The sequence below is a fragment of the Hetaerina americana genome, unplaced genomic scaffold, assembly GCF_022747635.1.
Source record: "Hetaerina americana unplaced genomic scaffold, ioHetAmer1.1.p SCAF_16, whole genome shotgun sequence".
NCBI lineage: Eukaryota > Metazoa > Arthropoda > Insecta > Odonata > Calopterygidae > Hetaerina > Hetaerina americana.
The window spans coordinates 116913-189001 of NW_027286719.1; the positions used below are offsets into that span (position 1 = coordinate 116913).

General features: G+C 38.8%; 1 protein-coding gene across 2 annotated transcripts; it reads left to right on the forward strand.

Moving 5' to 3' along the window:
* Window positions 1-14394: 14394 nt before the first annotated feature.
* Alas (5-aminolevulinate synthase) lies at window positions 14395-47434 on the forward strand. 2 transcript variants are annotated; one of them, XM_071583998.1, is made up of 11 exons: window positions 14395-14544; window positions 18169-18220; window positions 19887-20057; window positions 23929-24042; window positions 24178-24282; window positions 35343-35553; window positions 35648-35832; window positions 35920-36264; window positions 38050-38318; window positions 43294-43518; window positions 47228-47434. In XM_071583998.1, the coding sequence occupies exons 3-11, from the start codon at window positions 19916-19918 to the stop codon at window positions 47351-47353; spliced, it is 1722 nt and encodes a 573-aa protein (XP_071440099.1). In that variant the 5' UTR covers window positions 14395-14544; window positions 18169-18220; window positions 19887-19915; the 3' UTR covers window positions 47354-47434. The 2 variants fall into 2 exon arrangements, with proteins under 2 accessions (XP_071440099.1, XP_071440100.1); XM_071583999.1 differs by lacking the exon at window positions 24178-24282.
* The last annotated feature ends 24655 nt before the right edge of the window (window positions 47435-72089 follow it).

The following is a 72089-nucleotide window of genomic DNA, read 5'->3' on the forward strand; positions in this document are numbered from 1 at the left end:
GGCCTCGCGTGCCTCTTGCCGACACAGTGCTTCTCGCCACGCGAGTGTGCTAGGTTTAGGGGTGACAGGCATCGCCCTTTCATTGGTGAATATCGGCATTCAGCACAGTTTTAATTTGGGGGTGTTCGAACAGCCCTGGATTTGATGTTACCTTCTATAATGCGTTCGCGAATTGTGAGAGGGGACATTGCATATCGCTTTTCTCGCCCCGTCTCCCCCACAAATCATCGTGGTGAACTTGCCTAGTAATTGAATGGAACTGTTTGCGTTCAAGTCGAATGATTTGTATTTATCGAACTGTTTTAAGTCGTGTCTCTCTCTCCTTGTCCTCGGGGGCTGCCGACACAAGCTCTCCAACCATAATGTGACAAAGTATTTTTTTGTTCAGGCAGAGGACGTATTATACTTCAGAATTAGGTTTAAACAGCACTCTGATGCCCATGATTTTTTAATCTGAATATTGCGAAATTGGTGGAGTCTATGATATTTCATTCTCATGCGATATCGTAGTGTGTGCACATGGCAGTGGATGTGTGCCGATGTGGCTCTCGCGTGCCGCAAGGGGGCCTTGTCTGCTGGTATATCTCGGCCTACCACGTGCCGCGGTGGCCGGTCGCGGTTGCAATATTCACGATGGCTTCCACACTCGGATCACGAGATGTATTGGGAAGGAGATATGCGCTTCTGTTCTAAGAAGGAAATTGTAATTTTGAAATTGCCAGGCAGTAGGCCAGCAGCTTGGAACATTCTTTTTTATAAATCTACACTCATTCCCTCCACTTAAGAGCTGTCTCTGCAGGAGTCAATGTTGCATAGGTTTTCACTAAAAAACTTTGAATAAAGGACGAGGTATTCCGAACAAGTTGCGTTCAGTGTAACCGAATAACGATGAAAATATATTGAAGCCTGAGGAAAAAATACAGGGTATTCCAAAAGTAATGCAATTATGTTTTAAAGTAATTTATTGAACAAATTTCCTCAAACACTCAAAATTCTTCAAAATACTGTCCTTGGCCTCTACACATTTTTTCCAGCGACTCTGTCATGACCCTGGAAGGCGTCTTTGGGGACCTCTCGCAAGGTCTTCGTCACGGCTGATTGGATCTCTTCTATGGACGAAAAACGGGTTCCTTTCAGGGCTGCCTTAGTCCGAGTAAACAAAAAGAAGCCAGCTGGGGGACGTCAGGGCTATAGGGGGGTGGGGCAGCGTCGGCACCTGGTGTTTGGCCAGGGACTCGCGGACTCGTAGCTCGTTGTGACATGGCGCGTTGTCGTCATGGAGTTGCCAGGTAGCGGATGTGCCTTTTCTCGTCCTGATGATCCTTTATCGGAGTCTTTTCAGCACATCCACGCAGTTGACAGCGAGCGTTAACTGTCTGTCCTTGAGGAACATACTCCTTATGGACCATTCCTTTATTGTCGAAAAAGACAATGAGCATTGTTTTCAATTTTGATTTGCTAATTCTTGCCTTCATGTGCTTGGGGGACTGGCCGGTGTGCCACTCAGAGCTTTGGCGCTTTGTTTCTGAGCCGTATTAAAAAACCCCGGTTTCATCACCAGCGATGACGTTGTCCAAATAATCAGGTTCATTTTCAATACGTAGGAAAAGTTCACTTGAAATTTCCGCTCGGTTGGTCTTTCGTGACACGGTCGGCGCGCACAGTTTTACAATAACTGACCTCCTGCCGCTTCCACGGCTTGGACAGAACTAGGACCGTTCTCACGGCAAAGCTTTAGGGTCCCCCTCATCTACTCCTTAGTTGCTCGATTCCACCCAGACCAATAGAAGTGGCCCGGGAAATTCGATTGCATTACTTTTGGAACGCACCCTGTATTTTATATGCACCCCCCCGCGCTGTTAGACGGTCAGATTAAACGAATTTCCATTTATTTGCATAACAAACGACTGTTTCATTCGCTAATCGACGGCAAGTTAAAGGATGGCGGTGGAGGAGATGTGTGTGTCGTGGTGGCCCTCGAGGATATGACTTTTTCCCTTGCCCGAAAATGGTGGCGACGTGGCGGAGAGGGAAGAACGAGGGAAATGCGTTTGCCAATCCGCTCGCCGGGATTTACCGGGCACAACCATAAGTAATAATAATAATGCATATATTTGTCTGGAGATTTGTTGCATATTCATAGTTAAACAAATATAGGACACGGATAAAGCTGTTCAACCTGTTGAAAAATAATATGTTCTATTCTGTAAATGAATCTGGAATTGTCGCAAAGCATCAATTTCGGCTTAACCAATTAATATGTTAATATACTAGTGTATTGGGAATTGATGCGTTGCGACAATTCCAGATTCATTTACAAAATAGAACATATTATTTTTCAATAGGTTGAACAGCTTTATCTTGAAAATAAGTACTTTTGTTCCATATTTGATTTCATGGTGAAGTTTATTGAATAACCTTAAGCCGATTGCTTTGGGTTCATATGTGGGAGCGAAGGTCTTTTCACCCCGACGCAATCATCCGTCGACCAGTACCCTTATGATCCAGACTCTTGTGGACCTCAGTACACAAATTCCGGGTCGAGGCGCACTACCCAGTCCTGTTTTAAGTGTGGCCCGCGTATTAAATATAGACTTGACCTTTGTGAGCACCGCGCGAATTCCTCGACGTTGTAGATACTTATCACTTTAACCAGCTCTCGCTCAGCGCAGAATCACAGGATACCAGGATTAAAGCTCTCTGAACGCCAAAAGCTTCAGGCTCAGGGTCAGATACGTATGCTTTCACATCCATCAATCCATTGTGAATACACAAATATGTTACTGAAGCAAATGAACGGCGTATGATTATGCACACCAAGGTAGGAAATTCCAAACCTGGCTGAACTGCGAAGATTCAGCTCAACCGTGCAATTCTATTAATATATTACATATCATTTGCTCAAATTTTGCTGTTTCCTTGTAACTGGCGTTGCTTCTAAGGACGTAATTGGATCTACGAGTCACGCCACGTCAAAAAAATGTTCCTTCATGATGGAAGAAAAACCGACAAAGTAACTGGCATTTCAATGCAACAATTTCAGAGTGTAAAAATCATTCGCCTTGACTGGGACTCGAACCCAGATCCCTCAATATCCGGTCGAGTGCTTTAGCCACTTAAGCTACCAAGGCGTCCTCAGAGTTTAAGAGGACGCCTCGGTAGCTTAAGTGGCTAAAGCACTCGACCGGATATTGAGGGATCTGGGTTCGAGTCCCAGTCAAGGCGAATGATTTTTACACTCTGAAATTGTTGCATTGAAATGCACATTAGCGGATGACTCCGTTAAAAGTTACTGTTGCGGCATCTCCCGCAGTTTCTTTGGAATTTAACTGGCATTTATTTAAACAAGTGTGAATAATATGATACTTAAAAATATTTATGGCGTATAAATTTGGAGGATTGAAACAAAAATCTGAGAGAGACATCTTCGGCTGCTGATTTTTCATATGTCGCCGCAATCATTGCATAAAAAAATGTGTGGGGTGAGGCAGGTGTCCTTAGGTGTGGGGCGAGGCAGGCATATGTGAGGACGACATAGTAATTAAAATGATTTCCCAGGCAGCTAAAACATCTTAGTACTTAGTTAGTACTTGGTATTTAGGATCATAAATAAAAAGATAAAGAGGATAAATAATTATTACTTGGGGGAGGATCGGTTTGGACTTAGAAAGAGGAGAGAAACGGGAGGTACAAAATCTGTAATGAGATGAGTAATAGAAATAAAAATAGTGCACAATCAGGATGTACTTGTTTTTATCATAGTTTTTAGAAGTTTTTCGATGGATTAATTTGGTAGGATTAATGAATTTTATTATAGAATATACGAGTTGATTGGATGTGACTAATCATCAACTGTCTTAGACTGCTCAAGTGCTCAAACCTATCTATAGAGGAAATGGTAAAAGAGACATGGGAAAAACTGGAGCTAGGAATTAAATCCGGCGCGGAATTCATAAAATGAATAAGATTTCGTATGATAAAGCCAGTAAACCAGTCAGCCAAGGGTTTGCTAGAATGGCTGATCGCATCACTTAGTTGGTGTGTTAGGTAAAGGATGAGAATCAACAAACCAAACAAAGGCTTTGCGGTTCTCGAGAAATATGAAATGTAAGTTAAACATCAAAACAGTATTTCATAAATTAGAGCAAGTTGAGTAGTTTACCCACCTTGGAAATGTTTTGAAGCAAAATTGTGAAAGTAGATGAATTGTGTTGGGTAAAGTACGAGGGTAGGCTGGAATGTTCTGCACATAAGCTTGTAGAGCGCGAACAAAAAGTAATAGCAAGGTCGGGCAAAAAGTACGTTAAAGTACAACTCTTAACTTTGAAAATCATTTATTATTTTTCAACATAGAAACCTTTTTTTCCAAAAAACACACATTTTTCCAAATGTGTAACAAGTTTTTTCATTCAGGCACTGAAAACCTCTTCCAACTTTTCTCGAATCCAAGACAGCTGCCTTCACCTCATCGTCCGAAGTGTAATGATTGCCTTTGAGGTGTCTCTTGAGTTGAGAAAAAATTAAAAATCGCAGGGCGCAAGATCGGGGGGAATAAGGAGGGTGTGGAATCGGATCGAATTACAAGTTTCGCAGAACCTCTCCAGTTGCGCGTGAGGCGGGTGGGCGAGCGTTGTCATGTTGCAGGAATGTTGGCGGCAGGCTGCCTTTAACACGGCTAACTCGACGTCGGAAGGTGTTTTAGATTCTGTATATTCTGAGAAGAATTTACCGTTGACCCTCGTTCCAGAAAATCGCTCACATAAACTCAGTGAGCATCTCAAAACACAGTCAAAAGAATTTTTTTTGCAGACGCTTGTCCTTTGAACTTTTTCTCGCTCGCAGCCACGATTTTTTACTATCCATCGATTTACAGTAAACTGATCAACAGCATTTTCACCAAAAACAGTCTTTAAACGACGATTAATCTCAGTAGGAGTCGCTTTTTCTGCAGTTAAAAATTCGACAGCAGCACGCTGCTTAACTTGCGTGGATATAGCACTAGAACACGTCTCCGTAGGTACTTCCGCTTCTCAAAATACACTGGGTGAATGAAACGACCTCAAACCTGCGCATGCGTGTTGAGGGGGAATGTTACTTCCACATGCTTCCAGGAGTGCTACTGAATGTCATTTTGTTTGTGCTCTACAAGTATGTGAGCATTAGTTTTCAGCCTACCCTCGTAGTTTACACAAAGAGGAGGGAATTGATGACAGGGGCGTTGAGTTACAATCTTAAGAAATAATTTTTGACAAATTTTATGTAGAGCGTAGTTTCGTACGGTGCGGAAACATGATCGTTGAAACGAGACGACGGGAGTAGAAAGGAGGCTTTTGAAATGTGTGTGGGTAATGATGGAAAAGGTATAATAGAAAGGGAAACAAACGAGGAAGCAATAGGTATGATGAGAGAGAAGACAGGGTTTATGGGATACTTTCAAAAGAAGCAATAAATGTGGATTGATAGCATTTATGTTTGGCGAGTAAATGTTGTAGGCTGATAGAGGGGAGAATTGTGCTATCAATCCAAGGCAAATGAGGAAGGACGAGGAAATGGATAAGCATTTTGGACGAAATGAAGGGAAGTAGAAAGTTTTCAGAGTTGAGAAATGGTTTATTTGATAAATAGTAACGGAATTGTCGGATCTCAGATTTTGTTTAATTAGGAGGGGTAAATAACTTTCTTTTTATCATGTGCCCATTCAAAACCTCTCTTAACCCTCTAAGCGGGCGGGCCGATATTTGGGCTCGAACCTAAGCTATTGTTTAAATCGCTATCATTTATTGAATTTTTATCGCATCTTTTGTATTTTTCCTTTGTCATAATTATTACGTCTCTGATTTATGTATTATGTTTTTTTTACTTTAATTTTCTATGTTAAATAGTTTGGATAGCCATAGATGTTTGATGAGCGATCCGACAACAACTATGTCAACGGACTTTTCAACGAAATGTGATTTTTCAGAGGCACACAGAAAGTAATGCCAATCAAAAGTTGTTCCTTTTTTTTATAATTTTTTCACGTGTATCTTTGGTTGATTTTGCTTCGTAAAAATAGTGTTTTCATATAAAAGTTTGACGAAAAATGCATTACTGTTGTTTCTTAAAACCAATTTTTATCGCAGAAAAAAAATTTCATGTTTATTAGGCTGAAACGATTACAATTATTTTAAGAGACTGTGTCAAATTCATTTCCAAATGTTATTTAATTCAGGTGCTGAATATTTAAAAAAAGATTGCGGATGGATTTCTTTAAAAATGACCTCAAAAGTATATTTTTCCCTCAGATGACATATTTGTTTTAATTACCATCCGCACTTTTCGCATGTACCGCTGGCAGGAGTGTTTATAAGAGGTTTAAACGCTAGACTGCCGAGTAATTCTGACAAACCTCTCCCTTAGAATGCTCTTTGATAGAACCCGCACTCTTTTGGAATCGTATCCCCAAGACTTTTATGGCTCAGGATTTTCTGAGGTAACGAAACAGTATCGGGCTTTGAAGTAAAATAAATAATAATGTAGATATTGAATAAAAGAGCTTTGTAGTCAAAAGTAATTATCATTAATTAGTTGAAAAGCAATGCCGAAGTCAGCGGGAAATGTGATGTGAACAAGAAAAAACATTAAACAGACGTGCTGCTGTCTATTTTTCCAGTTGGTGTGTGAAAAGCAATATTCATCACCTGGTAATAGTCAAAACAATTAAATTTAATGGTTATTTCAGATATTTTCTCGTGTTCGTCCGGGAAAGGTGCTGTGTCATGGTGCGGTGCATGTGGAATGGTAAAATAAAACTTCGTAAAATCCGCGGTGCTGCGGTGCATTATCATCAAGCATCATGCCTGATGATGATGCACCGCAGTGAAATCTGGTTCGCATTAAAGTTTACTTTTAGAGTGGATTTTTAAAAGATTTATCTTGAGATTATTCATCGTGGAACAATTTCACAAGTTTATATCTGAAACGATAATTTATATTTGGTGCATGTAACCCATGTAAATGTGAAGGAATACGCCGTCGGGCTTAGTATCATGTGAGCTCTGCCGTCACCTCTCGAACCGACCTTCGGATTGACTACTGTGTTTATGGTTATTATTTAACAATAACCATAGGCGGATTACATTAAAAGTTGAATGGTAAAATAGTAACTTATCTTTATCGTGTTTATATTTCTGTTTCTTCGAATTATTTAAATTTACACATGAGTAATATGTTTTATGTTAATATAATGAGAGTTATTGAATGTAAAAAAAATTGCAAAAATTTTATTTAAATTATTTATATAATAAAAATAATTATGTCGTTTGTGCAAGTTCTTACCTTTAAATATAGGTATGTTTTTAATGTGCTGTTGCTAACGCTGCGCGCAGCTATTTCCGTTACGACTGCCCAAGGATTAAAATCCTCTGCCCAAGAATTACGTACTTCCCCTAGAATTATCTTCCCAAATATTCCCTCCCCCATACCTCACACCCCTAAAATCCTCGCACATAGGATTCGCTCCTCCCTCTTCGAGTGTTATTCCCAGGGTTGGCCTTCACTTGAACCCCCTCCACTGGGATCCTCTTCGCAAGATGCGATACCCTGGTATCCTCTTCCCCTACTGCCCCATCCACTTGAATCCACAATCCACTTTATGCTATACCTAGGGAACCACTCCCCTAGAGCACATTCATAGAATCTACCCCCATTCAATCCATTTCCCAAAATATATTCACAAAGAATCTTCTCCCATTCATTATTTCCCTACTATTCACTCCCCTAGAATCCTCTCCATCACTATCATCTCCCTTAGGACCCTCTATTCTATATTACTACGTCCTACAATCCCCTCACCTATAAAATTCCCTTATAACCCTTCGAGAATCTTCCCGCGAGAATACACGTCCCAAGAACAAACTCTTCCTGAAACCCCTTCCCCTAGAATTTCATCTCCTAATGCCCCCTAGAACCACTTAGCTACAGTCACAAGAATATTCTCGTCTGGAAACATCTCCTCTCGCATCCTCTCCCCAATAAACCCTTCCTCTAGGGCGCTCTACCCTATATTCCCCACCACTAGTATTCTCTCTGGTCGTATCCCCTCCCTTCAGTTTTTTCTATCCTATTGCCTGAATCCCATTCCCTAGAATTGTCTCCTGCGAAATCATCTCCCCAAGAGTCTTCCGCAAAATCTTGGATTCCTATGATAAAAATTCTATCCAATCAAGTCGCCTTCTGGCAACAATCTCTTTGAATTGCAACCCCCGAGAATCCTTGCTGATGGTAAACTTCCCCATGGCTTCCCACCCCTTTGATAACTCAACCTTGCAAATCTGCTCTAATGGAACCATTCACCTGAATCATGTCCCTAGAATCTCTCGTACTGGAATGGACATCCCTAAAATTCTAGAGATGAATCTCCACCAAATAGAAACCTCCCTCTGGCAATCTATCACCTTGGATCCACGTGTATACAATTCTCTCCGCTGAATTCACATCTTCTGTTGTCTTTTAATCGTGAACCTTCGTTCATATAATCATAACCCCTTGAATCCATGCCCAGGAATCCTCACTCCTTGAATCCATGCTCCTGTAAATCCATCCAAACTATCTACATGATTATACCTCGCCGCTGAAACTTATCCATTATATCAACGTCCCCAGAATTCTCTCCACTGCAATCCTCTTCCTGACATAGAATCCTCCTTTTTTCACTCCTTCCCCGCATTCTTATCCCTTTAAATCCTCACCTGAATGATCCTCACTGAAATATTCCTCGACAGTACAATCTTCCGCACAGGAATACCTTTCTCTATAAAGCTATCCGCTTGAATGCTAGCACCTAGAATCCTCTCCTTTGGTATCCTCTCCAATTGATTCTTGCAACAGGAGCCCCCTTCCGTCCAATCCTCTCCCCTTGAATCCCGGCGACTGTAATCCTCTCCTCTGCCTTCAAATCTCTTTTAATCCTCACCCCTTGAATCCTCTCTTAGAATTCTTTATTCATGCAAGGCTTTACCATTTCTTCCAAGATGATCTATCTTATTCACTTGAATCTGCTCCACTGCCGTCGTCTACCCTTGGCTCTCCGCGCCCCTGTGGTCATCCTCTCTCTCTCTCCCCTAATGCCCTTTGCATTTGAATCGCTGCCATCATAATGCTCTCTACCTGTGTAATATCAAATCTCCCCTACATTTATATTCCCGTGGATGATAGCTCATAGAGTCAACTGGCAAGGATCCTCTTCTCCGGAGACCACCCTTGACTCACCCCGCGTGTTACCCTCGTCCCACTAGAATCCACTCCAACATATTCTTCACGCAAATTCTAGAACCATCTCCCCAAAATCGCCTCTCATACTAGTTCTAGTGCCTACTAATCCCTTCCGAGAAATTGTTCACCCTGCATTAATCACACTTGGCGCCTTTGCCCCCAAAAAACCCACAAGTCGAAAACCTCTCCTTTCTAATGCTCTCCTCAATGATCGTCAACACCACAAATCTCTTCCATTTAGCCACTTCCTTCAACCCTGCAATACTCACCTCTATGATACTCCTGTTTTATAGCCCACTCCCCTGACACCTTCGACTTTGCAGTTCTCTTCCCTGGGATCATAGTCCCTGGGAAACTCCCTCATCTCTAATGTTCGCCGATGGATTTCTCACACCCGTACCACACCCGCCTCCCCTGGAAATTTAAAATATTGAATAGTGAAATGTTCCCCTTCGTATTCTAACCGAGATTGCCGATCCTGGAGTATTCCTCTCCCCTTAAGACTTCCCATTCGAATCTTCGGCACTAGCATACACGCGCTTCACTTTATCTACTGCAAACGTATTCCACTCGAGTCTTCAACCCCACATTTCACGTCAATTACCTCCTGCCCTAGAATTTTTTTCCCTAGATTCCTTGCCTATACTCATGCCTGTAATTTCCTCTTCTACTAAATCATCACCCGCTCCATCTACCGGTATTTCTCCTCGAATCCTTTGAATCCACACTCCTAGATTTCTCACCCCTAGAAGATTTCACGCCCGTCGAATATTTCCTCCCCAAAATCCACACCACTACAACCCCCTTTACATTTTGATGATCGCGTTCACCAAATGGTGAACGCGGTTTTGGTGAATGGCGTTCACCAAATGAGCCGAGACCAAAAAAAACCACGTCGTTTTCAGTCAAAAAAGAAGGTAATGCTGACGGTTTTCATGGATTACAACGGTGTAGTGCATCATGAATTTTTGCCAGAAGGCCAGACAGTAAACAAAGAGTATTATTTGGGCGTTATGAGACGTTTGCGTGAAGCAATTCGCCGAAAGAGACCAGAAATGTGGGCAGAAAACTCGTGGATTTTGCACCATGATAACGCACCGTCGCACAGTGCTATCATTATTCGTAATTTTTTGACGAAAAATGCAACAAATACCATCCAACAGCCACCGAATTCACCTGATTTGGCTCCCTGTGACTTCTTTCTGTTCAATCGAGTTAAAAAACCATTACGGGGAACGCGTTTTAGCAGCCGAGAGGAAGTAATGGAAAAATCGCAGGAAGCACTGATGGACATACCGAAAACCGACCGTAACTTTTGCAAATGTCAAGTTATGACACTAAGATTTAAAGGGAATATCAACAACAGATGTACCAATTTAACAAAAAAAACAGAACTCAAATCGGAACGATGGGAGCGCCACACGGTGGTTATTCCGGGAACTTTTTGATCAAGGTAGTATTACTAGATTCGTTTGAAGAACATCTTTTCAATACCGCCAGTAAACACGCGGGAAACGCGGTGAATCGGTTCCGCTACGTCGATGACATTCTCTGCGGTGGACAGGTCCAAACTGCCACTTAGACTCCTTCCGCAATCACCTCAACACGATCCATGCTAATATTTCCTTTTCCTAAGTCTGTGGAAAATCACAAACTCATTTAATATGTACAATTTAATTGAAGGCCGAAAAGGACGACGCCATGAGCTAATGAATTACATTTTACCCTGAATTCGATGGTTTGAATCTATACTTTATGAAAATTAATCATCACTGAACAAATACACTTTGTATTTGCTCACACAAAAAAATATTAAAATACTGCCGGTTTGGCGCATCATCAGGTGTGGGCAATCAATAAATAAATTTGGTATTTTTTTACACAAAAAGACTTAATTATAATATAACCGGTTTCGACGCATAGGCGACATCATCTGGTAGATATGCGTCGAATCCGGTAGTGCTACTATTAAGTTTTTTTGGTGTGAAAAAATACGAAGTGTATTTATTCAGTGAATATTTTTAACCTGGTAATACAGCGATTTGAGGGTCATTTGATAAATTTTTGGCTTTTATACTGTGCCACATGCATGAAGTCCAGCGGAACTTTTTTATCATTTAATGATGTGTACATTTAAACAAGTGGAGGATAGATAAACTCTTGGAGGTGTTTACGATTGGTAGTGATAATACCCGTTATGGCGATGCTTAAACGCGTCATCTGCTTAAGAGGAACGCAGTCAGTCCTCTTGGCAAACGAATTTATTTAGCCAATTCTAGCACCTTTGGAGATAATTATTTAGAGATAAATGTAGTTTTCAGATAAATTTTTTAATGAAACGCGCTTGCAGGCGGTTTTTACATCTTGGAACGTGATTGCTACAGTTGTCACCAACTTGATTCATCCCGTGTCCATGAGCGTGACCGGGGGAAGTGTGTGAGCATGGGGTTTACATTAATTCGTCTTTTAATTAATATGATATTTCATGAATCGGTATTTTTCGTCGTTAAAAATTTGATTTTATTTCAATTATTAATCACACTATTGTTTTCTAATTTCATGATTACAGCAAGACCAGACATATAAATGCAAGCTAAATCATGACAAGATAGTAAAATCGTAATTAACAAGCTTTCCGAGCACCAAGCAAGCAAATCTTATTCTAGCATGTAACCATTTTTTAAAATTTAAACTCTTGATAGTGTAAAAAATGAAAACAAATGCATAAATGGTTTTAAAAATTCTTCTTTTCTCTGAATTTCTCTTTTCTTGCATCTGAAAGTGTATGGGGAACATTATCAGTATAAACCAAATTAATATTTTTGCTCCGTTTTGGCGTGATTGCCTTTCATCAGACTTTGTGAAACTTCGGTTTTTCATCATTACAAAATATGATAAATACCTGCTCTTTTTGTATAATTTTGATGATTATTTAAAAATACTTTAAGCATTCTTCCTCTACCCCATCCCAAGATGCAGTACGGATTATTGATAACACTTTCAGCACACATCCAAATATTAACTCTTGGTATGAAGGAGATGGAGGAAGAAAATGTAAATATTTTAGGGCAGTCTTAGCTGAGATAGAAAATAACAGGGAGTGATAATTATAGAGTAATAAACAGTTGAAGAGGAGAGAGCCTATGAGGGATTGCAGTAGTATTGAATGGAAAGGTAAGGAGACACATAGAAAAAATGGAGCATAGGAGTGATAGAATATCATTCGTAGAAATGAAAGTTGAATCGATAAACTTGATCAATATTCAGGTCTGCATGCCAGCAAGTAACTATGCCGAGGAAGTAATATGGTATATGATATTTTAGAGAAAATAATTGAGGGTGTCCCTAGAAGGATACATTTCACATTTATGGGGAATTGGAATGTAATAGTTAGCGAAAGGAGATATGTGAGTAAGACACTGTGGTTTAGGAAAAAGGAATGACTTAGGAGGGAAAATAATAAAAGCAAAAGACAGGGATAAATAATAATTACACCAGGTTTATAGACCACACCTGATGTAGATCTAAGTGGGAAATACCCAAGCATTACAAGAAATATTAGTTAAGACTATATTATAGTTGGGAACATATTTAGGAACAGCGTGAATAAAACTTCATTTGAGCTGTAAATAAGTTTTTCCTCTTTCTTTGGTGTTACTTTCTTGGCGTTACGGTTCTTACAATGAGTTTCAACCTATCCATTAAATGCAGTCATTTTTCAGTTTCATCAGGTTTTCATTTTTCAGTTTCTCTGGTCGTAAGCTGCATTTCAGTGGAAAGCTGTGCAGACGTCAAGAATGTAAACATAGAGCATTAGCAAATGAAGAAGGTGGTAGAATATTATTCATTCAATATTATTGATAGGTACAAGTATCTAGAAAGCAGAATCAATGGTGATTGAAGAAATATGGTACTAACCTACAACTGAGCTACTTAACCAGTAAAACTCAAGAAACTTCTTTACAAATAGATGTGCAATATGCTAGCTCAAGGTAGCCATGCATGCACAATGAGGATGTCAAAAAAGAAAGATTGAAATTGATGGAAAATTCCAGTTCCAAACAAATGATGAAGTTTAATTGGACAGAGAGAATGCTCAATGATAAGTCATTAAAAGGTTTCAGCGAGCAGTTAGCCTGTTGGCAATGAAATGATAAGCCACAATCTATTTGGACATTATCATAACATGGTCATTTTTTTAAATCAATAATAGTATGTGGTGGTGGAAGAGTGGAATACATCAAGCAGATGGGCTGTAAATGTAGACTTTTTATAAGTATGGGGGGCTGCAGAGGAGAGAATGGAGTCAAAGATAGCAGAAATATCAGACAAATTAATATCTAATGAAAGTTCTCGAAAACTTTGCGTGAAAGGCCAGTCTCTGTAACTTTCTTCTTTTTTGCTGAGGTCTACCTTACAACACATAGCAAAATACTATGTTTTAAACAATGAGACATATACATAGCCTTATCCCAGTTCCTACAACAATGCACCAAGTCCTTAAAGCTACAAGTGGGTAAGTGCAATTATATAGGTAGTATGCATGCATTAGATTATCTAAAAGATTCAACTCTAGGGTTTGCCCTGGACTTGGGTTGCCAGAATAATTTCGATGATTACATTACATTTATCCTGTCTTAAAAAATATAATTTCCCTGTTGTATGACTATGGCTTCTCCCGCGGAAGCGGTCGTCAATCTCTCAAGTTTTGGATAGCATTTAACCAATCCGGATTATTCCCATTTAGGGGGAGTAAAGGCCGGGATCATAGTCCACGATAAAGAGGTCTCATTAGAGTCGCTGGAGACGAAAATTGGAAACAGAACCAAATTTTCCCAAAGCTCATGTTTTAAAGGCATTGGACCGGGTTCGTGTCTTGAATCTTTTAAATTAAAAATGGAAGGATACAAATTATTTCCACTATAATTATTACCTGCGCTCGTTCTTTTCCGGTCACTGAAGGCATCAATCTTGCATTGGACAGGTCTTTGAATTCTCCGGGCTTCGCGACCAATGGCCACGAGAGAAATTTCGAAAGCCGGACAACGGAAGGAGGAGTGGAGAGAGAGAGAGGGGAGGAAGTGGTAGGGAGTGTCGTCACAGGCTTAATTGTTTTTCTAACCAATGAAAATCCTCCTGGCAGCAAAATTACCGTAGCCGAATTTCGTAATCCCCTTAGCATTATTCGTGGCAATTATACGCAAACTTACGTCTTTACATCGATTGTTAAGACAGCTGCCACATCATCTCCGTCTTGTCTTCTCAGAAAATTGCCGTACTCAGTTGGAAACCGTAAGTAAATGGGTCCGTCTCTTTCACATCCAAACCTTACAAATACTGTTCCCAATTGTTTACGATTTTAGCGACGTATTAAAATTGTTCGCGTACGTGTTAAATATTCGCACTCTCATAAGCGTCCGTGCATATACGGAGAAATAACTGCTAATTGTATCCGTTAATGTAACCTTATTTCCATTGAAAGGAGGTCACAGGGTGATACACTGAAAAAAGTGAAATTTTATCTTCGTGCCTGTAAGACTTACTGTAAAAAACGTTTTCTTTTAATTCAGAGTTATGTAATGCAGTTTTCGAAGACATTAATGTGATAATCACAGTTCCTCCTGAGCGAGCATATGTTACATAATATGTGGGGATTTGGTTATACCCAATCTATTTTTATGGACGAATATAATAATTCTTCCACGAAAAATATAATTAGCATCTAGCATTAATAATATATTTTCGATTAAATTGTAAATTCGGAAAAAAATGTGGAAGAGAACGCGTGAAATTTAACATGTATATACACTATTCCTCTTACCTTTGAGTCTAGGATAATGTCAGCTCTCTACTCGCTTAAGTTATTCGGTCATCATCATCAATCAATAGTTTTAATCCTTTTCTTATTTTCGTTTTGCAAATAATAGGACGTTTCAAGCGCCTCTATTTTTCTTCTATTGTACTTCGATGAGAAAGATGAGCATCATTCCTTGTGGGTCACGATATTTAAAAGTATTAATTCATGTTGAAAGAAATATTATAAAACTATAAAAATGCCGTTTGGAATAGTGGTCAATGGAGCATACATTCTTATAATGTGAATTGAGTTAAAAGTGCAGAAATAAACGCGGCCTAACCGAATCTCCCTTTTGTAAGATTATGGATAATAACGGAGGCTATGTACCCCGACAGATAAACAAGTGGAATTCTCGTTTGTTAACCGATTATGATCAATTGGGTACAGGAAGTACTAGGCTGTTGGGCATTGCTGTAGCATGTTTTCTGCATATTTTCGTCGATTATGATGCAAATTAGGGCAGTAGCTATGACTAGGTTTATTTTTGTCATTTAAACCTGTTTTTTCCTGCTAATCGATGCTTTCGTTCGGGGTAGTGGCTTAGACGATTTGTATTGTTGTAGATTTTATCAATTCATTTACGAGAATTCCCTTTTCTTTTGATCATAAAGTCGTTGGAAATAGTCATATTTGAGAAAAGTCAGGCTGCGTTCAGAAGAAATGAAACGATTATGATATTTGATTTAAAGATGGGTGCATATAGCTTTCATATTTCTTACATGATTATTAAGAGCGGTACTCGTTCTTTGAATTTCCTCTTATGAACAGCGCTGGCTGATGGCAACGCTAGTGGGTTGATGGAGGCTGCATTTAGTACAGTTCTTTACCTTTTAAAATTTAATGTCATCATGAATCACTTCCACTTCATGCTTCGTTGCAGTGATACTGGATATGGACGTTTCTTTCAATTAATGATCGTGATGGGGTCTCGGCCAACCCTGTAACATGTATCGAACCTTAAGTTCGCATTAGATGACAGTCCCTGCCTTTTCCAGGTGTGCTATTTTCTCCTGTTGCAATTACTGTATCAATGATTCGTGTGAAACATAAAGAAAGCTATCTAGATAGTATGCACCTTGGATGTTCAGGCCATCCAATCATGCTACTTTCAGTTGCCCATTCCAAATTGTTTATCTCTTAATGCATATAAATTGGTTTAAAATACGCTTAACAAATATAAATAATGGATGGAAACGAACTGCAATATATCTAAGGCTCGCTACCTGCTGCGGTGGGTATTACATCAAGGAGAAAAAAACAAAACTGTAATAAGAGAAGAGTGAATGAGAGACATTTAAAAATATTTTAATAAATTTTTATTCGTAAATTATCTTTTAAAGTTAAATGAAAATTATCTTTATTATTAAAGCATTTTGACGATCTTTTTGAAATTTGACAAGGAAATGAAAAAATCATCACTCAAAAACTGTGTTGCTCACATGTATGTCTTATACATGGGTGAAAAAGATAATTTCATTTCTATAAACATGTGGAACCTTGAAAATTTAAGTTTCTGGTGATGTTTGAGAGTACCCTCAAGGTTTAGAAGGAAAGCAATCCTTAACACGTTACGGTTTTTTTAAGGGTATTAATTAATGTATTCCCTGCTCTTTTCCTTCTTGATGACAGAAGCTATAAATAAGTTATTATCATCAATTCCGTATAGTCTCCTTTTTCTATTGCAATATTTGCTTTGTGTATAACCTTTCTTGAGGATTAGTGTTAGACTTATTCTAAAGCTAATGTTTTGGTTACTCTTAGAAGGCATTCAAACAATGGAAGTCCTTCAGAGTGGCAGAGCTGTGTGAGGCGGTGAATATTATTGAAGATATATGCAATGGATAAATCCAAGAATTTGATACCTTCTTATTCCTGTGTTAATGTGGGTGTTCAAATTAAATTTTAAGTCCAAGAGAACACCTAGATGAGCGGTTAGATTAACTTTGATGAGAAAGATCACCCCGATACTTCTATTCAAGATCATTAAATTAATTTTGCACCATTTTATCAGTCTGAGGGAGCTCTTCTCAACCGCAATCATGCCTTTTATAGAACATATTACCAGAAAAATCTTAAGCAATATCCATTTTAGGTGTTTACTGTGATAAAGGTAACTCAAAATAATATTAATAAAAAGAAGAAACATCAATGATCCCAAGTGGGAGCCTCGAAGGAATTCAAGGGTCATGAGAAAGGCGTCTTGAATTTTTTTCATTTTCTTTTAAAATCAAGTTTCTTGGTAACCTTTGGACTATCTAATGTGACACAATGAAAGCCATATGCATTTAAATGTACATATGAGAATTGCATGGGGAAAACTTAGAGACAAACCTAGGTGACACGAGCCCCAGCATTGATGGGGCTCAAGATGGTTTGGTGGGTAATGTCCCACCTAGAGGGCCCAGGTTCAAATCCTGGAGATGGCATATCTATGCCAGTGGTATCTCAATCTCTACTTGTTTTTTGTGGAGAGCACTTTGAGAACACAATCTGTTGGACGGGATGTTAAGCTGTGGACCCTTGGCACCCTTCGTTGAGAGTAGACGAATGCGGGTGCCGGGTTTCCATCCATCGTTTCTCCTTTCCCATCCATTCCTAATGCCACAAATGACATCAGCTGCGGGTTGCCTCCCCTAAATTTTCTACTGCCAATACTCCTTCTGCATTGGCTGAGATGTAAGTTGGGGTATTATTTGACTCCATGTATCTCTGGCATGGCTGTTTCCATTGGCATGTATTTAGTTACACTCCTAAGCCAATGAATTACATTTTTTTAATGCTTGTGTATAAAGCTTTTATGTTTCAGTGATTGTAATAAATATTCATGCTTCATATTAAACGATTTTGAAATTTTTCACAGACTTAAGTGAAGCCTGAAAGTGTAAAGTATATTCAGGTTCAGGTCAAATAATGGGGTATCTTTAAAATTTTTCTCATTATTCTTTTTATTGATAGTTTTAATTTGGTGAGCACCATATTTAAAGAGCCCTTAGAATTCATTAATTTCAGAAGTTATTGAGGAAGTAATTTATAAAGCTTTGACCGCTTACATTTTTCAGGTTGCCCGTCGTGGGAAGAAATTTCTTGGCTACATTGGCTCACATAGCTCTGGTAAGTAAATTAGTCTATAAATGTAAAATTGTAACTTGTAAACAAATGGCACGGTCATATATTGTGATTTACTGTCATCACTCAATTGCTGGTACAACCAAAGTCACATTTCTGAAAAGTGATTTCTTAGCCATTTTAATTTTTAGGAGGGAAAGTTGTTACTTTCCTCTATGAAAGCTTATATGAATGTCTTTATGTATATATATAAATGAAAATCAAGCTGATAAGTAGTTAAGAAGATGGGAACTTAAAGGATGGCCCATTACTCCTGTTATGCCTTCAATGTCTCTTTCTGCCTTTAGCACTGAATTTAAGCATCTGGCTTGCAGTCAATTGATTGATTAATTTCAGTTGTTATTAGGGTGATGTCATTTCATCCATCGTTATGGTTTCTATGTGCTGCATACATATGGCATAATTGAAAACCGTATCTTTTGACCTGCAAATGAATTTGATGGCTATGGGTTTGTCCCATTTGTTACAATCCCCAATTCTTCCATGGAATTCACGCACTCAGGGTGATAAGGGGCTCCAGATCCTTTCCCAACATTGCCTGTGGTATTTTAGAAAGTTCTGGTGCCCAGGAAATTATGTACAGCTTGCATTTTACTAAGTGTGTCAAAAGCATCCAAGCATGGCCTAATATAACTAAAAGATACAATGGAATGAATTCATTTAATTATATCATCGTTGAAGTTAAGTTGTGATTTTGTTGCTAAATGGGGTTATGAGGATATATATGCCAGTGCTCACTCAACCATTCAAAATGAGTTTGCCATTCAGGGCATAGGAGAGGAATAATCCTGAAGGAAAAGCCATCGTTAGCATGGAAACCTTCCTGTGTTAAGTGATGGGAATGGTGAACAATGAAATCCCAGGGAGCTTCGATTTGTGAGAGTTAAATTCTTTAGCATGCATTTCTCAATGCTCTTTTGACTTTATGCAGTTAAATGTCATTATTGAAAACTTCAGGCAAATGACTAGCTGGATGTTTATTTTGCCCAAGCGAGTCAGTGTTACCTTGTCCTTGGATGCTTGAGTGTATTTATGCAAGAGACAAAACTTTCTTAGGCCTCTTATTTTAGCATTACTAGATGGTAAAATGTATGCTTGAAGTCATTGAAAGTTTGTTGTAGTGAAAATATTTTGCAAAAACTTTCCTATTGGATTGTCATATTTGTGCATGTATTTACTTTTTTATTCAGATTCATGAATGTTGCGAAACTAGCCAAACTGTATCATGGAGAATGAATAAATTTGTGTACTAATATTGGTGCAAGGAGCAGTTACACAAAACATATTCTCCATACCATTCCTTCATTCACGGGCCTCAGCTTAAAAATCTGACAAGGTTGAAATTAGCTGAGTTGTGTAGTAGATGAAAAAGCAATTTTAAGCAGATATAATCCTGAACTAAGTTTAAGGATTGGAGCATCTATTTAGCCTTTTTTGGGTTTTATTTTCAATCAAGGTTTTAATTGACCAATGGAGTGTGAATGATACCGTGGTGTTTTTGTGTGTGCATTGTGGTAATGAAGATGTATTACTCCTTGTTTAAACTTTGAATATATCTAAGATATTCAATGAACTTTCTTGAAATTATTTTAGTTTTCATCTAAGTTACATTGCAAATATGCTTAATTTTTCTGCAATGTGTTTTCTTCAGTTCTTCAAGTCCTTGGAGGTGCAGACACAATGCCGTGCCCTTTTCTAACCAGACTCTCAAGTGCCTATGTGAGAAATTATGGAGCACATTTGATAAAAACTTATGGAGAGTACTGCCCCATAATGTCTCGTTTGGTCGGAACTGCCGCTCCAGCAGATGCCAATGCACCTGGTAAGTCCAAATGTGGCCCAGAACTTTGCCATCCCAGAGTACATAAGCTCAGAGATAATTTAATGTGGGCTTATTGAGTACTATACATTGATTTTGTTAGTTTAAAACGTCAACCAATAGTGGTAGCATGTTGGAATTTTAATATTGTTAGAAATGATCAATTTTGTCTTGGCCTAACTGGTTCTTGAAATTCTGTCGGAAAAATTCCAATCCAGGCATAAAACAATTTATTAGTCTATCGGAATAGGGAAGAGTGATTCATTTCTTATACTTTCTATCTGGCAGAGAATTTTCTTCAAAACTGACAGTTGAAATGGTCCATCATTTAGCCAATGACTCCTTGCAAATATAAGTTCCTTGTAAATGCAAGTTTGGCCATCTCAAAATCTCACCTCAGTAGCTCGCAGTTTTGTAGCATGTACATTTCCCACATTCATTGCCTCACTCACCCAAGCTTTGTGGAAGGCTGGGGTTGTTTCCTAAAATTATTTATTGCCTTAATCAAGATGAATGAAGAGCCTAGATGGTAAATCTGTAAGTGTTCCCCTTAATGATGGACAATACTTATTTTTTTTAGAATTAATTGACTGATAAATTACCAGAGCAGGAAAATGCAATTAAGAATTAAAGTTTCTGACAGGTATCCCGCATGATTTTACTGCGGCTGAACTGCTTTGGTACACTGCATAACACTTCTACGATTCAGTCTCCCACTCCTGGAAAACACCCTCCAAAGATTTCAATGGCTACATAGTAAAATCATAGTTTAAACTGTGTGATACAAAGTGCTGCAATGCTTTGATTTTTTAGGGTAAAGTTGCATTTTCAATACTATGAATGTAACTAATTATCCTTAGATATATTTTCATTTTTCCTCTAACTTGTAGTCATACTTATACTCGGTCATGCATTGGGAACCATCCCCAGAATTTTTCTGCCAGTTATCAATAGACCGAGACTTTTCAAATCAGATAAACTCAACCTACTTTAGAGAAAAGACTTTGTGTTATTTTCCTCAAATTACTTTTGATTGTTGAATTTGCAAAATACCCCAAGCTCTTTTTCGTCACTGCCACATTGCTTTTTCATCATGATGGCGTAAACAGCAAGCATTTTCATAGCAATGCAGCAGTGCACTCCAAAGCTCGAGGCTGTCACACTGGTAAAGCAAAACCCCAAGATTTTTAACCAGGAAATGCAGAGTTAGCAGATGACTCTGTTAAAAGTTACAGTCGTGGCATCTCCCGCAGTTTCTCGGAATTTTCGCCGAGCATCAAAAAGTGTGCTGTAAATCATACTCTTACTTAGTTGTGCCGCACAAAGTGCTGTGACACTTCATGTTTTCATGTAGAGATCCTTCAAAAATGTAAACATAAAAATAATTTCCATAAATTTAATTTTAAACTTTCCCGTCTAAATTAGAATAATATTCTCTCATGCTATGAACAATTTCCCCAAATATTTTTGCGGATTAATGTTAGGGTATGACTTTTTAATTTATTTCAAGCCATTTGCTTGAAACAAACCCCAAAATCTCCAGCTATGAACGTCTGAAAAGTTGGCTGAGAAAATTGTGACATGACATTTGATGAAGGGCTCACCAATAGTCAAAGTAATGCAAGCAAGGGAATACATATTCCTCAGACATTCCCAGTGTACGAGCTATATGCAACACATACAGTTAGATAATTTTTTTCTAAAACTAGTCAATGGCATTAATTACCATTTCCTCCTTTGACCTGATCTGTTCAACATTGTAATAATGCAGGGTGTTAGGTCAAGGGTGGAAGTTAGTAATCAGAACATTCATTTGGGTAACATTTTATTTAGAGTTAAACTTATAAATTGAGAGTTAAAAATCATTAGCCAACATTTCTATAATGTCTGATTAATATATGGTCTTATAAAGTGAATCCTAATGGTTGCTAGTTTTCTTCATCGTAAAAAAATTCATTTTTGGCTTGATGTTAGTGTAAATGAAAAATTATGAATCAAACTAATGACAAAGGGCATGAAAAACATGCAAATGAGAGGTTATTGTTCACCTCGAAGTGCATACTCTTCTTGTTAATGATAAATGCAAGGAGGTGGGGATATCCAGTGGTCAAGAGTGGAATTTTACCCATCCTTGGCCCTTTGGTCCTCTGATTTCAAAGCGCAACATATGGCTGCACAAAGTTTATGAATACAATTTTGTTTCATAGTGTTACTCAAAAACCATTTGAGAACCCCCCAAAAGATTACCTACTGCAATTAAAAAATGATGAACATAAAATTTTGGTTTTAAGCTGTGAGCAGTCCTCATCAGTCAATCAACAGAAATGTTGTTTTCATTGCAATGCATACCATTTTCACACCAACATACTTAGAATACACTTGCATGTGTAATATAGAAAGATGATATTGTATGATGAGCATAGCAGCCATTGTTTACATTCATGTAGTACATCAAAATGGGTGCAATAATCATTTTAGCTTGAAGATGATTCTGAAAGTTTCATAAGCCTTATAAAAGAACTCTGCCAGCATCGTCATATCTCCCATTTTAAGTTCTATTAAGGCCGCTCGGTTCAAATCAGAAACTAAAGTAATTTTAATTGCTTAGTGGAGCCCTTTAAAAATAATCATTGCTAGTAAATAAAAGTAAACACAATGCTTAGCAATAGGTTACGCCAACACTCCATCAGCATTGCCACCAAATTTATGCAACAAAATTGACATTTTTGGATTCACTGGAAAATAAACATTTTGTTTCCTCATTATGAAAACTTTCTCCATCTCCATTATTTATATTGAATATGTACATGTCCATTTATGTTATGCAACACAATGCTCTAATCCTAGTTTGTATTCTCAGAAGTAGGGAATAACCATGCTGCCCAACTGCAACTAGGGCATTGCGAAATTCTAGCTATAAATCAGCTGCCATTTGTTGGGTACAAAGGAAAATGATCATGGTTTTGGCACGCATCGGATCAGTGTGTTCAGAATTCTTACGATAGTGTGCTTTACTATGGCATGACCTCTCTATAATAATATTACTATTGGTTACCTAGCCATTGATATTTCATGTTTAACTAGTTAATTAACTTTAATGTAGCATAAATAAACTTGGCATTTCAAATGCAAAGTTATATGCATTCATTGCATTCACTGCCCCCTTTATTTGATGTTTGGGTTCAGGATAATTGAAATTCCCCGCCTCTCTCTCCTTTCAGATCTCATAGCGAAAGGGGCAAAGTGGATGAAATGGATTTTGCCACATCTGTGGCAAAATCTATTTCACTCCTTTTGGCATAAAGACTTAGTACCTCTGTGAATCCGTTGCTTGAAGTAGATGATGATATGGCCAAGGTGATTATGTGGCCTGTAATTATAATTATCTCATGATGTGGAATTAGTGTTTTCTTTGAAATGTTGACAGAGCGGTTTTCAAACAAAATTTGTGCAATTATTCTGAAAAACCTTTGCATGTTGTTACAATTTAATGCCTTAACTATTGGAAATTTTCCCATCCTTGAAATATTGTTAACTGAGTAATTTTTTTCGACTAGTAGTAGTTCCATGTGGCCTGGTTAGGGAAGGATTTGAGGGATAATTTTTCCAGACCTTACGGCAGTTTCAGCAAGCATTCTTGATTATCACATGAAAAGGTATTGCCTAGCCATGGCATTGTATGGAGTGCACTTCAGGTGGCTTTCTGCCTTTTGTATCAGAAGTGACATCTTGTAGAGAGATGGGCGATGGGGAGTTTGAAGCCGGGCATGCGCTCATTCACTCGGCCATTACTTGAGATCGCCTCCCTCCCTCCCCCCCTCTGCTCTCAGCAATCACTGATTTGTGTTTCTTCCCCCTTTTCCACTCTTTGCAGTCTTGGAGAGCGTGAGGAAATGCCCTTTCCTTGCTGATGCCAAGCCTGCAGTGAAAGAAGCCAGCAAAGAAATGACGGATGATATCATTGACCTTAGCCCCCAAGCAAAATCTGGTAAGGAAAATATTGAAAATGCTCTTAGATAATTGGAATATATGAGTCATTGACTGCTGTTGGTGGCTCTTGAATCCTTCAGTGGTAATTAACCACTTCTCTGGTGAAATTTCACAAAGAATTTTGTTTATACAGAACGGAAGAAGGGGAATGATTCTCTCGATGAATATTCGGAGAGTGTGGTAGAGTTAAATCCTCATCCTCTGGTGGAAATGGTGGAGACACAGGCAAAGACAAGTGGTGGGATATCGACTTCATTTTGAAAGCATGTGCATTATTTTATTGTGTTGGCAAGTTTTCCAGATTACTGTCATGAATTATTATTTGTAATTTTGACTAATGATCATAAACCATGCTTGCTCACTTTCAAGTAGCTAGTCATAAATACAATTAACTAATAGTAGCTTGAATTGTGTGAATCTTTTATTAATTCATTCATGTAGTTTATCCAATTTGTAGTTGTAGTATCAGTAGAAGTAGTAGCTTTAGGGGAGGCGACTGACAGCTGAGGTCATTTGTGCCATTAGGGATGGATGGGAAAGGAGGAAGAGTGGGGAGAAACCGAGCATCGGCATTAGCCTACTCGAAACGTAAGGTTCCTAGGGGTGCACAGTTTAACGTTCCATCCGATGGACGGTGTACTCACTCAAAGTACTCTCCACAAAGCACTTCAAGTAGGGATCGGGATAGCACTGAAAAATATTTGCCATCTCCAGGATTTGGGCCATCTCGTTGGGAAGCCAGTATGTTAGCCACTGCTCCATCCCGATACCCCATCCAATTTGTGTTATAAGGTGAAAACATTGAACTTCCTCAGGAAATATAACCACCTAGACTTTATTGGTAGCTAGCCAGTGATACATATTATTCTATCAAGCTCCTTGTTGGACAAAATTCCATAAAATCAGTTATATATACCAAATGAAAGGCCTCTATAATCAGCAGAGCATGAAAAATACTGCAATTTTTTCTGGGTTGTCATTCTATCAATTATTTATTAATTGTCAATTTTTTATTGTTTTACTAAGGCCAAATCTATGTAGCTCTTTGGGTAGAACTCAGAAAAGGTACATGTTAGGGTTATGTATACCTTATGCAGCGTAAGGCTAAGCTGGCAGCTGATAGCATATTTTATGTACTTATAATGAAATAAGTGCTCGGTAAAACCTTGTCATTTCAATTCCGCAGGATATGTAATTATGTGTAAGTCAATACTCAGAGCAGTGTTCAGGTAAAATTGGCCGAAACTTGCCTTGGTTTTCAGGTAGGTGCAAAATGAAAAAGGCATAGATATTCGCAGTTTTTTTTAAATGTTTAAATGGAAGTACGTCAAAAGTGACATTCAGTCAAAATTTTCAACCATGACTTGCAAAAATACATTTTATTGAGGAATTTTTCCAAAAAACAATATTCTCCCAACTTGTGATGTGTACTTAGAGCAAAGTATTTTACAACATTAGCTCAACATTTTTTTGCAACAGAGAACTTTGTTTACTTTAGCATAGTAATGTTTTTATCACCAGTGGCTCAGACAAAATGCCAGACTCACAAAATTGTTATGAAGTTTATGAAGCTTCTGGTGAATACTTCTAGCAGTCATTCCACGGAATTTAAGGCTCCCTGGCAAGAGGAAGAGAGCTCTTAAGATCTGCCCTGGTTTACTGCTTTTGGGCTTTGGAGACTAGTGAAAAGAACAATCCAATCATTTCCAGGTGTAAAAATCATTTGCATTAGCCGGGATTCGAACCTGGATCCCTCAAAATCTGGCCAAATGCTTTAACTAGTTAAGCTATGGAGGCATCCTCTTACAATCCAAAATTTCATGCCTCGGTAACTAAACTGGCTAAAGCACTCGGCCAGACATCTGGTCAAGATGAATTATTCTCACACTTGGAAGGTTTTGCATTGTGATGTGCATTAGTGGGTGGCTCTGTTAAAAGTTTTTATTGTGGCATCCCCTGCAATGTCTTTGGATTACCAAACAGAAGTCGGCAGCTTGTGGATTTTTGCCCATGAATAGGCATTAATTTTTGTGATTTTTGTTACTAACTGCTTGCAGCATCAAGTGCCCTCTTCCTAAATCTAGGAAAAAGTCAAATTTTAAACAAGCCTAGTCAAATTTTCTCAGTATCTTAATGGAAAAATAAAATGCCTTCAAAATTTTACTGGATAAAATGTTAATGGACTTGCAAGAACTGTCAAAAAATCTTCTATGATGAACCTGAATGTTTTCACTTTTTTCAGTCCTTTGAAATGTGAACTAATGAGGTTTTCCCGTGCATTTACAATATCTAATGATCTCATCAAAATTAAATAGCAGCTGATTATTTATTTTGTAACAGAAGATTTATGTTAAATCCTAGCTTAATTACATATTTTCATTAGATTATGTATTGTGACATATTTGAATTTTGCACACAATATTTGCAGTTTTAAATGTGTTAGCAGCTTGCATAATTATTTAATTGCTTGTCAGAATTTGACCTGATGGAAAATCAGTGGGGAAGCTAAATTCCAGGGATATGTAGTGGTGCACTAATGGTGGCTGGCTACATTTGTGTAGCTGACAATGGCATAGAATAGAGCAGTGCAGCACATATGCAGTGGTACATACTAGTAGATAGCTACATTTGGGTGGAAAGAAAGTAAAACCCAAAGCCGTACACTTAAGGGCACTTATAGGTGGAATATAGAAGGGGGTGGGAAAGTTATTGTTTGGCGGGAAGCCAGAGGCCAGTGACCCGTCACTCAAACAAATGAAATTTAAAATAAATAGTTCTACCAATTACTCCCTTGATCAGGTATTTGCACACCAAATTGACCTTCACAAGTCGCAACCACACACACACGCAGGGTTTACGGGGCGGGAAGCCCGACGCCAGTGACCCGTCACTCAGACAAATGAAAAAATAAAATAAATAGTTCAGACAATTACTCCCTTGATCAGGTATTTGCACCACAAATTGACCTTCACAAGTCGCAACCACACACACACGCAGGGTTTACGGGGTGGGAAGCCCGACGCCAGTGACCCGTCACTTAGACAAATGAAAAAATAAATTAAAATTATATAACACTTACTCCCTCGCTCAGGTATTTGCAAACAAATTGACCTTCGCAAGTCACAAACACTCACACACACAGGGTTTACGGGGTTGGAAACCCGGCGCCAGTGACCCGTCACTCAAACTCGGACGACACAAAAGTACAGTGCTGGAGGGGAAAGTGCCGAAAAACCTGACACCAGGTGTTTCGCCTGCTAAGCAGGCCTCTTCAGAGAAGAATCTGGACACCAGGTGTTTCGCCTGCTAAGCAGGCCTCTTCAGAGAAGAATGATTAGTCGGAGCCAAAATATGTAAGTAACAGTTAAGTAGGGGAGGGGGGGCATGGTAACGGACGGGGGAAGGTTATGGGGGGGGGAAGGAGGGGAAGCACGGGTGGGTGGGCGAGGGGCCAACAGGAGAAGGTACAATTCTTGGGAAATTTGAAGGTCGAAGGGGGGGGGGGGGTGGTCGTTTGACCGTTGGGGAAGGGACGGTCATGATTCCGGAAGGGAGATTGAAAACAAGGATGACGATATTGGGCCTTTGTCACTGTTCATGAGTTTTTCTTTTGTTTTGTTAATGTACAGACTTTCGTAATGGTCGAGTAGGTGATTAGGCACATGTTTCAATAGCTGTAGGTCTTCAATTGTGATGTTGTGTGAGTTTTCGTGTATGTGTTGGGCGACGGATGATTTGTTGAAATTTCCCAGTCTGTAACATGCAGCGTGTTCTTTAAAGCGTGTGCGAATATTTCTGCGAGTTTGCCCGATGTAAGAAAGGTCACAATGTGGGCAGGAGATTTTGTAAATTCCAGATTTGTCTAGGGTATCAATAGGATCTTTTGGATTAACAAATAGGTGTTTCAGTTTAGTTTGACTAACAAATGTGGGTGTGTAATTGATTTTTTTGAAGATAGAAGGAAGACCTTTTGTTAGTTGTGGGTGGTGAGGTAGTTTGACAAATTTCTTGTCACCTGGTGTATACAGTGTGGTGTTATTTTGGAGATGTCTTTTGTTCCTGTGTTTTTTTAAGATGTTATCAATGAGCTTTTCTGAGTAGCCGTTCACCACAGCCGTGTGTTTTATGTGTTTTAATTCTGTTATGAAATCCACTTTGGACAAAGGTACATTGAGGAGCCTATGTACTAGGGAGTGGTAGGCAGCGAATTTGTGTGTTTTGTGATCGAAAGAAGATTCGTGTATGTAATTGTTGGTGTGGGTTGGTTTCCTGTAGATGTTGAATGAGAGGTGGTTGGAGGGGGTTCTGGATATCTTAAGATCAAGAAAGGGGAGGGACCGATCTATTTCAGATTCGACCGTGAACTTGATTGAGGGGTATTGGCTGTTAAGTTGGTTTTGAAATGCTTCTAAAGAGCATGAGTTGGTATCAAAGACTGCAAATATGTCATCCACATATCTAAACCAAACTTTTGGGAAGTAGGTAAATTTTCTTTGACATTGCTCTTCAAAGCGGGACATGAACAGGTTTGCTAGAAATGGAGAAAGGGAATTTCCCATCGTGGTGCCGAAGTCTTGTTGGTAAAAGGAATTGTTGAAGGAGAAATAGTTGTTACTCATAACAAGGTTGGTCAGGAGGATGTATTCTCTAATTTCTACCGGGGAAATGTTCTTAGACTGGAGCCACTCCGCCACAAATGTTATGGTATCCGGGATTGGAACACTCCAGGATTCTTCTCTGAAGAGGCCTGCTTAGCAGGCGAAACACCTGGTGTCAGGTTTTTCGGCACTTTCCCCTCCAGCACTGTACTTTTGTGTCGTCCGAGTTTGAGTGACGGGTCACTGGCGCCGGGTTTCCAACCCCGTAAACCCTGTGTGTGTGAGTGTTTGTGACTTGCGAAGGTCAATTTGTTTGCAAATACCTGAGCGAGGGAGTAAGTGTTATATAATTTTAATTTATTTTTTCATTTGTCTGAGTGACGGGTCACTGGCGTCGGGCTTCCCGCCCCGTAAACCCTGCGTGTGTGTGTGGTTGCGACTTGTGAAGGTCAATTTGTGGTGCAAATACCTGATCAAGGGAGTAATTGTCTGAACTATTTATTTTATTTTTTCATTTGTCTGAGTGACGGGTCACTGGCGTCGGGCTTCCCGCCCCGTAAACCCTGCGTGTGTGTGTGGTTGCGACTTGTGAAGGTCAATTTGGTGTGCAAATACCTGATCAAGGGAGTAATTGGTAGAACTATTTATTTTAAATTTCATTTGTTTGAGTGACGGGTCACTGGCCTCTGGCTTCCCGCCAAACAATAACTTTCCCACCCCCTTCTATATTCCACCTATAAGTGCCCTTAAGTGTACGGCTTTGGGTTTTACTTTCTTTCCATGCACTCGGCCGTAGTACGTTCTTTATCTATTTACATTTGGGTGGTTTTGTGGGCAAAGTTAGTAATTATGATGATGCTGCTGACATCATATTATTGTGTGAGATTTTGATGTTATGTGACAAAACTTTGTCAGTGGCATTTAGAAATTGAAAATTTTGGTGTGTTTCTGCTTGGCCAAAGTTAGTAGTAGTATTTAGGGAAGGCGAATGACTGCTGAGATCATTGGCGGCATAGGGGATGGACAGGGAAGGATGAGGGGTAGAGAGAAACCCGGCGTCGACATTAGCCTACTCTTTACAAAAGGCGCCAAGGGGTCCGCAGCTTAACATCCCATACGACAGACTGCGTACTCACTCAAAGTGCCCTCCACAAAGCACCTCAAGTAGGGATCGAGATACCTCTAAAAAATATTCAACACCGCCGGGATTTGAACCCGTGCCCTCAGGGTGGGAAGCCAGTACGATAGCCACCACACCAAATCCGATCTGTTTGTTTTTACCCCTGTGGCATTTCCAACTCTCACAGAAGTCTCTGTTTCATCACTATCCTTTCTCCCATTTGAATGAGCCCTGCTTAAACTAATGAGGTAATATTGTTCACTTTGGGTTAAAGCATAATGTTTCATGTATTGTCTCAAGTGCCCCTGAGGATAACGAGTCCAGTGTAGAGGTAAATGATAAATTCATCCTAGCTGTGTGGAATTATTGTTTACCCATCATGGGAGGCTGAATGATTATTCAATCCCTTTTGATTGCAAATCAAAAGTTATTATTCACTATGGTCCTATTAATTTGATCACTCTATAGCTCCTTGAGCTCATTCATAATATAATCCTACTAAAAGTACTCCAATGAATAGAGAGAATGTAATTATTCAATTTGTTGGGTTTGATCATTGAAATGTTATTACTTCAAGTGCAAGAAGGAAAAATAGTTGCTTGGTGCAAAGTCAGGGGGGTATTCCCTGACTTGTAAGTTGCCCAATGCCATTCTTCAAACGTCATCCGAAAATGCATCGGAAGTTATTCTGGTCAACAACCAAGCCTGGAATCATTTTTCTTAATCACCTGATGCAGTCAATTTTTGGGATCAAGTTTTCCACTACTGTTTTAGTACATTTGAGAAATTGGTAGTGGTCATAGCTGATAGAAAATGAGGGATGATAATGTCTCTGACGTCGTGACTATTGAATACTCATTCACTCAACATGTTGTTAAGGGATTTAAGTCCAGAAGACCTCTCATGTGAAATTCATGTGCATGCAGGTGATTCTTCACTTAGGAAATTTCACTTCAAGAGTTTGAGTGCACAACTATTTCAAATAAAGTTCACACTATCAAACTTGGAGTATTTCTCTGGCATGTGCCAGTCTAATGTACAACAATTTAACAAAATAATCCCCTTGTAGGCTCAGTTAAGTTCTAGAATTTTCAAATCAAGTACAAATATGACGATTCATGGAATCAGGTTTGCTGATGTTCTCAAGCTTTAGTTTGCCAGTCAGCCAAATGGTTACAAGCAATGCTCAGTGCGTCAGAAACTCTGTGAAATTGATTGTCAGTCAGTGAAATAGGATGAGAATAAATTTAAACTAGACAGGTTATGCAGTTTTTGAGGAAAAAATAGCTAAGTATTAATAGGAGCTCATAAACTAGGGTAGGTGTAACAGTTTACCTACAAATATTATATTTTAATTTATGTCTGTTTGGTGAAAAAAATAATTGTTGGAAAAGGTTTTTTTTTTTTGATGTTGTAAATTCCTACAAAACTACTTCACTTTTACACATAATCGCCGTTTACTTCTATGCACATTTTTGTAATGCTGCACCAGCTTCCTTAATCTCACAGCATAGAAGTTTGCTGCCTTGGATTTGAACCTGTTGAAAACGGCCTGAGTTCCTCGTTTTCTTCAAACCAATGTCCTTCAAGCCACTGTTTTAGGTGCAAGAAGAGGAGTTAGTCACTAGGTGCAAAGTCAGGGAGGTTACTCCCTAACTTGTAAGTCGCCTGATGCTATTCTTCAAACGGCATCCAACAATGGCTTCTGAAATTATTCCATAAAAGTGCCCAGCGATAGAATTGGCCAATGGAATTGGTTGCCACCGATTCGGTTCTGTAGGCATGGGAGAATAGGGGAAGAGTGAAGTTAATGCCTTCTGTGTGGCAATCCAAGTTGATGGAAGGTTGAAAAAAGAAAAACATTGTCTTTCCATCAATGCTAACAGTTGAGATGATAGTTGCCTGTAATTGAAAAACAGCAGATGTGGATTATTATGTTCACTGAATATTTAATTTACATATTCGTTGGTTCACTTTTTAAAGTAATATAACTCATATTCACCTCATTTATAATTATCATTTTTATATCATGGATAGCTTGCGTTAGGTATTACAGTCTGATATGAAATTACAAAACAAGTAATCTTTGGTACTATTTTGTAAAGTATTATCAATCAATGGCTGTGCTTATTCATTTGCCTCTGCAAACATCACTTATGTCACAATAAATGAGACTTAAATATGGAATTGCTTTAGAAAGTAAAATTAACTAAAGACAAACATAAAATATAGTAATTTTCTTTCAAATTGAAACTCAAGAACCTCCCTCCAGTGAAGTGTTATTATTCGTGGAATGGATTTTTAAATTACAAGCAGTCGTAGTGCATTGTGTTTTTGATGCCTACTCTAATGCATATGTTCTTTTCAAGCATGTTCATTGTGTAGAAATGTACTTGTATTTTGTACTTTTACTTGTGTTTGACGACTCCCTCACCTACATGATCAGAGAGCAATAAACATATTATCATCACCATTTTAAAAGTTAATGACTGGCTTCATGACAAGAAATTTCTGTCCAACAATTAACAAGAAGATATTTTCAACCATAAATTATAGTTTAAGCAAAAGTAGCTTTGTTAAATTTATCAAACAATAATTGAATTCAAATTTATTCTGCAAAAATATCAAATAATTACGTTGTGTAGCAATATTTACTCCAATAATACAAACTTTGTGTTTAATTATGGTATGTCAATTAATCTTATTTAGTGATAATGTTGCAATTTGGCATGTGCTTTGAAAATTCTTTATTATGTCCATTTACGAGTTTTAAGTTGTGGATTGGTGAAGTCTGAGGTGTGCCTCGAATTGCTGACAGATGTATATAGTTAGTTATACAGTGTGTTACGATCATTATTATTAATGATCATCCAAAGGTACAGGTAGGGTTTTGGATGGGTACAGCCTAGATAAGAGTGCAATGATGCCCATTAACTTGCCTATTCTACCAAAATAGCCTTACGTCCGACACCACAATGAGCCCCTCTTCAATAACACATACCTCTTTCATTTCATCTTACATCCCAATCCATTTCTTGCCCTCTCCTCGCATACCCAACATTCCCCCTCTATCACAGTCTTCAATATTCATAGAAAACTCATAAACAACAGACAAAATATTTGTCAGACGCCATGAAACAGCTTGATTGATCCGGTAGCCTTCTCTTTAAAAGTATTAAAACTCGTATTTTTAAATTCTTTAGCATGTGAATTAAAATTAGCTGCATTACCTCCCTAAATTCTGATTTTTGCACTGCTTTGTATGAGAAATTTGACAAATGACTGCCACAAAGCTATGTATTTATCGATGCTATTTCAGCAATGCCATAATGTCATGGGTTCAGGAGCCCGACACTCAAATGGCATCAGCAACTTTTACAGAATAGCTTCTGATGCCATTTCACTTAGCCGAGGCCATAATGGCATCCTTAAGCAAACAGTATTGGGCACCATCATTTGATTAACCCCCCATGACTGTTGGGTTGGTGATTAAAAAGATCAAAAGCAGTCCAAAAATGCTTGTCCACTCATCATTCTTATACACAAATTGTGATATCCAAGCTTCTCTGTAACAGCCATGTATATAGTGGTGAATCCAAGAGGAAGAAATTTATCAACCAGAGCACTAATTATCAAATGTCAATCAGATCATAGTTCTTGCTCCACTTGTTGAATGAATTCATTGGTCTGGATACTTTATCATGTCTGGATACTTTATCATGTTTACCATGTTTATGAAGTCTGGACACTGTTTGCTTATATTTCATTCACTCATTTCAAAGCTTCTATAAACTAGGCACAGCTCCCAATAAATTTGGGATGCTGATGATCGTTTGGCACACAAATATCGAATCACGGCAGGCACTGCACAACTGTTGGGACAAATGATTTTCATGAACATTGTTATCTGCATAAGCAGACAGGCAAATAACTACTAAGTCGGAACATTACCTTAAGGGGCTTTGAATACAGATGGAGCTGCATGTGTACAACTTTGTTTTGATTCACCAACATTTAATTATAATAAAACAGGTCTTACTTTTCAAATATGCCTCACATCTCAAAAGTGTTTTGCACCTAAATGGTGAAATGTGTCAGGACATAAAAAAGAAGAATTACGTTAGGCAAAGAAGCAAGGAGGAGGGAATTGATGATATGGACGTTGTGTGGTGCATGTATGGTGTAAGGATGTTAAGAAAAGGCTCGATAAAACTTAGATGAGGAGCATAGTTGTGTGTAGTGCAGAAACATGGTCACTGAAAGAGGTTGATAGATTTAGATTGGAGGCTTTTGAAATGTGGGTTTGGAGAAAGATAGGGACAGAAATGAAAACAAATGGGGATGTGCTAGGCATGATGGGGGAGGAGAAGGGACTGTTGCAAGAAATCCGAATGAGGGAGAGCATTGTGCACGCAAATAAGGGAATGAAATAGGAAAGATGTGGTTGATTGAAAGAAGTTAGGGAGGAAATATGCAGATTTGAATAGGGGCATACTCTAGTGTCCGATACCAGTTTGTTTTTTTGTTTGGAGAAGCAAGTAAATGCATGTCTGTAAAATTGTGTAGGCTATGCCCATCCAAAACCCTACTCAACCAAATGATAATAATAATATTGGTAAAATATTGTTTCATAACAGTTTTCTAGTGCCAAAACCTGTCGGGCTTTGATTCACTCTGGTCTCAATTTGGCCAATGGCTGACTCTGGCCTCATATTGGGCCATGAATTAGGTGTGACTCGTTGATTCTCTGAACTTTTCATCGGTCTTTGAGTGTGTTGGTGCCTTCCTCTTGCTCTTGATTTCTCCCTCATAATTTCCTCAAATTTCCTCAGCCAGATAATCACTTATTACTGATAACTTCTACTCCAACCCTTCCTTACATGACTGAACTTTACTGACCATGTTTCTCCATTGAATTGCCATTTTGAGGTTTCGTTCCGTGTGAGATGTTATGTTTAAAAAAAAATTCTCTCAAAGATTTATAATAGAAGCCTTAAAAATTTACTGCAAGAAAATTATAATTTTATAATTGAATGAAATATAGAAATCTTGGTGAAATTTAAAATTTAAGTTTATATTAAATAACCATAGTAATTGGTTTCCCTTAATAATCCAAAGTATGAATGCAACATTTCCAATACCTGATGCATAAGTGACAATGTGTAAATGCATAAGAAATTTTGAGTGTGGTAACTAACAAGTTGGGTAGGATCCTCCCATTTGGCTGCAGCCTTAAAATGCATTGGTGTAATATTCTTTGACCTGTAGATGGGCACATTACTTCCTTTGGTGAGGGTAAAACTCATTTTATAATTTTATTCATTACTTTGACATTTGAGCTGCCTTGGGGAAATATTTAGTTGATGATGCAGAATGATAATGCTTCTCTTATCATATTTTCTTTAATTATATGTAATTGCATATTGTAGTTCTTTCGTATGAATTTGTCATAACTGTGTACTTTAGAAGCATTTTATCATCCTCTGTCTGATAAAGTAGATAATATCCAATCAAAATTCATTCATTTTAGATAGTAAATTTATGTTAAACTTTAATGAACATATTCCATTTGTTTTGCAGATGAAAATTTTGGCTATGATGAGTTTTTTAATGAGCAAATAAGCAAGAAGAAAAAGGATCATTCATACAGAGTGTTCAAGAAAGTTAACCGCCTTGCAAATAATTTCCCAGCTGCATTGGAATACAGTTGGGGCCAACAGCCAATAACTGTTTGGTGTTCGAATGATTACTTAGGCATGTCTTGTCATCCAAAAGTGAAAGAAGCCGTGAGGTATGTGTTGATGCATTCCAATCACTTGCATCTATACCAGAGACATAAATTTCTCTCTTTTTTTTGATGCCTTAGTCTCTTATTCCAATTGAAGGCAAGCCCTGGACTTGTATGGAGCTGGTGCCGGTGGAACCAGAAACATCTCTGGGAATTCAATGTACCACGAAAAACTGGAAAAGGAATTGGCATCTTTGCACCATAAGGAGTCGGCACTCTTGTTCACTTCTTGCTTTGTTGCCAACGATTCAACCCTTTTTACTCTAGCACAAGCAATTCCAGGTGGGTAAAGGCTTCATTTGAATGCTTGTTGATCATGGAAGGTTGGCTCAAGTTTTTGTAACTCATGGCAGGGATCTTATTTTGCAGGATGCCATATATTCTCTGATTCTGGGAATCATGCCTCGATGATCCAGGGTATCAGAAACAGCAGAGCTCCCAAGTTCATTTTCCGGCACAATGATCCGGGACATTTGAGTGAACTTCTTAGTAAATTTGACTATAGTGTGCCAAAAATAGTGGCTTTTGAAACAGTGCATTCAATGACTGGGGCAGTCTGTCCCTTAGAGGAATTGTGCACCATTGCTCATAAGCATGGTGCTTTGACGTTTGTTGATGAAGTCCATGCGGTGGGTCTGTATGGAGAGCATGGTGCTGGCATAGGTGAACGGGAAGGGCTGTTACATGAAATGGACATAATATCTGGAACATTGGGTAAGTTCTTCTTTGACAGAGCTCCTCTGACATCATGGTTTGTAGCAGTGCATTTAATGTTTTCATAGTAATTATTTTTTTTTTTGGAATTCTCCATCCAAATGTTGAAACACTCCCAATTCTACCAATTTTCATGCCACGGAAGTAGGTGGATATTCGACCAAAATGTGAAAACTGATTATTTTATATTTAGAAGGAGGTATCGTTCATACTGTTTCAGTTGTTCATCTCTCTCTCTCTCTCTCGAAATATGGTTGTGCTTCTTTGGTGTCAGCACTGATTTCACGGGTTACTATTGATGGAAACTATATTGGTGTCAATGAAATTTAGAGCTACACCATTGTGGGATGCTGGCTTTTGAACCTGAAACCCTTTCAAATGCTCTCTCTTCCTTCAGCAGAATATAAGAATAATGCAATGATGTGTTCGATTGGTCTAGAATATTTTCTGCCCTGTTGTGTGAGATGTCACATTCTTTGCATGCAGCTTCAATCTCATATAAGCACACATTTTTATAAACAGGTGTTTCTGTCTTGGCATTCGTTCACATTCTTCAACCTTGGCCTAGTGCTAAGACCTCTGTCATGTGAAATTCGTGTATTAAGAGTGGGCGTGCCGTGTGCCACCTGTGATTTCCCTGCAATTACTGGTCCCCAGAAAGTCGCAATACAGCTTGGCTATAGTTAGGGTTGCCTTTAGGTTTTATTCAGATTTGTACCCAGACTCTCTGGTTTGTAGCTGGCTGTTCTACCCCCTGAATTATCCTACCACTTATTGTAACTTCAGAAGGGAGAATTGGGCAGTCAAATTCAAATGATAAGTCATTAACAGTAATTTTACTCTCAAATGACACTCATGATAGCTTATCTTATTAAATGTGATAATTGCATTTATATTAATTATATTCATCTTGATACATTGCTAATGATTTATTTTTAAATTATGTGGCATATTATGGGGGAAAATGTAGGATTCAATGGTGAAATAATTATTGCGCGCGTATCTTCCAAATCTTTCATCGTATCTACATGAAAGTTTCAACAGCTGTTGATTTTAAAGCAATTTAATTAAAAAGTGATTTTTATATCTCCTCCATTCTCGGACTTGGATTTCATACATGTCTCCTCCACTCACATACAGTATTATTTTTGTTAGCTTCTCTTTCTGTTAAATAAATGAAACATTATTGTGACCGTACTCTGTATTGTTGCATTATCCCCAACATTTTTTATTTAATTTTCATGGTGTTCACCGAGACATATTTTGGAATTGTAAATGGTAGAATGTTGTGTAATACACGGGATAATTCATGGGTGATGTTGGAAACTGACTTCATTTTGTGAAAGCATGAAATGCCCTACTTAATGTGGTAGAAAATGTTTGTATTGATTTCAGATAGTTTAAAATCTCGAAAATGTTCATTTTGGATAGTTCCTTTGATTTACTGCCTACTTACAAGTGGCTTGTGTTTCAATGAGAGTAATTGTCAAGCAGTGACTGTTATTACTAGGGGGAAATTAGTTCATGTAAGAGTTTTCAGTAAACCTGGAAACATACTCATGATTCTAATTGAGCATTTGAGCAAATTCTTCAGTTCCATAAATGACACAGTCAAAACTGTGATCCTATAGTTTGGCCTTTTTTATTATAATGCCTGTGTATGAGACAGCATTCCTATTTTTCTTTAAATATAAAAGGATGACTGAAGAACAATTTATGATTTTAAATCCTGTCATCATAAAATAATATTTCATATTAAACAATATAAATTCAAATTATTTCCAGGGAAAGCATTTGGCAATGTCGGTGGCTATATAGCTGGAACATCAGCGCTTGTGGACATGATTCGCAGTTATGCTGCAGGCTTCATTTTCACAACATCCTTGCCTCCTACTGTGCTAGCGGGTGCCCTTCAATCTATTCAAATATTAAGGTCAGATGAAGGACGCTACCTACGTCACTTGCACCAAGAAAATGTTCAATACCTTCGAAAGAAGCTCATGGATGCAGGTCTACCAGTGGAACACACCCCTTCACACATTATTCCCATAAAGGTTAGGCATATTTAAGTTCAGAGTGTCAATGTTAAGAGACGTGTCCTATATTTGTGTATGTATGAATATGCAACAAATCTCCTGACAAATAAATGTATTATTATTATTATTATTTAGTCAATGGAAGTGCTGTTCCTTAGAGCACTGGTATTATTGATGTAAATTTCTCTTCCATGACCTTCTCATGAAGTGGACACTTGTTTTAAGAATTCACCATCAAGTGCTGACTTAATCCCCCAAAAGATTTGTATTTGCTTTTACCAGATTTTGTAATTATATATGTTGTGCATGGGGTATATTTATTTATTCATTAGTTATTAGCATCTTTAGCCTTAAAAACTGTTGCTTTTTTAATTACTCTAATTGTGCAATGTTAGACAATGTTTGTGGGTCTAACATAGTAAAGATGGGATCGAGATGGTGCAGGGGCTAACGTACTGGCTTCCCACCCAGAGGGCCCGGGTTCAAATCCCAGCAGTGTTGAATATTTTTCAGAGGTATCTCGATCCCTACTTGAGGTGCTTTGTGGAGGGCACTTTTGAGTGAGTACGCCATCCGTCGGATGGGATGTTAAGCTGTGGACCCCTTGGCACCTTTCGTAAAGAGTAGGCTAATGCCGATGCCGGGTTTCTCTCTGCCCTTCATCCTTTCCTGTCCATCCCCTATGGCGCAAATGACCTGAGCTGTCGGTCGCCTCCCCTAAATACTACTACTACCATAGTAAAAATTAGCCTAGCAAGTTTGGAAATAAAAATAGAATATGTTGATGTGGATAGCTTATTTCTATGCATACTTGACAGCTTCATAGAAAGCATTAAAGGAAATGGAATTATATAAGGCTGTGGGGATAGGTTATGTCTCAGCAGAACATCATGGTATTGGAAAATATGGAAGGAATGGTTTTCATGGGCTATTTTGAAACATTTATGAGGGAGGGATTAGGCTGTAAGACTTTGTCAGATCCCTATGTGTAGGGGAATAGAGAATACTCCTGCAATATCCCTGCTTGTCATAAGAGGTGACTAAATGGGCAGGGAGAAAACCCCAAAAACAAACCCCCAGCCAGCAAGGGATGCATCCGTGCAGTTCTGTGGATCCACTGTGTTTGCGGCCATACCATGTGGCCTGCGATCCGCCCAGGTGTTTGTTATGCCTGGAGAACTGTAAGGGAGAGAAGAGGGTCCTGGAGGATGAGCTTTCTGGTTTACAGCAGGGTTTTAAATGCCCTCAATGGACCGTGATGCGATATCCCTCTTTGGCCCCAGATTCTGTGTTAACGGGAAGCTGGTAGCTTGCCACTCCCGGTCCATCAGCTTCCTTTGCATTTTTGCTTCGGTGGCAAGTGCCAAGGTTGTTGAGGTCTCCGTGGGGAGGTCGGAGATGTATGGGTTTTGGTGAGCCCTTGTATCGAAGATCCACCAGACAACCACTCTTAAAGTGCTATGTCCCTCGAGTTAGCCGTGGCGACCACTCTGGTTCAGCGGAGCGGCATGCTGAATGTGTGGCTCCATGGTGGGCGTGGAGGCTGAGGGAAAAAATATTTATTATAATGGAGGAAAACGCCTTTCTACCACCCAAGAGATCCCGTCCGGATGCGGGCTGCAGAGAAAATTGTTATGCCGCATGCAAGCAGTGCCTTATCATGGTCATCTGCCAAGGAAGGTGAGACATTGGAAAAGGTGTCACCTTTCCTTATACGAAGAGTGCTTTTGCAGATTGTGCCTGGTGACCCTAACAGCATGAAGAAACTGAGGGATGGTACACTGCTTATTGAGACCCTGAACGATACATGGAGCAATAAAATATTGGCAATGGGAATGCTCCATGACATTCCGATTAAGGTGGAGGTGTACCATACTCTAAACACTTGTCAGGGAGTCATTAGCCATTATTACCTCCTATATGTGAAAGTCACTGAGATCAAGAGAGAAATGTTTCCTCAGGGAGTGATTGATTGTCGTCGATTAGCCATGAGGCACAATGGAGAAAGTATCACCAGCACCTCCGTGATATTGACCTTTTTGCAAGACAGGCTCCCCGACAAGGTGTTGGGTGTGATTCTGTTCCAGTTCAGCCATTCATATCAAATACCAAACCCAGTACATTGTTTTCAGTGCCAATGCTTCGGCCACTTGGCGTCGCAATGTGAGGGCAAGGCCACCTGCATGCACTGGGGCAAGGACACACACAAGGGTAAAGAGTGCAACTCGGAACCTCGTTGCGTCAATTGCAAGGGTGCACGCCCAGTGTACTCCCATGATTGTTCGAAGATGAAAGAGTGAAAGAAAGTCATGAAGATAAAGACGCTGGAAAAAGTCCCATACCAGGAAGCGAGGAGAAAATACAGGGCACTAATTGCCCCAACTTTCTCCCAGTCCTTTGCTTCTGTTGTGTCTATCTCATCGCCAAAATGAAATATTGCCATGCAAACACTTGATCTGAAGTACAACACAGTGGACATGCGTACACCAAAAATGAAAAGAACCAAAGAGACTAAGAGTAAGGTGGACAACAAGCCACCTACTCCGGCGGGCCCTTCAAAGAAAAGCCCACCGAAAACCATCAAGGGGGACACGCCAAAAGGGTGTGAAAACCCACCATCCCCGACACCTCTAGCAAGGCCAAGAAAGCCAGAGGTTATTGAAGAGGACCATTCTATCTCTGATAATGAGGTCCTCGCAAGCGAGCGGAGGAGGAAATATGGCTTCAAGCGATAATCTTCAAATTATTAGTCATCTTACCACAATTTAAAAACTTATGTATTCATTTATTTATATTTTTTTAGCATTTGAAATCATGTATTTTATTTTGCAGTGGACCTCCAATGGTTTTTATCAGCACAAGTAGGAGTTGGCAGTTTTATTTTTATGATTTTAATCCCTCTAGCAGCTCTGCAAGAGACACATTTCAAGGCAGCTGAAAAGTGTATTTTAAAGGGATGCACTGCTTTTAGACTGGATGACATGAGTGGTCAATGAGCCAAGGGTGGAGTTGCAGTGGCGACTCGTGAGGCCCTTTACCCCTCCCGAGTCCAACTGAATTCTCCATTCCATGTTGTGTCTGTCTCAGTGTATATCCCTGAGAGGATAACGTAATGTAACATTTATCTGCCGCAGGGTGTACCCATAGCACATTTTAATTTAGAAACCCTTGTCTCTCAGCTACTTTGGCCATTTATATTGATGTGTGTTTTTAATGCCCATTATCCTTCATGGGGAGGGCCAATGATCCCAAGCAGTAGGAGAGATTGGATTTTATTTAATTTTATTGAGGATTTTAAATTATTTTTATTGAATATTGATGTAAAAACTTAAACAGTTTCAATGGGGAATTCTTAGCTATAGATCTCTCTATATGCTCAAGAAATCTTGCTCCATAGCTGAAGATGTCCGCTCATCATCTCTGCAGGAGGGAAAACTGGCCAATCAGCCATGCTGACTGGTCACTATTCAAGTGCCTTTTTACTTATAAACAGGATGCTGGTTTTGATGCACTGTACAATGTCGAGACACTAATTTCATTGCTCGTAGCAGCAGCAGCCGAAAGTGTCCCTCATCCCTGCTGTAACCTAAATCGAGCACCTGTCTCTTGGTGGAACTAGGAATGTGACAAGGTGATCTGGATGAAGAAAGGGGCATTGAATATTATTTAAAAAATTCCACGGCAACTAATCTGGCCTCTTTTTGAAGGCCGAGAGCACAAGCTCAAAAGGCTCTGAAGTAGGCCGAGAGGGCTCTCTGATTTTATTACTTTTCTACGATCAGCCATAGAAACCCACCCACTCAGGTATGGGACAGAGTCAAGAAAATCTCTAGTCCAAGGGCTCATTCGTCATCTCAGCATTGCTCATAGCTGGCGGGGTGGTAACTTCACCCCCTGAAATAAGCAAGATATTCACCAAGCAGTTTGAGACCAGTAGCAGGTTTTGAGCGATTTGACAGTGGTGCAAAATGATCATAGCTGTTGATGCACCCTAAAACCCCAATTACTAGACTTTGTTAGACTAGTTACCGTCAGAAAAAGGTGTAAAGATTGTAGAACAATAAGTTTAATTTCTGACTTGCCAAAAGTGGCTCTTCGATATCATCATCAATAATAGGATGGCTACCTTGGTTGTGCTTCCTTGTGGATGGCTTTGAATCTAATGTGATTATTGCAAAGTTCCTACATGGGATGAGCATGTAGTTTTCAGCTGAATGGCTCTCCGAAAGTGCAACGACTGGTGTGAGCATGTGGATAGTGTAAATACATCATTGAATTGCGTAAAAATTTCTACACCTGGCCCCTTTTGCCCTGCATTTTTGTTTTAGCTATACTAACATTTTATTAGTCTCCCTTCTGCATATCCCCAAGCCAACCCAAGAAGCATCTCAGTACATATAACAGATGGGTTGGTCACGAGCAAACGGTTTGAATAATGTCTTAGTGATCAATTGGTAATCAGTATTTTGTCCCATATAAATGAAAAATCTTACACACTAATTTCCCTCAAAAAATGAAGGTACTGCTGGCATCTGCATGCAGAGCATGCATTTATTCAAACTGCCTCCTGACATTCAGGGTAACCTGTACATGCAGTGGCATACCCCTTGGTAATGAGCAACCCCCTATCGAAAGTAACAATGAATGAGTGGGCATAACGTGCAGCCTAATGTGCAAAGGAAAGGCATACCATGGCAAGTTGATGAATTAGGGAGACCTGCATGTGCACGCAATTATGCATCTCAGTTATGGTGTGCACTGCACCCGTTGGAGGCTATGGAGATGCTTCTTCAGCACCAAGGGGCCATGGAATCTTGTTGATGTGGTGATGCAGCATTCAAGTGAAATCCACGACTGAACACCAACCTAGAGGGTTTCTCCTCTTTCTCATTCCCTCTCTTCCTATGTAGTTTATCGACCAGTTTGGCACGGCCACATCAAAGGGTGGAATGAGTTCGTTTGATTTAGGTGTATATCTTGTGTTGCGTTTCAGGTTGGAGATCCATTGCAGTGCAGTCGAGTGTCAGACTTACTCTTGAAGCAGAGGGGACATTACATTCAAGCCATCAATTACCCCACCGTGCCGAAAGGCGAAGAGAAATTGAGACTGGCACCGACTCCGCACCACACAAAGCCAATGATGGACGTGCTGGTGGAGGACTTGCTGGGTGTATGGCAGAGCCTCGGCCTTCCCTTGTTCCAGGGTCTGTGCCCTGTGGTACGTAGTGCTCACTAGTGGGCCCCTTGCCAAACCCCCTTTTTTCTGCACTGTTGACAGGGATTGTGGCTGTTCGTCAAGCGCTGCTAATCCCTCAAAATTGGTGACTCGGCATTTTGTCTCCGCAAACTGATGGTTTAGTTTTAATGTTTCTTCAGATTCTTAGAAAGCAACTCCAGAATAAATTTCAAATCACTACAGATGAGTGACTCGATAACTTTTAAACTGAAGTCAAAGGGACTCTTTTATTTGTTCCCACTGTCTTTTTTGTGTGTAAGGTAATTATTTGCAGGAATGTGTCAGAAAATAAGGATGTTAGATTTGGTGTTTTCCTGGTACACGGTTCTAGTGGAGTGTCTGCAGATTTTCAGCTGGGTCATATTTGCAGCTGCCACCCTGAAGCAGTGGAAAATCTGCAAAGACTTAATAGAATGGGTAGCCAATATTGTACACCATTCATATTGGTAATTGACATGAGTTGCTCACACAATTGTCATCGGCTGTTCATCTCTTTGTTTCTCCACATTTTAATATTACTGTGGTAATCTCCTTCAGAATGTTCTGTCTGTTTGTCACCAAGGAAAGTTCTGTCTCTATGTATTGTGGGATCAAAGGTCATACTACCTTGATCAAAAATTTCCCGGAATTTATTCAGAAAATTAAAAATACAAGTTTATTCATCTAAATCTATATTGTCCCCTTCAAAGTAATCCCCATCGACTGCAACACACTTATGCCAGCGCTTGATCCGATCCTCGAAACATTTTTTATATTCGGTTTTCGGTATGTCCATCAGTGCTTCCTGCGATTTTTCCATTACTTCCTCTCGGCTGCTAAAACGCGTTCCCCGTAATGGTTTTTTAACTCGATTGAACAGAAAGAAGTCACAGGGAGCCAAATCAGGTGAATTCGGTGGCTGTTGGATGGTATTTGTTGCATTTTTCGTCAAAAAATTACGAATAATGATAGCACTGTGCGACGGTGCGTTATCATGGTGCAAAATCCACGAGTTTTCTGCCCACATTTCTGGTCTCTTTCGGCGAATTGCTTCACGCAAACGTCTCATAACGCCCAAATAATACTCTTTGTTTACTGTCTGGCCTTCTGGCAAAAATTCATGATGCACTACACCGTTGTAATCCATGAAAACCGTCAGCATTGCCTTCTTTTTTGACTGAAAACGACGTGGTTTTTTTGGTCTCGGCTCATTTGGTGAACGCCATTCACTTGCCTGATGTCTGGATTGCGTGTCGTACTCATAAACCCACGTCTCGTCTCCAGTAATGATCCTTTTGATGAATGTGGGATCGGATTCAGCCTCGCAAATCATGTCTTTTGCGACGTCAACACGGTCTCTTTTTTGCATGAAATTGAGGTTTTTTGGCACCAACTTTGCTGCTACACGACGGAAACCCAAATCATTAACCACAATGTCTTGGGCGGATCCATAGGCAATGTTCAAGTCCTCCGCTATTTCTCTGATGGTTAATTTGCGGTTATTGACCAACATTTCTTTTACTTTATCAATTTTTTCACCGACTTTCGATGTCGATGGTCTGCCACTGCGTTCATCATCTTCGATTGACTCACGACCACTTCTGAACCGCTCGTGCCACTGGTAAACGACCGTTTTTTTTAGAGAATCGTTGCCGAAACACTTTTCCAACATTTCCAACGTCCGTGCGCCACTAAATCCGTTTTTTACGCAAAATTTAATACAAGTTCGTTGTTGCAAATTTAAATCCATTTCTGCAATTGTAAAAAATCGCCAACACACACAGAGATAGATGTACTCTTGGCTACGTAACTTTTGCAAATGTCAAGTTATGACACTAAGATTTAAAGGGAATATCAAAAACAGATGTACCAATTTAACAAAAAAAACAGAACTCAAATCGGAACGATGGGAGCGCCACACGGTGGTTATTCCGGGAACTTTTTGATCAAGGTAGTATGTCAGCCCCGCACTGTTGTAAAAGTTGTCCACGTAGACAGCATTATCAACATCCTTCGGTCTTTCCAATAGTTTAATGCATTGCTCTCTTGGAATACCCTTTTCCTCATATATCTGTATTCGCTGATGAGCCTGGTAAACTAAGATCCTTGAAACTAGGCCTGAAGGGTCTCGTACCCTATGAAGTTTAATGCCATACTAATTGTCTCCCTGTAAGTTATTGCCTAAATAACATTCGGCCTCTACATCCTACAATAGATTCGTCTATGGCGAGTTCATTCTGTGGTAGGAAGGATTATGCATCCATCATTTTATTTGGAAATAATTCAATGAGAATTCTTATATTATAGTCTATCTTCTGGAATGGGCTCATTTTCCTCAGGTTTGTCTGTAAATTGCAGTGCCTGCAAAATTCCTGAGTTGATCAAGGTTCATTATTTTGCAAACAACTCGCCCATTAAATAATTTATTGAGCTTTCAGTAATGGGAAATGCTCATCATATGGATCAGACCATTACAAAAAAGAAGAACTAATCACTTCAAAAATTTTGGGATGGCCAATGTATTTCAAGTTAAATGTGCTTTAGGAGATGGATGACTGAAATATATTCTGTTGGCATTCTTCTTAGTTTCATTCAATATGTATTCAATGAATGTGTAGGATGCAAAAATATGTCTTTGGTAAGAAGTAAGTTCTGGGGGTTTACTCAATGGGATTTGTTTTCAAGCTTGTGCTCCCTGAAAACTCAACTTTGGTATTAGAAGGTTCAGTATACCAGCTAACAGGAAATTCAGGGATGCATCAATTCATCAATTAGGGTGGCAGATGTACACGGAGACAGAGGGTGTTGAAGGGCATGGTATGTCAAGAATATTCAGGCGAAATATGAATACTGGAGGTTTTACAGACAAAGATGGAGGTTGAGGGGAGGTGTCCTCCGACCTCATAATAACGCTAATGATTATTGCAAAGTTCCATGCAAACTCTGGTCTCAGCTGAGCTAAATGCAGGGGTGATGAATGAATAAGCAGGTGATCTGTACTTACCCCCAGATTGCACCCTCTCTGCTGCACCTGTTGGCCTCCTCATAATTTCCATCTAAGCCATTGGATGCCACAATTGGCAGAGAGTACAGCTCATCAGAATTTAGCGAGCGGCAGTGCATGGTTACTGAATTATAACACTGTTGCTATTTTTTAATTTAAATATTAAGAATTAGATGACTATTGCGCTTCTACATGAATAGGAAATCTAAATACAACATGCATTTTGGCTTATTGAGCCTTCATAAATTACAAAACATGAGCCAAGTAGTAACTATGAATCTCAGTAATTTCTCGCTTCCGGTAAGTGGAGGTGTGGACTCCACTTTGTTCATTTAGATCACATCACTGATTTTCAAGCTAAACAGTAAGTGATGAAATTAAATGAGTATGTTTGACTGTCTGTGCGATGCAATTAAGGCAAATTTCAAGTCCTCAACCATGACTAGGCACAAATGTGTGCCCTTACTTCTTGTTGTTTTGAAAGTCAACTTTGAATTTTGCATTAATGTGTAATGGTGTCAAGATGTCATATTTAAACAACATTGAAGGGGTTAATCAAATCATATTATGATGAAATTGCAAATTTCAAACTTGTACTATATGGTGTAATTTGAAAGTGTAGCATAGCAGAATGTCATGATTGCACATCTTGAAAATTATTGTGTCAGTTTGTGGAGACATAATATGCTATGTTTCTATATCTTTCAGGAGTGTGAATTTTGCAAGAAGCCACTTCTTTTCAAGAGGTTTGAAGCAAGAACAATGCAAGCTGAATGCTGGAAAGACATAACATGTAAAGAGCCTAACTGTCCTCAGTTGGTGGCATCCTGCTAGAAAGTTATTTTGAGAAAATTGTTTACATGCTGTACATTATCTGAAGTTGTAATCAATTAAAGTAATTAATGGTTTGCTAATCATCCGGTGGTATTTATTTATTCCTGGAGTTTGAATAATGAAAGGAAAAAGTAAGTCATATGCTGAAATGCATTCTTTGGCAAGTAATAAAATTTTAGATGCATTACAATTGAAGGCTGGAGGAAACAATATACAAAGTAAATATTACTTTATTGAGATCAGCTTATTTTGAGTGTATGTGTGGTCTCTCCCAAAAATTAGTAGAATTATTCAGGGAAAAAAAATATTACAGAACAAATTGCTAAGATTCTTCAAAATAGGACCCTTGTGCATTGACACTGATGGCAGCGCCTCTGTCAGTCACATTGACACATAGGGGCTTTAAGGGTAGCTGGGGGGTTCATGGTAATAAGTCATATGACTCATATTTTAGCATTTTTATGTAATGAATAGCTTGTGGTAGTTAATACAACTTGAGAAGAAACAACATATATTGGGTAATATTTTGTTAACTATTATAATTTTATGTTAATATTGATTTTCCTCTGTAAATACCATTCATGTCACAATGTATTAAATGAAAAAGATTTTTTAATGGAAGTGCTTGAAAAAGAAAAACAATTTAAGGCAAGCGTCAGAGTTTCATCATTTTCATTACACTATTAAAAACTTATACCTGCCTCACTGGCATGGTTATGTTCAACACCTTGCTGGTTGATATCTTCAGCCGTAAATTTAAGTGTGAGCAAAAGTTGCTTTTATGCTAAATGCTAATTTCTTCAAAGAATAATGATGTTAAAAATCCATTCTGCAAAAATTATAATGAAATGATTATACTTTGGAGCTATATTTCATCAATTATAAATAACTTATTTCCTTATGTTCATTAATTAACCTTATGCAGTGGTAATGTTTCAAGGTGTCATGAGTCAAGAAATATCATTATAAACTTGGATCATTTTATAGTTTAAAGTCCCAGAGTGGTGAAATCTAATGAATGCCTCAAATTGTTGACATAGGTACTCAGTTGTACAGTGTTATGTTTGTTGGGAACTCTAGGGCAGTGGACAAAATCTTCATCACACATTTCAAAATAGTTTGATTGATTACATTGCCATCTCTTTAGAATTATTACAACCTGTCATTTTAGATCATTTAGTAATTGAATAGTAATCTGCTATATCAACTCCCTGAATCCTTGTCCATTTTCATGTTTAGAGTGTGAATTGCGTGACAACAAAGACAAATGGTGACCATGGAGTATTGTGGGTGTCCGTGCTATTTCAGTGATACCATTATGTAATGGTCGTGGTAGCCTTACACTCAGATAGCATGTAGCATCCAGAAATGACTATGGCAACTTTTACAGAAAGCTACTGATGCCATTTCATGTAGCCTGTGCCATTATGGCATTCTTAAGCATGGGCACCATCATTAGGGAACAATCTCCCAGATGCTGTTGTGTCTTCTTTGTAATCATATTTAAACAAATGGCTGATATGTTAAATGATTAGATATTTTTGCTTCAATGCCCACATCTAAAGGTAAACTCTTCCTGTGTCTTGTTTTGGAAATGAAAGAAAAGCTGCCTTCAAATAATGATGGATTCATTTCATAAAACAGTTCTCTGTTATTGTGGACATGAAATTGCATAATATCCACATGACCGTAAAAATTGATGTGGAAAACTTTTACAAACTGATATCTGAACCTTAGAACAAGTGAATCCACTCAAGCAAAGTGGAAACATGGAATCATAATTTTTTTCAGAAATACTAATTTCTAGTACATTCAACTAATTCGGGCGAGATGTAGCGGAAGTTCTTCACTATGAGAAAAACAAATTTACACTTTTCCACAAATTTATTTGTAGTGTAAAACGTGTTTCATTCCACTAATTTGTTGCACCTCAACGAGGAACTTCACAAATGTCTCATCTGTGAGAGAGAGCTATGATCAGGGGGAAAGATATTCAAACAAAGTGTTAAGTTCGTCTTTTTCATTTGGAAAGGTAAGTTTACTCCCAAAGGTGGATGACAAAATATTTTTCTGAATGCTACAATAATTATCCACTGCATCCAGTATCATTCTGTTCTCATTACTCAACGAGTATTTTGTTAGGAAGGAAATTGTGAAGCTCAAGTCCTTTATATTGATTATGGTGACATTAATTCGTTGCATTTCCTCTTCAGGTTGGGTTCCAGACTTTTGCAGCCAATTGAAATAAAATCATTAATAATAATAATTTTATTGGTCCAGCGATCAAGTATATGATACAGGACAAGTCAGAAGATAGTAGAATAAAAGTTGGCGAGCACACTATAACAATATTACACTCCATCATTAATGAAATCCACAACCTTGTAATACATTTTCTGTAGTAACATTAATTCAATTGTGGATTTAAAAACGGAAAAGCTATTGATACCCTTTAACTCATTGGGTAATATATTGTAAAGTTTTAAAGCCATTGAGTTTGGACCACACAAAGAATTTGTAGTGCGTACATATGGGTTATGAAGGTCATTAGAACTTCTTGTGAAGTGGCTGTGTACAGCACTGTTTTTATAAAATTTGGTAAAATTATTGTAAATATACAATAACACATATAAAATATATACACAAGGAAAAGGTAACAGGCCCAGCTTTCTAAAAATGGGTTTACAAGGGGCAAGATAATGGGAATTAGTTATTAGCCTCACTGCTCTTTTTTGCATTTTAAAAATTCTGGATGCATGGGGTGATGAACCCCAGAACAAGATACCATATGTTAAGTGGGAATAAAACTGCCCATAATACAAAGTCAACGGCACATCTTGAGATACCGTGGATCTTAAGGATCGAATTAAGAAGCATTTGGCACTTAGCTTGTTAGACAGATTATTAATATGCAATTCCCATGTCAATGAAGCATCGAGGTGTAGCCCAAGAAATTTCACACTTCCCACCTGGGGAATTGGCTTTTGGTTAACTTGAACACTAATAGAGTTGCTTGTTTTGTTCTTATTATTAAAATAGACAATTTGGGATAATTATAAATTAATAAAAACATTTATACAAAAAAATTGAGAATAGGAAAGCCAAGTTTGGTGGCAAATATTCAGTCTTGGCCCCTGGAGAATAGTTCCCAATTTCTATTTTTAAGTAGATGCTGAAAGTTGCTAATGGTATCAAGTGACCACTGGGTGCAATATATAGGTCACACTATTATCTATTTACTTCAGCGTAAATCATAGCGCAATGAACTGTACCTTGGGATTTGCGCATGAAGAAGCTTCTCATTAAATATTGCACCTACCCATTATGAGGACACCCTCTAGTTTGGGAATGTAGAAATGTCCCCTGAATATGATACACCTAAGCCAGCCTAGTGTGAACAGTTTTTTATCTGCTCTTTGCATGATAGAAACTCATCTCACCATGCATGTGTCACATTGGGAAACATCTCAACTAGTGAGTATATAATTAATTTTGAATCACAGAAGTTGGCCCTAGAAAATTATGTATGAAAGATGATTTTATATTACTAGTTTCCTCCACCATATTGGAGTTCGACTGATGTTACTCTTTTTATAAATTATGCTCAATTATGACAGCAAAATCCAGACTCATTTTTGGTCTGAGAGCAATACATCCTCAGTTCAGTGGAACTGTCTACGCTAATGGAGATGTTATTATGTAGACATGTTCAACCTATTGTGGCAGCTCTATTATTGCAGTATAAGATTTAATATTGAAGGACATTTTCAAAGTTAGTTGCTTCTTTAATGGGGTCGAGTCGCATATAAATTTTTGTTTCCAGAAATACCCCTGTTGGTAGTGATTCATTCTGCCTTTGGAACAGGCAGGAGTTGACTGGCTGTGGTGTCTGTTTACAGGTAATCCATTGGTAATGTAGGCTCTAATTTTCTTTTTTTGTGATTATTAGTTTTATATTATATAATGAGATAGATTGATGTATCCTCCAGCCATTTCATGGTGTCAGATACACTTTGCAAGTTGAAATTAACAAGTATGTGTACTTAAAAGGTATATATGGGACCTCTGGCATTCAATGTCTCAACTAAGAGCAGTGCATTTAACTTGGAACTAAGATAGTCTCTTATACTGTTAACCCCAGGGTCTTGTTCAATATTTCAATCATGGATATGTGCCTTTCTTGCCACAGCATGAAGCAGATAGTCTTTTACCCCAATGACTGTTGTTTCATTCCTGTTTGATTTGCGATCAAGGTAAATGGGGTATGCCAAAGCCTTTGGCTGGAAGGAACTTTTACCAGTGCACAGTTCTTCAAAGTAAATACATATCCAGCCCAAAAGAGTCTAGAAAGGTCAGACTCCACCACTTGCACCTGTGCAATCTGAGACACATACAGATTTCAGATAAATCAACCAACTCCAATTTACTGCTATTCTCAGTAGATGCAAGAAACTCGATAATTCTAACCAATTCACTTAATCAAACACCATCTTGAACTCTAAAAAAAATAAGCAAGCACTCATTGCTGTAATATTTCCTTCTATTATTGCCCTCATTATCGCTACGGCATCACGCATGACTCTTGCCTTTCTGAACCATAAATGATTATCCCCCAAGTAATAATTTGCCCTCTTCTCCATCTTGACTACTCCTTAAGCTACATGTGAAATCAAATCTATTACTTTATAGTCCTCAATATGGCTGCCTTTCCTTTTCTCTCATAAGTGCTATGAATTGGTCCATCAAAATTCTTCCTCTCATGTTTTTCTGAACCCTTAAGTAGTTCCCTGAGAATGTTATCTACCATCAATGTCTTATATAATTTCAAGTCCTATCATGTCCTTTCCATCCCGCCATAAACTATGCTTAAAGCTAAGCTATCTGCATCATATTTTCCTTGTAAACCTAAGGCTTCTGGCATAATTTTTGCTTTGTAGTTCCTCTATATATTCCTTCCATCTCTCCTGAATCTTTCTTGGTTCAATTAATAATTTTCCTGACTTACCTTTGATTGTATGCTTGGATATTACCTTCTTTTTTCCTGACAGTACTTACACTTTCCATTACAGTGCCTCTCACTGCGCTTTCCACCACGCTTCTTTCGCCTAGTAACTTTCTCATGTCAGAATATTATTCAATCGTTTTTACTTTCATAGCGATCTTTTCTTTATATTTTCTCATTTTTCATATCCTGCATTCATCTCCCTTTCATCACTCATAATATTCTCTGCAGATCGGTGATAATCCTTTCTTATCGCCCCGGTAATGTGTCTAAATTTAATTTCTTCAACTACTTTCCGTTTTATCCTCCTGACTGAGGTTATACTTCATTAGTAATAAATAATGATACTACTCCTCATCGGCTCCCGGGAAACTGTGCGAATGAATCACACTTTTCCAAAATTTATTTCTGACAACAGTATAATATAACTGATCCCATGCTCTAATTCCGGGTTAGACAATTTCACGACAGCTCACGTAAAGAATCACAAACAAAAGTTCCGATCCGCCACGCGTCAACGCAATCACCACCGTGTGAGATACTGAAATTCCGACGCCAGGAAATCTTACAGAGTAGCATATGCAGTGCTGCCCACAGCAAGTTCTCGAGCTTAATTTGGTCCTCTTAGGTACATGCATTTTTAAACGATGATTATAAAAAGAATTACAAGAAAAGCAATGAGAGTTATTTGAAGAAGGAGAGCGTGTATATGTTCCACATAATCGAGAGCGTCGTCCCCTTCCTCTTCCATCACTTTTGCCACCCGGCAAAGAAGACCACCCCTCGACCCATGCGGGACGTGATCTGGCGCCCAACATGGAGCGTGGCGATTATGGTGGGGAAGAGGCGGCGAAACTGGATCGAAAATGGCAGCGGTTAGCGATTCTATTCCCGAGTATCAGAAGAAATGAACCACAACGGCATCGTACGAAGATAATCGGATTAAAATTATCATTAATCCTCAGTGAAACTTCAAAATATGGATCAGTAGAGAAGGACCGGAGTTATTGAAACGTATAGACGAGAGACAATATAAAATAGATGACATGCATATACTATATAGAGAGACTTCCGTTTACTTATGGTTGACAACACACAAAAATTACCATAATGGACTTGAAATGTAATTTACGGATGGTAAACCTCAATGAACTAAGCGCTTGAATTCCGGAAAACGAGGTCAAAGTGGCAACTGTCGGTCAGAAGAAGTCGGGAATCACTCTTTCTCATGAACTTGCTGTATTCAAGAAAGAGGTAGAGAAGTCTTTGCCTCCAGGGACCCATAGAAGAAACGTGCTTTACTCGTTGCTGAATGGAAGGTTCCCATAGTTGCTTCGAGTGCAGATAATGAAGTCATCCGCAATGAAGTGGTGTTTCTGCCCCTGTACTCTCACAACTGAGCGATGAATAACATTTGTGCAAAGTACGTCTGTTCAGGATCCAAGGGATGATAACGTAATGATCCAGGGGTTAACTTGTAATATTTGTTGTCTCAGGCGTAACTTTATGGAATTTGCATAACATATTGAAATTAAACAATTTACTTTGTAATTCCACACACTTTGGAAGTGTGTGGAATCACAAAGTAAATTATTTCATTTCAATATGTTAACTAGTAAGACCGTTGTCGGCCAGAGGTTCGGCAGGAGAAGAGTTAGAAGTCCAATAGACGTGTTGGACGTAATGAAGGCTGAAAGAAAGTATGTGGAATAAAAGAGGGGTTCATTGTTAATTGTAGTGCCGGATGCCAGCTTGTGTTTAGCTAGAAGAGGCAATTAAATGTGTTGTTTTACAGTTATGCGTAGTATATAACACTTCATTCTCACGCGTTCTTCCTCCATTCCTCCATGCTTTTCCCCCTTAAGCACTTTTAACATTCAACAGTCTGCTTATTTTTCTCCTAATTGTTTAAGGTTCCATCCCAGTTTTTTTAACAATGCTATAACACCCTTAGTCATCCGACGCTTCCCCAAAGCATATCGGGCCGCATACCTCTGTACCCTCTCCAGGAGTGTCCTTTTCAGAGGTATCTCGATCCCTACTTGAGGTGCTTTGTGGAGGGCACTTTGAGGGAGTACGCCGTCCGTCGGATGGGACGTTAAACTGCGGACCCCTTGGCGCCTTTCGTAAAGAGTAGGCTAATGCCGACGCCGGGTTTCTCTCCACCCTTCATCCTTTCCTGTCCATCCCCTATGGCGCAAATGACCTTAGCTGTCGGTCGCCTCCCCTCAAAACTACTACTACTAGGAGTGTCCTATGCCCTTCTCCTCCCATGCTAGTGACGAGTACTCGAAAATTCGTCTTGCCATTGTCTTGAATGCCGTTTCCTCAGTTATTATATTGCTACCCTTGAGGTTTATCTTCACCCAATGCATATTTTGAAAGCTTCTTCATGTTTTGAAACGCATGTTTGGAAAGCATCAAATTCCACATTTGGTCCCCGTCCTTGGTTAAATAAATCCCGAAATACGAGTAAATATCTCACGCGTCGCTTTTACTTTTAGGGCTTACTTTAGCATGGAATTTGTTGTCCCTCGGTTACATTTACCTTGTTACTGCTTGTTTTCTTGCCCTAGTCAGGCCCCACCTAGAGTATGCTGCCAGTATAAGGGATCCTCAAGAGATAAATTTGAATTCGGAATTAGATCGAGTGAATGAGATTCGGAATTAGAATGGAGGGGGGCTGGATTTGTCAAACATTGTTATGACCAACGAAGTAGCGTAACTACTTTGCTAGAAAATTTAGGCTGAGATTCCCGTGCACAGCGGCGTTTACAATATAGATTAAACTTATTAAAAACATTTAAAGATGGGTCCTTTTCCGATGACATCAAGAACATAATACGAACCCCAACGTATTACGGGCGGAGGGATCACGACTATAAGGTTAGAGAGATATACTACAAGACTGACAAATTTAATATGTCATTTTTTCCAAGAGCAATAAGAGACCAGGTTGCTTGTAATCGAAATCCCGCAGGAGTCAGCTCGACACAATAAGTATTAAACTACAAGATAGGGACTGCGCATGGTTATACGAGTATATATATATATATATATATATATATATATATATATATATATATATATATATATGTATATATATATATGTATATATATATAGTTTTTTGCAGGTTCCGCCCACTCCCTCATCCCTTACCCTTTCCTCCTGGTGCTGCACCCCCTGCCACACACCTTTTTGGTGGCTCGCAGGGTATTAATACAGAGGTAAAAATAATGAATTTGTATTTGCTGCGTTGATATCCACCCCATCATTTATTACTTAAAATACCATTTTATTCCCATCACATTGAAGTACTCAGCGACAGCTCTCCTTCTCAACTTTCCCTTTAATGATGCAGTTATCCGGAAAGTGTCTAATTTGAGAGTTAATGTTTTCTAGGAGTCAATTCAGGCAAATTAATAACAAAAATGGTCTAAGGACACTGCCTTTGTTTAGATTACATTACGCATAATTTTTATCTTTTATTTTTAATCCTTCAGGAAATATTTGACCGTAAAGATAACTCTTTCAGGCGTGCGCGGTGGGGATTGGCCCATCTCCAGCCGCCATGCTCAATTTTTTCGAAAGTTTCTGACAGGCCGACTGTTATTTCATCTACTTCTATCCGCGCATGGAATCAGCAATTTACTGGCGGAAACCTACTATGTCTGAATGGCCTGAGGGCCCGTGTTATGAAAATATGCTGGAGATAGAACAACCCATTCTCGCCCACCCACAAATCCCAGAGGCAATGAGCAATCATTCTTTCTGATAACCTCCAGACGACTGAAGTCAAGCTTACCGGTTTACAATTTCAAAATTATTTCCCTATCCTCCTTGAAAAATTGGTATTATATATGCATCCCAACCATAAGTTCGGAAAATTTTCTAATGGTAACGTAACGATTTATATAATTTGCAACAGCCCTCCCTCTCATTTTGAGCAAGTAGCTTCTGAGTTCGCTTTTTTAATACTCCTATTGGGTCGTTGGCCTCTCCTTGACATCTCCTAGGATACAATGCTATAGCTAAAGTGTATATATTTCACCCTCCCCATTAATACTATTGCATACCAATTGTTAAGTGCATTAAACTTTTCTTTATCATCTTGGATTAGAGTTCCATTCTTCTTTAAACTGTTATATTTACCACCACTTCCTCCTCGTCAAGCACTTGTAAAATTTATTTCCATTATATTTCAATGTTAAGTTCTGTAAGAATTTTTCTTTGACTCTTTTCTTTTCACAGATTGATTTACGAACTTATATATCATAATTTTTAAGAGACTCCAAAATCTCGCTTTGTTAATTATAGATTACTCTAATATTTTTCTTTGGGGCTCTGATTTTTCGGTTGCAGTACTCTGGGTCTGTATTTTCGTTAAGAATTTCTTTGGAACCAAGTTGTTCAATCACTCCATCCTCCATTATCACCCTGAATTCCTCCCAGATTTATTGCACATTACAGCAACCATCATTATAAATAAAGAATTTAGTAGACAATACGTTCCAGCATTGGGTTACTACTTACCTTTCTGCGCATTAACGGAGACCTCATGCGCATTCTCCACCCCACCATTTTGGAGCAATCCACTCAGAAAAAAACTTGTGGCATGGCGTTGACACACAGATCGTAGTCACGCAACCCGTTGGACGGCTACGTATTTGTGGGTTGCATATAGCCTAGGATGTACCGAAGAGAGATTAAAAATCCTGATACCCAACCGCTTGCATAATTAAAACCATAACGCTTACAAAGAGGTGCCACTCCATACTCGCCTCCACGGTTGATAACAATGTAATGGATACAAGGTTCAATTATAAATGGGAGAGTGCACTTAAACAGATCACAGAGACGACTTGTTAATACTGATAGCCCATTCCGCCATTTAGTACTCCAGATTTCAGGATATTACTTTTTGTGTATTTAAATGAGGTGGATGAAGATCTATGGCATATCATTGCCAGAAAGTAAATTTCTCTGAAATAAATCTGCGGTGCATAGGAAAATTCAAGAGAGCAACAAGAAAGAATCGCGGCGGTTGGGTCATTCGTTGTTGCAAACGGGGAAGTGTAAAAGGATGACCCCGGACCGACGTGGGGATCGCTCCCCTCCACGCTTCCCTCGATCCCTTTGCTTGGAGAAGGGCAGTGCTCCGGGGGGGGGGGTAGTGCGAAGGGAGCGCTCGGCGGTTAGTAGGGGGAGCGCTCGGCGGCTAGTAGGGGTGGGGCGGTCGGCAAGGATGTGAGGAGGGCGGTTTGGGAAAGGGCTAATGCTGTCGTAATACTAGGGGGCAATGCTATCATCAACATTTATACGACGCGTCCTATTTTTACTGAGAAATTTGGAAATCATCAGCGATTAATGTCGCCCAGACGGAAAGAAAACTGCGTTTTTTTTAGCTACCTGCATCATAACATTGGGTATATGATGGATATATTGTGAGCAAAACTTTCAGAGCGACAGTCGAAAACTTCAGTAAATAATATACTCAGGTAACTTTCGTTTTCTGGAATATTTTCAAATATCTATGGTTAATGCATGCACGAGGTGCGTCCGAAAAGTATCCGACCTGCGTTTTTTTTTGTTGTGAGGGTGTCGTCCACTACTAATTTGCTCTGAAGAGGTCAGACGATCATCAATTAATATTACGTTGAAGTTCTGAAAAGATTGCGTGATGCCGTGAGAAGAAAACGACCGCGTTTCTGGTCAAGTGGTGACTGGCTTCTTCGCCACGATAACGCGCCAGCGCATTCATTGAACCTTATGCAGCAATTTTTGGCAAAACACAAGATCGTCAAGCTTTTCCAGCCTCCGTACAGCCCCGACATAGCTCCCTGCGACTTTTGGATGTTCCCAAAATTGAAAATGGCGCTCAAAGGAAAGCGGTTCGACGACATCGAGACGAATCAGAGTAATGCGACGCGGGAGCTGAAGGCCATTCCAAAATCTGCGTTCGAGGATTGCTTTAAGATGTGGAAGCACCGCTGGGAGCGTGTGGTTCAATCAAATGGGGACTACTTCGAAGGATACCACGGCCCGGATGACGGGGAATAGCACCAATGGGGAGATATGAACGCAGGTCGGATAGATTTCGGACACTCCTCGTATATACTAAATTAGGATTTCGAGTTCCCACTGCATTCGGAAACTGGGGAAAGTTGCCTCAGATAAAAAAAACCTTCCCCTGGTCGAATCTTGGGGAATTTATGGATTCCAGATCCTTATGGAACCGTTTCACGAAATCGTATTGTCTCGAAACGTTCTGCTTCCGAGAGAGTTACCGAAACGCTCCGCTAAATACGCCTTCGGAACGTGATTTTAATGTCTATTTTCAATATCGAAACGGAATGATTGGACATTGGGCATTGTTAGCCATGGAATACTAGTGCTGATTTGCTTGGCTAAAAACTTTTTGGCCTAATTTATGGGTTAGTGCGTAATGCATTTAAGCCCGGTTATATAATGTCTCGTTTAATCCCGTCGTACGTTTGTGAACACATTGACTCTGCACGGAGATTACCGACTAATCCGATAATATAAATAAATAAGATCACTCATTCATGAACGTGAACATTGCAACCGTAGTAACATCGTCTAACAGTCAATTGAGCTGTTTATTGGTCGGTTTTGAACTCAAGTAGCGGTCATAACACTGAGTTGTGGTCCTAAACGTAGGTTAGAGCTAGCATTAAAATTAACGAGACATTTTGAAACCTGACCTTAGAGGTGTATGTTCTATGGCCATAAATTAATTTCTGTAAGAGTGCTCGTGGGGATTAGTATTTACCGTAATAAAATTTTACAATTCCTCGATACAATATGAAAATATTGGTAATATAGACTTGATATTATCTTCTAACCGTCACATACAGTGCCACTCCACCATATACGTTCATGATGTTTGTCTATGAAGTACGTGAACGTTGAAGATGTCCAAGTGTGGACCCAAATTCTGAAGTCAGCCGAGAGTAAAAAAACTGTGGAAATAAAAAGGGAAAATTAGACAGACTCATTCGCATTACCTTTGTCTTATTTACCTCAATTTTAGACAGAGAATTAGCATATGCTGTCAATGATGTCCAGGTGATGATAATGAGGGGGCATTCGGTAGCGGACATTGTCTCGTTTGCTAGGGTGTACTCCTCCTTGGAAGAGATAATCGTTTGTGGGGGTTTCCGAGAGACCCACACTACAGTGATTAAACACTTCTATTCAAAGAGGCTTAACAACGGGAGAGATGAATGTCGAGTTGGATGAAGGTCTCGGGAGATCTGCTTTCGTGTTTCCGACTGTTTGGGTCTATAAGTTGGAGCCTGGTCGCACATCCACAAATAATGAACATCGTTCATGACGTCCAATAGAAGTGACTTCCTCCAAAATGATTGAAGAAAATCCGCGATATGGCTTTGAGTGATATAAAAATTAAAGCTTGCGAAATAGTTAAGGCCACATACATATCAGAAGTTATAGTTTTTTCAATTTTTCGCGAAAAATTGGATGCGAAAAAAATCTCGGCAAGATGGGTGATCCGTTGCTCTCAGCGGAGGAGAAAAGCAATCGTGCGGCCGATTCTGGGGTTGGTTTGGCTCTTTTTCATCGCCGTCCGGACGAGTTTTTGCGCCGACACATAACTGTGGACGAAGCACTACTACACTCCAGGGGCAAAGAGATAGTCGAGCAATGAATTTCTAAAGGCGATCCGGCTCCAAAGATGGCGAAGACGGTGAAATCAGCCGACAAAGTGATGGCCCGTTTTTTGGGATTCATCTAGAAACATCTGCATCAATTACTTGCAAAAACGATAAATGGAGAGTATTATGAGTCGTAATTGCACCAGTCGAGGGAAGAAATCAAGAAAAAATTCCATCAATGCAACGCAAAATTGCACACCTGGGCAGTTTTGATGGCGAAAATTATGGAATTAAATTTGGAATTATTACAACTTCCACTTTATTCACTAGATTCGGCCCAAAGTAACATTTTTTTATTTCCGAACTTGAAAAAAAATGTCTCAGAGGAATGCGATTAACGTCAAACGAGGAGATCATCACAGAACAACAGATGCCTATTTTGAGGGCGTTCCGAAATCCTAACTTTTGGACGGCCTGAGGAAGTTGGAGAAACTCTGAGAAAGGTGAAAAGACCTAAAAGCAGAATATGTTGAAAAATAAAAAAAAATTGCACAAAATAAATTGTGTTTTTATTTTTGTTCGTATTTGGTATCAAATCATTGACGTATCTGAGCGGAACTGCTGATAGGAAGTGTCTGGTACTCATTTCCGCTAAGGATGATTGTAAGTTTAGAATAAGGCAAGATTTTGAAAGGGATCCAATTGTGACTATTCTCTCAAAACTAATACATCTTATAATGTGAATAAGTGTCGCAAAATTTATGGTAGAACATTACAATTTACGACATATACAAGTACAGAATTCAGTTAAACGGGATACGCCCAACCACTTCTCACACATTTACCCTTGAATACTACCATGAAGCGGGTGTAAAATTCAACAGGATTCACCTGCAACTTGTGAAATATTCTCATGTCGAAGTTCATTCTTTTCCATGCATAGGTCCAACCTTCGAGAGACCTTCGCCCAGGGTACACCAGAATCAGAGGAGGTGATTTATGCTTGCTAGCCCTCCTTCTTCCTTCACTATTTTTGGAGATATCCCTTGTACATATATGCATGTGACCCCGGACCTTGATATAGGGGTGTATTTATAAGAGAAATAGGAAAATGGTGTGAATTTTCCCCACTTTGATGATCTTTCTGCAGAAATATTAGCCTGAAAAAAACCGCAGAAAAGCAGAGTCGGATATTGGTATAATCAATGGAATCTAAAGCATGGACTTCAGCGAGGATTGTTAGAATGTTTGCTTCCAAAACTTTCCTTGAGGTAAGCGGACAAGGGGATGTGACCGGGAGTATTCGGGTGGAGACGGCAGGCGTCGGAGCGGTCGGCAGTGCGTGGAGACGATAATTTTTTACATGAAATTAAGTCCCCTTCCATTTTCTGGAATACGATTGATCATCAGGTTTCAACGTTTTTGGTTGGTAAATTTCATCAGTCAAACTCTATGTAAACCTTAATATTTAATAAAATCCTCATTGCACGCAGTGGGACACGTGAGTGCTCATGACCAGCACGGAAAAATAAGAACGCACTTGGAAAGAAACCAGCGTCCTCAGCATTTTAAAGGAGCATAGGGGGATATCGTGAGCCAATGCTTTTAGGATTTTTATTCAATTTCTCAACTCATTCCATATGCGGAGGGAGAGAGGGGGGTTCTGAGAATTACTTGATGTAGTCGAGAAAGAGACTTCCATCTTCACTGAGAAAATCCATGGTGTAAACACTCGGCCATCGATAACACACCCACACAGACGTCTGTCGGCCGTTGTAAATAGTTCGTCCCTGAGTGGCTCGTCGTAAAAAAGACTATGGATTGAACAGTCACTTCCGTATCATGACTCGAGAGGGAAACTCCGATCTGTTTCCCACCCGCTTCAAGAGAGAATACATTCAAGCACAAAGCATTTTACGAATGTGAGCAACAATAAATTGGCCGATACACTCAAACACAAAGCCAATTGGAAAATGAATAAGTTAGTTTGCCGTACTATTAAGCTGTAGTTAAACTACATATCATTTTCATATTAAAGGGAACACGGTCTATTTTATTTCAATATTGCGAAGGTTATTCAGAAAGTAAGGGCCGTTTGGTCATCAAATATTTTCGTTTGAAAAAAACATTCTGTTGACGCTTTTAAATTCTTACAAACCTACTTCACGCGCCAAAATTTATGCAAAGGAATAAAGCCCATCCTTTTTCAAATATGCCTCGTATCAAATACTGCAATGCAACATAATTGGAATGCTCGAGAAGTTAATTTTTGAAGTTAAACTTCAAAAAAATTATTAAAATCATTTAAAATTTAAAAAATAACTTTTACGCTTGATTTTGCTAGTAAAATGAGTAATAATTTAAATATTATTGTGATTAATACTTAATTTTTCCATTGCAGATAACCTATTCCCAAATTTAAAAATCATCCCACCTTTCAACTCACTAAGTGTCACAATTTGAAAGTTTTTAATCCACATCTATAGGATACTGTAGTCACTTCCCACCTACATAATCATTATAAGTGTAAATAACCATAAAAGTATTGTTTTGCTTGTGCAAAAATAAAAATCCAAGGAGTAGTGCAGATCGCCATTTTACAGCAATGACTTTATCTCATCATGACCGTACGTGGCTGTTCATAAAAAGAAGAGAACACAGAATTCCACTCCATTCTTGTTATCAAGTTACCCCAATCAAACTATTTAGAGTGATCTAGGAGCTCATGCTATTACGCTAAGATATTCAAACACATGCGCAATGTTCACCATTCAAGAAATTCCTAATTTTTTCCAATCAGGAGCATACAACACCACCGATAAGTGTGAACAATCACTATTTACCTTGTATGCGAGAACAGTGCTTTATGGTGATACGATTGACGACATGAGAGCCTACGAGAGAACGAAATATATGTTAGATAGTGCAAAGAGGAGTCACCTTTGAGTATTTCAGCAGACGCTGCTCTCCAGCACGGGAATACTCTAACATGCATAGAGCTAAAATCGTTTGCCATTTATGCGGTTATTTAATCAAAATCGAATCGGCAATCAGATCACGACCAAATACGGTCTGGATTAAAAATGATGACGATGCGACCGGCATGGTTACCTGTTTAGAGGAAATAAACGATCGAGTCGTAGAGAAAATTAACCAGCAATTAATGGATAAGAACGACATAAAATTTAACGTTGTGCTATATTGAAAATTCCAGAAAGGGGATAACGAAGCCTCATCGTTTTAGACCATATAAAACTTGTTTTGACCGATGAAATAATGTTAATTTTTGACGATGTGTAATCAATATTGTAGGCAAAAAAAACAGATTCCAACCCATACGATCCGACTGAATCCTAGTAAATACCCTCGGGCACGAATCACGCATTAACAAATGCTTAATATTGCGAGGCTAGACATTTATCAAGCCCAAACCGAAAACCAAGTGAACAAAATCGCTCAAAGCATAATGACTAAAGACATGTATTATATCATACATGCTATGTCGGCAAAAATATAAACAGAACTTCCCAATGGTTTCCTTAATACAATAACAACGAGTTTATAAACAGCGTGAAATTTTGAGACCCCGATATGATATTAATTATTGAAAATGGTTGGCATTTCGGAATGCTGCAAGCGACATTGCGAAGCTAATGATAAATACATATCATTCAGATTCCAGTTCACAATGTACCATATTTTGAGACACAGGCCATTCATACGGATATACCTTGCTCCGAGATCCTCCTAATGTTAATTTCCGATGATTCTATGATGGAGAAATTGTGGGGTTTATAATTTTAGAATTTCTGAGTGAAAACGGCAAAAGATATATTTTAAAGGTAGCCGCAGACGCTCCGCGACAATAATTCCGGAGTGCAAGATTCAGAAAGTGTGGAAGCATGAATACTTGTTAAGAACATAAGGGAATAAGATGATATAACTTACAAATTGCATTAGCCTTAAACAAACATTTTAACTCAGGATTATTCTGAAAAAGGTTCATAGGGTGCTCGAATTCGGTCAATCGCCATGGTTGTAGTCACAAATTGATCGAAACACAGATCGAAGGAAATGAGCTGATGTAACTTAAGAAAATATTTTGAAAAACTTTTTATGTGCAACTCATCATTCAGCTGCCTCATCGAATTCTCCTAGATATGGTATGTATAAAAAGTACCGGGAAAAGTTCCGGAAAAATAGATTTATTTCATATATTGCTACAATGCCTCAAAATCCTTCTAAGTGCGTCCCTTGAGCGTCGACCTACTTCTGTTAGCGGCTTTTGCACGACACCAAGGCTCCCTGGTCGGTGGATTCCGGAAGGTCCTTAAGGTTATGCGTGCAAGCTTCTTTGACGGCACTAAGGGTCCCATGGTGCCTTTGCTGGTTCCAAGTCAAGGCTGTAAGGGGGTTGGGGAATCGTCGAGATGACAATTTCCGTCATGTAGACGGTTACCATAGAGCAGGGGTGAGTGTAGTAAGTGGTTTAACCTCCCAGATGCTTCTTAATTTCATGAGGAGGTCAAACAATGAGCAAGTCCCCCTTCCTCACCTCTGCCTCACCCGACTGATGGAAAGGTCTGAATGGGGTACTCATGTTTTAGATGACATTTTGGAGCAGCAAGCCTATCCAATAGAAGTGTGCAGACCCTAGTGAGAAGAATTTTCTCACAAATTATTTCAGCTGGTCTTAATTTTTGCTCAGATGAATGCAAGTTCGGGGTTTATGACCTGAATTTGTTGGTTTCCATATCTGTGGTGATGATATTTTCCCAACTGAAAAGAAGTTAAAGGCTATTCTATCTGCACCAAGGGCTCATACAATTGACAGTCTTAGAGTTTACTCTGGTTTATTAACCATTACAATAGATTTTTCCTATTTGGGCACCCAATTCCATATTTTCTATGATCTGTTTAATTAAGCACCCAAATGGCAGTGGAAAAAACCACATGAAAAGTGGCTTGATTACCCATGCGTGAAAGAAGTAGGGACTAAGGCTATAGTTGTTTATTTTAATGATCCTCAATTGCCAATTGGCCATGATGTGATGCCATTGGCCACATGTGATGCTTATTCATATGGAGTTCGGACATGTGTTGCCTGTTGGTAATGAGAGATCAAGTCACTTGGGGTCCTGTACCCTAAAAACTGCAGAGCAGAACTACTCAGAACCTTTCAGGTGTAAATTTCAATATTTTTTCCGACATTAAACCTGTTGCTGCAACTTTTAACTCTAACAGCAAACAGCTTCCTCATGCTCTGTCTGTAAGAGTACTAAGGTGGTGTTTATACCTAGCTAATTTTGTTAACCATTTGCAATTCATATCTGGCATTAATCATGGACTTGCTGATTTTCCAGTAGACTGCCTTTAGAGGAGGATGAAGCTGACTAATCTTACCCTGAGCCAATTAGGATGTTGATTATTTAGGAGTCTCCTTCCACCTTGTCTCTCCTCATCTTCAATTTTGGTGGCCACCAACAAAGTGCCCAGTCCCCTGAAAGGTTCCTCTGGCTGTTTTACCGAGCAGGAGTCTTTCCAGGGACCCAAGCACCCAAGTGTACCTCCAGGGTCTAATAGGAAGCCTGTCAATCATTGAGGGGTTTCTGCTGCATGACTTGAGAAATTTAGTACCCCCTGTTCGTAAGCCAATGGTCTTGGAGATTTTACACAAAGCTAATCAAGATATTGAGCAATCAAAATCTGATTACTTTGGGATCATGATTGACTCTTTTGAATGATGATGTTGATGAATGTGCCTTCAGCTGGAACAAACCCAAAGAGTAGGCTCCAGTGAATAGAGTCAAAAGGGTTTGGTCCAGGTCTCGGTTGGATTTTGCTAGTCCTTTCAAGGATAAGATCTACTTAATCATTGTGGAGATCCAATCAAAATTGGCGGAAGTGACCTTTGCAAAAGAGTCATTTTCTTCTGCCACAGAAGAAAATGACTCTTCTGTGGCAGAGTCATACTGGAAGAGTCATTTTCTTCTGCCACAGAAGAAAATGACTCTTCTGTGGCAGAGTCATACTGGAAGAGTCATTTTCTTCTGCCACAGAAGAAAATGACTCTTCCAGTTTATGTAAATGATTTTTTAATCACAGGCTGCCTGATTGTATTGTGGTAGATAACAGGCCAGCATTTCAAGCTAATGATTTTTAATAGTTTTTAGAATGTATGGCATTGAATAAAATTTGATAGATTCCAATCATCCTGCATCAAATGGCCAAACTGAATGATCTTTTCAACCATTTAAAAGATTGAGGAAATCACCGACCCCATGAGTGGGTTCATGAGTTCCTTAATATTTTCCTCACACTGAGGGCCACTGCAAGAGAAGCCACTGGGGGAGCTCCTTGTGAATTAGTTACAGGTCAAAGGCTAACCACAGTACTAGACTAGTTGCATCTGGCTAACCACCCATCTCATGCTAAAAATTATGAATACTCTTATTCTTCTGTAGCCTACAACTCCCCTAAGTGTAATTTGGTATATTACCGACAGTAGGTGCAGGTGGGGAAATCCTTTTGGAGGCATAGGATCGTAAAGAAGATCAAAGGTCATAGGGTTGTTTCTAGATTCATGCTCAGGAGAATCAAATGGAAAAGCACTGCATGAGCAATTTTAAAAGGCATTAGTTTAACAAGGTGAATTGATACTTCTATCAATGATCCTGATTTTTCACTGCTCAATCCTGATTACCAGATTTCATTCTAAGTTTTAGAACTTCTTAATACACCGGATGCAATAGTTTTGAGGTCACCTCAAAAACTACAGAGAATTCCTTGAAAGTGATGGCTATCCCCCTTCCATATTCACATGGATTTGTAGAAGCCACCCAAATCTCATAGGGCCAACAGGAAATATGATCAAAAAGAATAATGAAACTTCCCATGCACCTGCAGGAATGTTTAAATAAAATAGGTTAGAGTGTAATACGTTGAGTTTATAATTTTTTACTGTTTACATTGGGCACTGGTTCACTAATTTGCTTTTGTAGTTTACAACAGCTTTTAATTTATACATGGCCATTATGGAAAAGCTATTGAGTTCTGCTCTCTTTTCTCCCAACTGCCTTGATGTGTAGATCTGTTTATGTGGTGTCATTAAATCATTTAACCAAACAATAGTGTCACCTTATTGACCACCATCAACTCAACAGATATGAAAGAAATAAAGGATGATTAATGGTAGAAGCATAATGAATTCAGAATGAATTTTGTAGAAATCATCAGCAGTTATGCACTAGCTGAAAAGAGCAAAGTACCATGAAAGTCAACAGATGAATTCAACAGAGAATGAGTGTGGTGGTGATGCTGTCTAGTATGGAGTAAAAGATTGGTGGCGCAAATATTTGGAGGATTTATGCAATATTCATGTAATGTAGTTGGTGGGAATGATGCAGGTTATATGAGTGAAAATGAGGTTTTAATATTACTGAGAATGCTGCAGAATGGACAATAAGCAGGTATAGACGATATAGCTTGGGCAATGTTGAAACAGGAAGACAAGTAATGTATCTCTCACCCATGCAAGATGTACAGTTTATGGTGGGAGACCCAAGGAGGAAGAATGTAATAGCTGTTTCTTTGTACAAGGGATGGGCAGTGAGGTGGAATATGAAAATTATTAGCTATTTGTCCCCTGAGCATACATGAGGAAGTATCCTCTAGATTGTTGATTGAAAGTGTATGGAAGGTTCATTTAGACAAAACAGGAAAATTCAATGTGGTGTGATTTAGGGATGGGGTGAAGTGATCATGTTGGCTCTCCAACAAGTATTTGATACATACTGACCATCCACAGTTATTAACCCCAAGGTTGGTTTAATAGGTGAAAACTCATATAATGCTAAGGACAACAGCATGTGAAATTTGCACATAAGGGTAGGGGTGCCAGTCCCTTTCCCTGTGCCTTCAATAGTTTCCTAGGAAGATCTGGTACCCAAAAAATCACACAGCTTGGGTCAAGAGCAATCAATCGAGGAATGGGTCCTCCATGAAAAAATATGAGCAGGAAGCAAGCATGAATGAAAGAAGGTAACTATGCTGGCCTGGGCTTGTTGAGGGTATGGTTTGAGCTGAAGGAAAAGGCTGACAAAGTCATGGGTGAATGTGATCAATGTGACTCTTAATATTAGATATACTAGAAGTTTTAGGCACAAATGAGTATGAGGAGACACTGTACCGGTAGTCCCTCAGTTGTGCAATCCTGGAATGAAGTGTATAATTACTTACATACATAGACTATCACTACCCAAGTGTATGCCATTTTGTTTCAGCAGTTTTTGCTAATATTGGTGCAATAAGAATCTAATTTGCAAATGTATTCTTTAGTTACAATAGTTAATTGCCATAAAAATATCGAAGAATCCTAAGAACAGTTGCAAAAAACAATGTTTTTTAAAAAACACCTGTCTTTTAGGTTTTTGGGCATTTTAGGAATTTTACAAATGATATCAACAATTAGGTTTGTGAGTAATCCAAGATTTTCGCAAATGATATCAACAAATTCCCATGAAGTAGCCAAAGTTAATCATGCCTTTGACCTTGAAGATGTAATGGAAGGCACTACCCTAAATGCATATTTTTACGTGTAAAATTACATATTATTCATCAAACTCACGCAGGGGAAATATTTTTGATGGAATAAATGTAGAGAGAAAACTATGTGAATTATACAGGAAGAAATCATAGGAGCACTGAAATAATATAAATTTCAAATATGAGAACAATTTTCCCAGGCAAAACAGTCATTTTTGGGGACAGAAACAGGGTCTATTTAGTACGAGGGTCATCCGGAAAGTAGTACCCGTTCGTGCCGCATGAAGTGCTGACGACGCGAGTAGCCGCTGGACGAGGTCAGATAGCTTCAGTGGCTTGCCTGCCTTCTCTGAGCCAAGTTGCGTGACGCTAGCATTGCCTGTGTTGTTTCTGTGATTGTTTACAATGTTTAAAAAAATTGAGAACGCCGCCAGTTGTGAAGTGAGGGCAGTGATTAAATTCCTCAATGCAAGAAACGTTCGCCCATGTGATATTCATCGCCAATTAAAGGAGGTGTATGGAGACAATGTAATGGACGAGTCGTCTGTTCGGCGGTGGTGTCGCAGCTTCAACATGGGGAGGGGGAACACACACGACGATGAGCGTTCGGGGAGACCGTCTGTCATTACAGACCAACTGGTGAGCTCAGTTGACGAATTCGTGAGGAACGATCGGCGCGTCACAATTGATGACATCTGTGAGCATTTTCCCAATGTTTCTCGAACAATTGTTCATGAAATTGTTAAACACCATCTGCATTATGCAAAAATTTGTGCAAGATGGGTCCCTCGCGTATCTCAATGAGCTGGCGGCGAAGGACTATGCAGCAGGAATACAGAAACTTGTCACACGTTATGACAAATGCCTTAATTTGCTTGGAGATTATGTTGAGAAGTAGTTTAAAGTATCCTCTTTCAAATAAAATTTTTTATGTTTGTTAATATTTACTTTTGTGTCTTTATTTCACGAACGGGTACTACTTTCCGGATGACCCTCGTAGTTATTGGACCATGCAGATGATATAAGGTACACACTTATTAATGAGGTCTAACTAATTGGGGGACAAAACCGTTATCAAATTTAACTTATACCACAAGATGGAGACCATCCGTTAAATGTCCAGAAAGGTGTAATAATTGTGTACTAAATAACCTTGTAAGGTAATAACCCTCACAATTTCAGGCTTCATTTTGTGGGAGTTTTGTGACTCTGTCAAATGTGAGGCAATTTTTTTCCTTTTACAAAAATTACATTTATATTGTTAAGAAGGGAAATGGTAATTGGGGAGTTAGAAATTATACCACATGACTGAGACATTAAAAGTGGATTATTTACAATATACATAATAAATCACTGTTAGTATGTTTGATGAGAATTGTGGCTTGTTGATGGCTGGGAAAAAGTGCAGGTAGGGAATAGTGGTATGAGAGAAGATGATATACATAGTCTTGTGATTGTGCCGACAAAGAAATAGTGACTTCTGGATATAGGAACAAGTATAGCACTGCTGTCATTTGGTGTCGGTTCTCTTATTTTTTTCTCCAGGTTCACTATTATCTCCATTTTTCTTCTTACTCTTGCTTGGATCGTGACCAAGGCAATACAGATCTACTAACTAATATTTTCTTAACCTAAACATTAACTTTAACCTCTGGATATGGCCAAAACTCAGGATAATTATCTCTATATGGATTCAAAACTAACTGTTAAACAGCTCAATAATATTTAGACAATATTACTGCAGTTACCATGTTCACATTGATCAATGAGCAATAGTATTTGTTTATACACTTGGATATGTTGGTTTGGTCCATGTTAAGTTGAATTTCACATTAGTTAACCACTGAATATTATAAGAATGTATAGAACTTGATCTAAAAGCAAATGAATCCATTAACATGCATTAGAAAAGCTATGTTTGGTTCCTTTTCCATGCTATAGTACACATACTTGCCTGCAGGTGTAAAATTAGCAACAGTGCCTTGTGTAAAACTTCCCATTGGCTCTTTTTTGAGTTTTTATATGTCAAATAGTCCTCCTTTTTCAAGAGACATTTTTCTGATTCAGCCATAGTAAAACTTTGAAAATAAACTTTGCCTTAACATGGTTGAACAGTAGTTGAAGGATTGAGCTAATAGAAAATATAACTCAGGGAAGCAGTTCATTTCACGCATGCTATTCATAAAACTTACAAGATTTCTGAAAATTCTGCATCAAAATAGCTAGGCTAAAACGCTGATAGTCATCTTAAGACCTTATCTTAAGAGCATATCCAGATGCATAAGTGCCAATTTTTTAATTTTTGATTGTAGTGCTTCTTCATATGCATCTTCACCAGTCTGAAAATAACAGCCTTGATTTCTGTGATGTCCCCAATTTCATTCTCTTGCACAAATACAATCTTGAAAAATATTGGAAACTTCATTTACTAATGTAAGTATATTTTGAATTAAATCAATAAATAATTACTTTAGCATTTTATAAATTATTGCACCAATTCTGACCTCGGAACATGTGACCCCGTGTTTGGTCATTACAGGCATATTTGAGTACATGCCTCAATAAGTGATGTGTCTTGAGGTTAGTAACATTTTCTTATTGGCTTGTTTGGCCCTTGGCATTGTACTCATTAAGAAATAGAATTCTACAAAATATATCACCACTGGCTACAAGCTCAACCTAAAATTGAGAAATATTTGGGAAAAATGGATTGAAGTTATTAAAATATAGCTAAATATTTGTTGCAGTGAAATTATAGTTTTCGTAAGTGGTTCTTCTGCATTATCACTGCTGGTGTGTGGAGTGATCTGGAAAGCATATATTAGAAACTGACTAACACATGTTTACTCTTCATTGTCAATGATAAATGCTAAAAAATAAAGCCAAACTCTGCAATACCCGCTTCAGAGATTGGGATGCTAAAAACAACAGCAGTTTGTCCACCACCAAAATTGAAATTTCCTATTCCAAACAGTTTGGTGACGATGAATTATGAAAAAATACAGTTTACATCTAACTCCATAATGCCTGCCCTTGGCATTTTCATTAGCCATGCCATTATTTTGGTGTCAAAAATCTCCTTAAAGCTGCAGCAATACCATTAACATCATTTATATTACCTTTCTGTAAAAGAAAGAGACCGGTTGATTCATGTAATGGTCAATTTTTTGAGAGAAAAACTATCCATATTGACTCTCCCTATTAAGGTCACTGTTATCATAGCTTGAAAATAGCCATCAACTGGTGGCAGACACAAAAATTGAAGTTTTACAAAAAGATAGTGAATAGCATATATACTCAATAGTGGGAAATATCAATTTAAATATTCTCAGTACAAGTTACAACAAGACCATTTGAAAAAATATTACATGCTGGACAGGATGAAGGGAGGAAGGATGAATAGGGACCTGATGTAAAGTAGGTTGCTGTATTGTGTTTTGTTAGGAGTCAAAAAAAAAATTATTCGGTAGTTGTGTCCATACAAAAACCAACCTTAACCAGTAGATTATCTTACAATAATAATTTATAGAGGGTATACCTTAGTGGGAGTAA

Excerpts from the sequence above, each read along its gene's own strand:
- Alas (XM_071583998.1), top strand. The coding sequence starts at position 19,916 with ATGCCGTGCCCTTTTCTAACCAGACTCTCAAGTGCCTATGTGAGAAAT. Across the intron at positions 35,554-35,647 it reads AAAGTGAAAGAAGCCGTGAG|GCAAGCCCTGGACTTGTATG; the intron begins GTATGTGTTGAT and ends TTCCAATTGAAG. Across the intron at positions 43,519-47,227 it reads TCCAGGGTCTGTGCCCTGTG|GAGTGTGAATTTTGCAAGAA; the intron begins GTACGTAGTGCT and ends TATATCTTTCAG.